This window comes from Rattus norvegicus, chromosome 10 (assembly GCF_021556685.1).
Source record: "Rattus norvegicus strain SHRSP/BbbUtx chromosome 10, alternate assembly SHRSP_T2T, whole genome shotgun sequence".
NCBI lineage: Eukaryota > Metazoa > Chordata > Mammalia > Rodentia > Muridae > Rattus > Rattus norvegicus.
In genome coordinates this window covers 91,330,420-91,399,281 of record NC_141543.1, presented here as the reverse complement: position 1 = coordinate 91,399,281, position 68,862 = coordinate 91,330,420, and the positions used below count along the sequence as shown (strand labels likewise).

Sequence of the window (68,862 nt, the reverse complement as noted above, 5' to 3'; positions counted from 1 at the left end):
TGCCCCAGAGAGCAGACAAGGGCTCCCCAGTGCTCCCCTGCTCAAATTCCTTTCCTTGAAGCATTCAGCTCCTTAGTAAGACTGCAGACAGAGCCCCTGCGCTCCCTCCCAGCCTCCTCTGGCTTCACCTCCAGCACTCTATCCTGACTCACCTCCCAGATGCCCCACCTGTGGTCTCGGAGATGTTTCTCTAACACACCTGGCTTCTTTCCTACACAGGGACTCTGCCTGCAATCTGTCTGCAAGGCTCCCCCAAGGAAGGAACAAGATTCTAATATTCATTTGAGTGTCTTTTCCTAGGTTACCCCAGAAAGGCCTTCCCGGACCTCCCTCAGTGGCCTCACTCTCAGTGTCATGCCTCTTTTTAATCCTCTATCAACCTAAGTCCATGCTCCACTGTGGGAATGAGCTCCAGGCTGGCAGGAGGCTTTGGGTAGGCCTAGAAGGTGCCCACAGAAGGTAGCCATAGCTACCGGATAGGATAATCCCCAAAGGGCATCTGTATTCCTCTACCATAGCAAATGACTGCTGAATGTGATAAGCACTGGAGTCATCCTGGGGTTGGATTCTGAGCTAGAAGCCTTTGGTGTGTCCATGTGCTCGGGTGTTTTCAGGGGCAGTGGGAACAGGGGGAACCCAGAGGATCTTGGCAGAGGTGCTGTCTGTGATCTGAGCAGAACCACAGAAAACTGGCCTAGGTAATGAAGGAGGTAGGGGCTCAGGGAGAACGCTATGGCTCTGTTTTCCTCATCTCTGGCCTTACACACACACATACACACACACACACACACACACACACACACACACACACAGGGTGGTGGGGAGACAGAGACAGACAGAGACAGAGACAGCACAGAGACAGAGACAGACAGAGATAGAGACAGAGAGACAGAGAGACAGAGGCAGAGAGAGACAGAGACAGAGACAGACACAGAGACAGAGACAGAGAGACAGAGACAGAGAGAAACAGAGACAGAGACAGAGAGACAGAGACAGAGAGAGCTCCCTGGAGGCACACTAAAGCACCAGGTGGCCAGGAGTCTCTTTTGTCCTAGAGGAAGTCCACTAAAGTTCCTGGTCAGGACTGTCATCTTTTTGGGTGAGGTTATAGAGAGAGTCCCAGACACCCACCCAGTCAGCCTGGGCTTCACAAGATCCTTTCACAAGTCATTTTGGAAATGTAGAGATCTTGAATGCAGAGTCCTGGAGTCTTTGTCACCAGTGAGGCAGGATAGCCCTGAAGGGAGAGAAGATGGCTGGCCAGGGAGGGAGAAGGGGCTCCAGGCAGTCAGGGAAGCTCTGGGATACCCTGGAACATCCCATGTCTCCTTCCTCGTCCTAGAAGCCTGAACTGGGGCAGGGCCTCCAAATAAGGTCCATATAAAACAGCAGAGTGCAAGGCTGTGCTACTCCTGGGCAAGGAGAACTGGGCCCCACCTTGTGTGGGGAGAAGTGTGTGCTTTCTCAAGTCCACATCCACTCAGCTAAGCCATCTTTAGCCTTTGTGGGATGTGGAATGTGGCACCTGGTCATGTCCCTCCCTCCACTTTTGCCAGGACAGGGACTGTGCCCATTGGACTCCCTCCCCTTCCTCTCCCTCCTGCTCTGGTTTTGGTCTGGCTGCTTCTTTTCTCCCTGAGGGCTCGTAGAGGAACACCATGGGCCATTCTGACTCAGCTTCTTCCAGTTACCTCTTGCAGAAAGTACCTGAGATGAGCCATTGTTGGCCCCAGTTCCCATGGTGCCACTCGCCCAGCCTGGCAGGGCAAGATAGAAAACAAAATTCTCCATTCTCCCTCAGACAGACTCCAACTGTTTGGAGTCTAATCCAGTGACTTCTGATGCCACAGACAGACTTAACCCCTAGTGGCCCCCAGTGCCTCACTTCAAAGAGGCTGCTGTCAGAGAACGAGAGTGGCATTATCAAATTCTCTGCCTCAAGATAAAGCCTCCTCTTTTGAACTGTGTTCCAGCAAATACTACCCTACACAAGTAGCCTAGGAGGCTAAGTTAGATAACTTCTCTTCCTGATGAAAAAGGACCTCATTCCCCTGCAGCGGTGTGATGTTTCTGTCCACGGCGTTTTATTCTTCAAAAAGATTTAAATATTTTTATGTTATATGTGTATTTTGCCTGCATGTATTTGTACCATATGTATGTGTCTTAGTCAGGGTTTCTACTCCTGCACAAACGTCATGACCAAGAAGCAAGTTGGGGAGGAAAGGGTTTTATTCAGCTTACACTTTTCACATTGCTGTTCATCACCACAGGAAGTCAGGACTGGAACTCAAGGAGGTCAGGAAGCAGGAGCTGAGGCAGAGGCCATGGAGGGATGTTTCTTACTGGCTTGCTTCCCTTGGCTTGCTCAGTTTCCTCTCTTGTAGAACCCAGAATCTCCAGCCCAGGGATGGCACCACCCACAATGGGCTGGGTCCTCCCCTCTTGATCACTAATTGAGAAAATGCCTTACAGCTGGGTCTCATAGAGGCATTTCCTCAAGGGAGGCTCCTTTCTCTGTGGTAACTCCAGCCTGTGTCAAGTTGACACACAAACCCAGGCAGTACAGTATATTTGGTGCCCTTGTAGGTCAGAAGAAGGTGTCGATCCCCTCATACTGGAGGGGTTACAGTTGGTCGTGAGTCACCACGTGGGTCCTGGGAACCAAACTCAGGTCTTCTACAAGAACAAGTGCTCGTGTCTGCTAAGTCACTGCACCGGCCCCCACAGTGTTTATTCTTTATTAAGACTCTCTTGTTTGCCCTGGTCTGGTAAATAAGTTTCACCTGCACCTTGGACTTGTTGTTCCTGCTATGACACTCTAAGGTTCATGCCCTGTCAGACAGCTTCCCATGTTCCCAGGCTAGAAGGAGCCGAGGGAACTCTCACATTCTCTCTCATCATTATTTTGATGTTTGAGGCCTAAATAACATTGGCTAGATAGATCTACATCATGGCGCATGTGGTGACTGGATGCTCCAGTGGCTCTCAAGATTCCTCGGCTGTTTAATACAGTCTCTCAGGTCTGACACAGTAGTGGCTGGCTGCTGGCCCACACAGGGTACACTGTGACCTGTGCCAGCTTCATTCCTGTGGGGTTGAGAAGCACTACCTGGAGGCCTTCCTGCCTAGTGTGGGAATGCCCGAGGGCCCTGACAATGCTTCCAGAGTGTCTCACTTTTGGGGAATCAGAGCTGGAAGGAGTCTTCCTCTAGGTCACGAGGGCCTGAAGAGCCTATCAAATATTCCCCAAATCCCTCTCAAGTTTACCACAACTTTCCCTGCCTAGAAAATCGGCTCCTAAGACCCAGGGCTTCCTAGAAGGCCTTTCCTTCCCATACCTAGTCCCCTTTCTAAAATATCCTGCTTTCTTTCTAGATCAAGACTAGAGTGTCAGTGGGATGTGGGAATGCACATGGCTAGGGAAGAGGGTGGTACTGTATCAAATGTAGCCAGTTCTAGTTTTTCTTTGTGTGTGTGGATGTGCATGTGTGCATATGGGTACAGGGACCAGAACCAATATAGTGTCATTCCTCAGCTCTTCAGGAGCCATTTGTCTGTCTGTCTGTCTGTCTGTCTGTCTATCATTTATCTATCTTTCAGACAGGGATTCTCATTGATCTGGAGTAGACTAGGCTGGCCGGCCAGGAAGCTCCAGGGATCCACCTGTCTCTGCCCTCTGGCAGGAAGAGTAAAAGTTCACACTGCCACGCCTGGTTTTATCTATTAATTAATGTGAGTTCTTTGGATCTGTATTTATCCCTTTTCTATTGCCACTATAAAGTGCCACGGCTAAGGGAAACTATAGAAGGGAGGGTTTATTTGGCCTCCCGTTCCAGAGGGGTAAGTGTCATCCATGGTGAGAAAGCAGGGTGGAAATCTTCAGACAGCAAACGACACTGAGGGCTTACATCTTGAACTGAGAGCAGGAAGCAGAAAGAGCACACTTGGAATGGCAGAAGGCTTTGAAATCTCAAAGCCTAGCCCCCCACACCCCTCCAGTGACATACTTCCTCTAACCAGGCCATGCCTCCCTAAACAGCACTTCCAAATGGGGACCGAGTACCCACGTGCCCAAGACTATACAGGACATCTCATTCAAACCGCCACAGGCTCAAATTCAGGCTGTCATGCTCGCCTAGCAAGTACTTCACCAAGAGGCATCTCCCCAGCCCTGTCTGCAGCCAGCTCTAAGCGTCAATTAGACAGTGTTTCTTGGATAGTATTTAATTTAAACCAACCAGGCACAGATACATTCTTGCAAAAATGGAAGCCCCACAGATCAATGTCCACTTCTGCCCTTTAATCAGCTTCTCCCTGAAGAAACCTTCCATGCAGTTGGGCAGGACTTTTCCTTATCAACATGCTGACATCCGTATTCATATACGCCTGCAGAAATAAGCCATCTTTCAACCATCTGCTAATGCGCATGTATCATTTGATGTGTCACGGCCTCCCGCTGCTTTTATTAGACCCAACAACTCGTTCTGAGGGTTTTCCAAGTCACCGTGTGTTGACATTACTCATTCTAGGTGATTTCTGCTCCTGTTCCTCCCCAGATGTCACATGCTTAGCTACCTGCTCACTTGTAACTGCTTCTATCTCTGTTCAGTCTTTTCACTATGGCAACAAGGCTTCCCCGACCACCCTTTGCTGTGTGTTCCTGAGCACACTGCAAGGCATTCTCTGGGGATGAAGAAGAGTCTGCCAGGTGACTTGTGTGACTTTTTAAAAATGGAAGACACTGAGAAATATTACCTGTCACCTGGCTGCTGCAACTTGCCTCCCTGTAGTTTTCCCAACGCTTGAGAAGATGCAACTCTGCCACTTTTGACCGGGGTTGTGGCTCAGTCTCTAGGACGAGTGCTTAATGTGTCCCGGGCTCTGTGATAGATTTCCAGCACTGCATAAAGTGGCAGGTGCCTGAGATCGCAGTATCCAGAAAATGGAGCCAAAAGTTCGAGACCATCTGTGGCTACGGAAGCCAGCCTGGGATACAGGAGACCCTGTCTTCAAGACAGAAAACCAACCAAGCATCAATCAACTGCCCCCCTGCATTCCTGCCTCCTGGGGAAAAGTAAATCTAGTCCGGACACTTTCTCCAGCTGGAGAGAGGTGGTCACCTGGCTTCTTTAACTGTAAATGGAGTTTATGACTGGGGCCAGGGGTGGGAAGGTGGGGGTGGGGGCGGGGGATGGGATGGGAGGATTAGGGGTTGGGGGTGTGTGTGGGAGCAGCGGTTGGGGGTGCGGCTGTGCTGCTTAGAGACACTTTCACCCAGTGCTGTTCACCTTCCTTTCCAGACGCTTGGTCTCCTGGGTTCCAGACGACCTCTGAGTTTCCTGTTCTTTTCTCTTCCCAAACCCTAGACCCCGAGTCTCTCCTACCACACCCTTGTTTTTGAGAGGATGTTTCATCTTCTGTGCTCTCAGATGTCAGGCCTCTCACTTTCTTTAGGCATCCCCTCATTCCTGTCTCCGCAGGGCTTTAGGAAGGGCTAACGTTAAGCATGCACATCCAATCTACTCTTAATCTGTGCTTTTTCTCCTTCCTTCCTTTCTTCTTTCCTTCCTCTTCCTCTTCTTCCTCCTTTTCCTTCTTCTCCTCTTCTTTGAGATGGATATCCTCTGAGTGCTGGTATTAAAGGTGTGGTCCCACCGTTTCATCAAAGCACATAACCCCTTATGTGCTGTCAGGCCCTTAGTGGGGATAAGCTTGTGTTTACAGCTGTACCTTAGCGCCTAGCAACATGCCTGGCGTGGATGAAGGGGTTTGGTGCATGCCTGGGTTCAGTGAATGACAGGGTGAGAGGCACCTCGAGTACTCTATGTTGGTCTCTGGCCTCACAGGTAATGGGCTGCTAAGTTACTTATTCGATGGCTGCATACATGAATTTTCCTCATGTCTACCTTTTACTTCTCCAGCACAAGTTAATTAGCCCTTCTGCTAGGCAGAATTGAAGGAACTGTGCTTGCATGGTCTGGCGACTTACCAAATATCTCTGTACAGGAGCCGAAATGTCCAGTAAGGACCTTGGTGGGTGATACTATGACTTCCTCAATCGGACAAGTCTTCCTTCAGGCTACTGGAGGAAAGTGCCTGACCTCTACTCGGTGAAACCCGGAAAAGCCATAATGGTGGGAACTGTGGCTCTGGGGCGTTAGTCTGTGCCGGAAGTATAGCTTCACCTCTTACCTTGGTTCAGTTGTTAGCCTTTTGGGCCTGAGTTTTCTTGACTATAAAATAGGGACAATAATACAAAACTTATCAGATGACTTGAGATAATGTATGCGAATTTTTGCAGGATGGCCCTGTATATCCGCAACGGAGACTGGCAACGGTCACCTGCTGTCACCATTGTCACCTTCATTATTATTTAGTCACCGTGCTGTCATGGCTCATACACACCGCTCTGTTCTACTTGGGGGCTCACATTCCCAGAATCCTTCTAGTAACCCCCAAGCCTTTCCCCATTTCCTCAGGGATTAAGAACTTTCCCTTACCTTTGAACTGCTCTCCTGTGAGAAGTAGATATCTTCTCTAAGTGGAAAACCTTCTGGAATGTATCCAGATGGAGATGGAGAGTCTGCACCCCATAGCCAGGACCTGGGAGGTGATCTTGGCTCTCTTCAGGAGGCACGTGACCTCAGACAACCCGCCTTACTTCTCTGAGCCCCTGGGTTGGGGACAACCTTCCTGTCATCTGGAGGCTGTTGTTGAAGTTCACCAGGCAATGGTGCTCATGGTCCTGTGTATTGGGGAAATGTGAATTAAACAGTTAGACAACAATACTCGTGATTATAATTATGACCGTCATCTACTATTTAATACTAATAACATTATGTAATAAAATAATAATAACAAAGCAATTTGAGTGCTATCAGCCAGGTGCTCTGATTAAGCCCTTTACAAGTACATTGAGTTTTTGAAATAACTCCATGAAATAGGCCTCCCCCTCCTCCTTCCCCCTCCCCCTTCTTCTCCTCCTCCTCCCCCTCCTCCTCCTCCCCCTCTTCCTCCTTCCTCTCCTCCTCCCCCTCCTCCTCCTCCTCATTTTACAAATGAGACAAGTTTTCATGGCCTCTAGTACTGTACATTGTGCATTTTGGAGTCAGCTAAAGCCACTAGTGTTTATTCTTATGGACAAGGTCCTTTCCCACAAGGCTCTCATCACAGCTGGGGAGGCTGGATTGAATCCTTCCTGGGGTTCCTTCCAGGGACCCTGCACCCCAGCCTGGAGAATCCCAGCTTTGGAAAGGAGGGCCTGTGACCAGCTTCTCCATCCTGAACCCAGGAAAGGAGCAGAGGCGTCTTGACGGGCTATGGGTGATGTGTTCACTGGGAGTGAGCTGAGACCCTCGGTTCCATCTGGTACATGTGAGGTGTTCATCCTGCTTTCCTGAGGTCCTGATATAATAGTCAAAGCCACTTAGCTCTCGGTTAGACACTGCTGAGAGCAGAGAGAGGGGAATCGGGTTTTCTCTCTGTGTGGGCTCTCAGGGTCACAGGGCGGCCCGGGCTGGAGGCAGGAATCATAGAGTTGTTTATGGGCCTGGCATATTCTTGGGAGGGTGAGCAGAGCCTCTAACTACACTCTGAATCCTAGGTTGTGGGGCTGGGGTCAAGAGGTTGGAATTTGAGCGTCTCGGCTGTGGATCTCTGGCAAGTTATTGCATTTCTTGGAGTGGTTCCTTTATCTTTGAGATAGGCAGAGAATCTTGTTTTCTTTGGGCTGTTGTAGGCTCCAAAGACATCTGAGAAGGCTTTGTAAGGCTGCTCTCAGGGGTAAGGTCACTCTGGTAGGAGTGACAGAAAGTTCTAGAAACCGAGGGAACACAAAAGCACAGTTACTTTCCTAGTACTTTTATCTGTCCTAGCTTCCGTTTCTGGATACAAAGTCCCTTTCTGAGACCCACCAGCCAGGCCTGAGTAACAGGCACATGCCTGGACTTAAAGCACAGTAACAAACTATCTGGCCAATCTCTCCCTTCACCTCCCCCAGGGAGCAGGCCTCCTCCTGAGGGCCAGATAAGGAATGACTCACAGTGGCTAGCTAATCCAGGCCACTAAAACCTTTATGAAGCTTTTGCCACACCCTATTTCCTGGCCGGCCTGGGGCTCCCTAGAGTTCTTCTACCATTGATTCCCTAATTTATAGTCACTCATGGAAGGTGTGTGTATGTGCATGTGTGTATATGTGTGTGTGCAAGTCAAGTGTGTGTGCATGTGTATATAAATGTGTAAGTGTGTATGTGTGCAAGTGTATGTGCATAAATTTATGTGCGTGCAAGTATGTGCATAAGTGTGTGTGCATATATGTGTGTGTGCGTATGTGTGTGTGTGTGTGTGTGTGTGTGTGTATAAGTGTATAAAAGTACTGTTGCTGCTTTGCTGTTTTCATCGTGGAGAGGATGGTGGCTAGAAGACAGTGCTGGGTTTTAGAAGAACAATTTTTCAACTAGTCGTAGTAAACCCCGCTGTTAATGTGAAGATACGAGGACTGACTTTGAACACTCTTCATTTCACAAGGGGAAACTGAGGCCTGGAGATAGGAAGTGGTTGGCCCACTCCCCGTCTCAGGGGGCATAGGATGTCTGTCTCAGAGACAGCTCTGACAAAAGAAGAGTGTATTGTGGAGCACCACTAAGGACTGTCGATCAGGAATTTGGGAGTGAAGCTATCGAAGTGTCCTGGTAGTGAGTATCAGGGAGTCTGGCCCAAGGGAAAGATCCAGAAAGATCTGGATTGGTTGCCCTGGGGGCTGGGAGTGGAGAAGGGCTCCTTCCAGTATGAAAATGTCCCAGTCTGTGCTGCTGACTTTGGCTCACTCTCTCCTCCATCTCTGTTCTAGGAGGGTTCCGAGGTCCCCTGGATTTAGCCTGCAGTCTTTTAGCACCTCTTCAGAAATGCTTAAGGAGGGCAGCTTCTATTCCATTTCTGTCTCTGGGTGGAAGGTGCCAAATGCCTTATGGGCAAGTTATCTGCCTCAGCCAGGTTCAAAGTCCTCATCATGGGAATATCAAAGAAACTGAATATTAGAGGTCTTGTTAAGGGCATCTTGAGACTTGGGTCAGGAAGGGTGGAGGTGTCCTGGTGGGGGTGAGGGTTGAGTTTCTGAACTGGGTCAACCATGCTGCGGGTTAGGTCTGAGCAGTTACAGAACGGCAGTTTGAACAGCAGTTGTGAAGAAGCCACTTGGGTAGCCTAGTGTTTCCTGCAGCTGTGCCTATTGTCACTGAGGGCATTGTGTGGCTACAGCAGGGTGGGGCAACTTTGTCTCAGAAAGTCAGGAAGCCTGTAGTTTAGAATACTCACAAGAGGAATCTGGTTTTGTTAAGAGAGACTAATGGGGAATCGGGGGAAGGTGGTCTCTAGCACTAGGTGGAGAATTTCCAGTGGGGTGTAGAAATCTGGTGTGTGTGTGTGTGTGTGTGTGTGTGTGTGTGTGTGTGTTATTACAGAGGGAGGGTTTATTAACATGATTCCAGAAGGGGCACTCTCAGAGTGGTCACTGAGTTGGGGCTCAGAGGGGTATGACTTCTAAGGGTGTCAATTCCTGGAGGTTTTAAAGGGTCAGAGTGATACTGTCACTCCGGAAGTGAGAGTTGTTTAAGACTGTGTTAGTACGGGGCTGAAGAGCCAGAAAAGGGACGTGCTGTGTTGGCAGTAGCTTTGGAGTGGGCTGGGGTGGGGCAGCTCTGGGAAGGACTGAGACCTCTGGCTCCTGGGAGGGGAGAGGTAGGAACAGAATAGCCAGGAATTAACCAATGGGGAAAGCGCCCATATTTGCACTCTGGAGCTTGGAAATTTCTGATACCCGCCCCTTCAACATCTCCACTCCCCCTCCTGCCCGGGGCATAAAAAGCCCCAGGTGAGGACCTCGTCACTCCTCCTGCGGTCAGCAGCTCTCAGACCCGCGTCCCTTATCCCTCTGCTCAGGTCTTCCTCCTCACCATGACTTCCTATAGCTATCGCCAGTCCTCAGCCATGTCTTCCTATGGGGGCATGGGCGGGGGTCCCGTGCGCTTTGGGTCAGGGGGTGTTTTCCGCGCACCTAGCATCCATGGGGGCTCAGGTGGCCGTGGCGTGTCCGTGTCCTCGACCCGCATCGTGTCCTCATCCTCCGGGGGCTATGTCGGAGGACGCGGTGGAAGTTTTAGTGGGGCCCTGACTGTGACCGATGGGCTGCTGGGTGGCAATGAGAAGATCACCATGCAGAACCTGAACGATCGCCTCGCCTCCTACTTGGACAAGGTGCGCGCCCTGGAGCAGGCTAATGGCGAGCTGGAGGTGAAGATTCGCGACTGGTACCAGAAGCAGGGACCCGGGCCCTTCCGTGATTACAGCCAGTACTTCAAGACCATCGAGGACTTGCGCGACAAGGTGGGCAGCGGCCGGGCCCTGGAAGGTGCACCTGCTGGGGTGGTGCGGCAGGGCGGGGAGGTTGTGGAAACTCAGCCCGCGGGTGGGGAAGCCCGTTACAAGGAGAACCTGCAGGGTGGGGCACAAAGTCTGGGCTGGATCCTGGGATTCGAGTGGAGGCGGGGCGGAAGGGAACTTAGGTTAAGTGGGTGGCGCTTTCAGAGACCGTGCGGACCTGCTAGGAGAGAGGGTCCGGAATATCCAAAGTGAGAGCAATTTAATACAGCTCTGGGCTGCTCAGAGGTGAAGACCTCGAGCCTCAGCCTCAGTTGGGGTGGGGACTGGTGCGCTGCAGGATATTATTAGTCTGTAGGTTCGGAGTTCACCTGAGCCAGACCCTCTTCTGGGAATCTTCAGCATTGTTTTCTCGGGTCGTGCGCGGGGCGTCTGGTTTTCTTCACAGCCTCTGTCCTCTCATTCCTCTCCAGCCCAGGGGACCGAGGCTCGCAAGGAGCTATGAGAAGAATGTAAAGACTGGGGGCTGCATAGTAAAACCACATCTTTAAAAAGCCTTGCAGTCAGGCACGGTAGCTCGGCGGGTAATCTCAGGATCAGGTGTAGAGGTTAGAGGGTGAGTTCGTAGTAAGCTACAATTAACTTGACTCTAGTCAGGGCTACATGAGTCTTTGGGCTCCCACCTCTCCACCAACCGTCTGCAACACACACACACACACACACACACACACCACCACCACCACCACCACCACCACCACCACCACCACCACCACCACCACCACCACCACCACCACCCAACTCTAACATGAAACAAAAGAAAGATAAAACTTTTAGTAAATCACAGGGAGGTAGAGCTTGTTCCCTCTGCCTCTGTGGACCTCTCTCCTGGAGTACCGGGCAGAGAGAAGGCAACCTGCAAGTCTCTATGGCCTCCAACATCCAACAGGCTGGTTGGGTGGGGCCCAGCCCTCACTCCTAGGGAAGAGCTAAGTCCTGCCTGAAGAAACGCACCAGAGACTGGTGCTCCATTTAATAGCTTCCTCCCAGCTAGTTCCCGCAACATGCAGTTCTCAAGGGCATTTCCCAGTGCTGTGTGAACCTAGCACCGAGCTGGGCACACAGCAAACCGATAGAGCAGTGCTTTTTGACCCGGTGATGGACAGCTAGAATCCTAGGTAGCCCACATCTTCCTTCTCCTGCCTCGTCCCTTCTCCCTCCCACACACCCACAGCACACAGATCTACAAGCACTTCTTGCTCTGCTGTGAATGCTCTGCTCTGATTTTTTTTTTTCTTTTCTTTTTTTCGGAGCTGGGGATCGAACCCAGGGCCTTGCGCTTGCTAGGCAAGCGCTCTACCGCTGAGCTAAATCCCCAACCCTCTGCTCTGATTTTTATTGTCTGCTGTTTTCTTCAACAAATCACCCCAACTATCTATGTAACTGAGCACGGTGGCTTACACGTACAATCCAACATTAGGAAACTGAGGCAGAAGGATGACGAAGTTGATGCCAGTTGAGCTCCATAGTGAGGCTCTGTCTCAAAAATGTCAAACCAGAGCCAGGGTGTGGTGGCACACTCCTTTAATCCCAGCACTTGGGGAGACAGAGGCAGGCAGATCTCTGTGAATTTGAGGTCAGTCTACAGAGTGAGTTCCAGGACAGTCAGGGCTACACAGAGAAACCCTGTCTCGAAATCCCCAACCCCTCACTCCCTAAAATTCTAACAAACCAGAGGAAACCAAACCAAACCAAAAAAATCATGCAGATATGGTGATAACTCGATGAGTGGCCATGCCCTTAATCTTTGAAAAACACTGAGCCCCGGTACTTAAATCAGTGATGGCCTCGATGATTTGAATGAACCCCTCAGACCAGAGAGTCTTCAGATTGGGTAAACTCAGGATTTCCAGTCATATACAGTGGCAGTACTAACCTGGGAGCGAGGCTGAGTGACCATGAAGGGGGTCTGAGGTACCTGGCACATTGTGGAGCGGAATGTGCTCCAAGTGTGGGATACGGACAGGGATTAGATGTTTCTTTTCTTTCTTTTAAAGGGATTTATTTATTTATTTATTTATTTTTTCTGTATATCGGTGTTTTGCTTGCATGCATGTCTGTGTGAGGGTGTCTGATCCCCTGGAACTGGTGTTGCAGACAGTTGTGAGCGGTCACGTGGGTGCTGGGAATTGAACCCTGGTCCTCTGGAGGTATACCCAGTGCTCTTAATCGCTGAGCCACCTCTCCAGCCCCTGGGATAAGTGATTCTTAATGCTTCTTGTTTCTAGGCCCTTTTCAGACCACTTAGAGTTTCACTTGCACAGGTCTTTGACATGTCCTTCTGGAATTGACTCTTTTCCTGCTTCCCTTCACCCAACCTCCTGTACGGTGCCAGCTCTGGGGCTGTGTTTCTATGCCAAAGCCTCCCAGAGAGCAGACTAGAGGGTAGTATCTAGGGAGTGGGGGTGGGGGGTATTCATTCCTCTCTCCTTCTTTGGGAAGAAAGTAGATAGGTGATGCCAGTTTGCCAAACTGGTGCCAACTGCCTGCCTCCTCCCTTCCAGATCCTTGGCGCCACCATTGAGAACTCCAAGATAGTCCTACAGATCGACAATGCCCGCCTGGCTGCAGATGACTTCCGGACCAAGTAAGTGTTCCTGCTTTGGGGGCTGCAGAAGCCAGGGAATTGAAATGGGAGCAACCGGAGGCCTTTATAGTGCTTAAGGCAGTGGAGGCCTGGCCTCTGTCCTTCTCCACCTGAGCTGGCTCGAAGCAAACCCCCACAGACTCCTACAGACCCCGGGAAAGTTGGCCGAGCCAGAGCCAGCACTCCCCTGACTGCAGCTATCTCCTTGGAAAGGTTTGAGACAGAACAGGCCCTGCGCATGAGTGTGGAGGCTGATATCAATGGCCTGCGCCGGGTGCTGGATGAGCTGACCCTGGCCAGGACCGACCTGGAGATGCAGATAGAGAACCTGAAGGAGGAGCTGGCCTACCTGAAGAAGAACCACGAGGAGGTGGGTCAGGCTGGGCCTTCTGAGTATCTTGTCCCAGAACTGAGAGACACTATTATCTTGGGCTCACTGATCATGGCCTCATCTCTTACGCCATCACCATGGCCCTGTCTTTGATCATACCTCTCACAGTTCCAGCAGGGCAATGTGACCAGTACACACATCTACTCTCTGGTGCTGGCTCCTAGACCTGCACCTCCAAACCAGGCCTCTTTGACTCAGGGCGCTTTTGAGGGGGAGTGACCTGGTCCAAGTCCAGAATGTTTAGGTCTTGACATGCCCCTGTCTCTGGCGTCTTCACAGGAAATTAGTGCCCTGAGGAGCCAGGTGGGTGGCCAGGTCAGTGTGGAGGTGGATTCCACACCAGGCATTGACCTAGCCAAGATCCTGAGTGAGATGAGAAGTCAGTATGAGGCCATGGCAGAGAAGAACCGGAAGGATGCTGAAGCCTGGTACCTTACTCAGGTATGCAGAAGACACTGGTAACCTGTGAGGGTGGTAAGGAGAGACCCTGATTCACCCCCCTCCAACACACACACACACACACACACACACACACACACACACACACACACACACACACAAGCTTGTTGCTTATTTTCTCTTCGGTTGTCTTGTTACAGATTGATGAGCTGAACACCCAGGTCGCTGTCCACACTACGCAGATCCAGATAAACAAGACTGAGGTCACGGAACTCCGACGTAAGGTCCAGGACCTTGAGATTGAATTGCAGTCTCAGCTCAGCATGGTATGTGTCTCTACCCCATAGCCTGCACACTTGTACCCTGGCAACCTCAGAGGCTGTGCCCAAGTTCGGGAACCTGCCTCTGCTGAGTCATGTCCCATTTTCCTCCCCTCAGAAAGCTGCCCTGGAAGGCACTGTGGCAGAGATAGAGGCCCGTTACGGAGCCCAGCTGTCACACATCCAAGGTGTGATCAGCAGTATTGAAGTCCAGCTGAGTAACGTGCGTGCTGACACAGAGCGCCAGAACCAGGAGTATCAGCAGCTCATGGACATCAAGTCGAGGCTGGAGCAGGAGATCGCCACCTACCGCAGCCTGCTTGAGGGCCAGGAAGCCCACTACAACAGTCTGTCCATCGCCAAGGCCCTCTGAGCTGATCCTGGCCTCCTACCCTGCTACCAGTGCGACTTCCCCAGGGAGGGGCATGATAAAGTTCACACCAGCCCTTCCCTTGACTTGTCAATAAAACTATCCTCCAAGGGAAAATGGATGCCTTGCTTAACTTCAGCCGATGAGGGATGGGTCATGTTTTAGCTCCTTGTTTTATTTGAGCCGGAGTCCACCCCGTCCCAGGACAAGGGAGAGGGGGCAAGAGCACATTGCGACAGCTATGGCAATTCTGGTTAGATAATGACTTGTACATTGACTTTCACAATCTCGGTTCCACTTCAGAGAGCTAAAGTGGTGTTTAGAGGGGTCCAGGGGTTGGTTGCACATGGGACTGCTGCAATACTCAGCAGGGTGTCTTCGTAGGCCAGAGGTGAACACAAGTACCTTCTGTGTTCAATCCTCGGTCCTTTTGAGACGAGGTCTCTCATTGAACCTGTGGCTCACTGATTTAGTGGGGTGGCCCGGCTGGCGAGTTTCCAGGGACCCGTTTCACCTCCTCCTATGGAGGTTCCAGATGTGCGATGCCCACCCCTGGCCTTTTCCCCGGGTGTGTTCTTTTTAGACTTACTTATCTACGTAGTGTGTGCAGGCGGGGTTGTATGCCCAAGCACACCACTGTGGGGATGTGAACGTTAGAAGACACCTCTTAGGAATCGGTTCTCTCCACCTACACGCGCTCTGGTGAGCAAACGCAGGTTGTCAGGCCTGGCGGAACACACCTTTACCCACAAAGTCACCTTGTGGCCCCGCACCGGCTCTTCCCATGGGCCCTGGGGATCGGAAGTCAGGTCCTCATGCTTGGGCGGGAGGCATTTCACTGCTGGGGCTCAGACATAGTGTTCTTTCCATTGTACTCTCTCAGGTTGGGGTGTAAGTTACGGAGTGAATAGAGACTGAACACTTGCTATGTGCCATGAACGGAAACAGCTCTGCAGGTAGGATGAGCTGCCTTATATACGGCAGGAAATGAGTTCAGAGAAATGGAATCCTTGGTTGAGGCACACGCAGTTAGACAGCACAGAGCTGGTGTCAGAGCTGGACGGTTCCTAGTCACCGGGACCCAAATGGTCTCCTAGAGTTGACAACATTTCTCCTGGCCTTGCTCCGGAGGAAGAAGGTTCAGGACAGGGACCTCCGGAGGTATTTGGTCCTGACATGTTAACTTAACCCACGCTGGAGCTTTGAGATTTAGACATTCTGTCTAAAACAAGGCTGGACAGGGTGTCCTTGCCAGCATACGTCTGTGTGCAGGTACTGGCACATTCGTTATGTAGCAGCCCTGCGTAAGTCCCCCAACCCCCCCTCAACCCTCACCAGCTCCTACCTGGGCCCAGAGCCTGGAATGGGTCTAGGCTGTGACCTAGTCCTCCCACACAGGCCCCCAACCTGGCTTGTCTGAAGCCTGCCCTGAGCCCATAAAGGAACAAAGTTGCAGCTTCCTGGTACAGCTCTGCCCCTGGGTAGGTATGGTGACCCTGTGGTTTACAGTTCGGCTGCCAAGAGCTGAGGCCAATTCAAGGTAAATAAATGGACTCATAAAACCAGGCCTTGGCTGCAGGGTGCTGGCTCTCACGACAGTTGGCAGGGAGGGGACATGTAAAGGACCCTGGCCTTACTCAGTACCCCCTCTGAGGCCTTTTAGGGAAGCAAGTTAAGTGTTGGCTGCCCTTGTGCCACGATTCCTGCCAAGCCTGAAGGAGGTGCTTTTTTTCTTCCTTTCCCTTGTAGGTCTTCCTACCTTAGCTTGCTCCAAATCATAAAGCTGATTATAAAAGCGTGGTTCCTGAGTTTCCCTCTTCTCTCCCACCCCATACTCGTCCTCTCCTCCCCTGCCTTTCAACACCCTCTCTTTCAGCGCTTAAATTCTCAGGAGGATTTGAGCTGGCGGCAGAGACCAGGCCCGCGCTTCAGTCTCAGATTGCCTGGAGATCCTTGTCCCTGTGTATAAAAGCCTCCCTTGTCACAGCAGAAACCCTCCCTCAGCCCCAGGGGCCCCTGGAATGTGACTGTGGGGTGGGGTGTGGGCCCACATAGTTGTGGCAGGTGACTGGGCCATCAGCACAGAAGGCTGCAGGTTGGGGTGTGGGATGAAGCCTTTCTTTGTGTGCGCAGGGTGGAAAGGCCTGAGAGAGGTTTATGGGTTGATCTGGGCACAGGGGTGGGGCTGAGAGTAGAGAGGGTCTTTCCACCACGGAAGCCATCATGGCCACTACTCTGGTTTGTATTGCATTTCCCATCAGCCACCTTGCTTTGTCTACCCATCAGTTATATCTACGTACGGAGTTATTTTCATTTTCCTTGCATAGATTGAAGCTCTAGAGAGAGAGAGAGAGGTCGAATTATTGCCCAGAGCCATATTCCTGGTGAAAGAAACAGAAATGGGACTCTAAGGTCAGAGGTTATTTACCTTATCCCCAGAACCAATCTAGGGGTCAGGAAAACTGTAAATGGAGGGGGGAGGGTAATGTTTAGGTAGCTTCCTTCTGCAGATGCCATCTTGGTGCTCATGATGGTGCTAGCTCTGGGCCCATGATCTAGGCTCAGAGGGGCTGAGCTATGTGTGAGACAGATAGAACCCAGTTAGTGTCTCCCCACTGGGCAGCGTGGCCTCATCTCCAGGAGGGAGGTGCCTATTCCAGGGGTGCCTGCTTGGCTCTTATGGGCAAAGGCCAGGAACTGGTACATATCTATCCACTCTGCTGATGAAGAAGCCCCAAACCTCATCCGAATATGTGCCCACAGTAGCCATTTGGATTGATCAGGACCCTTTCCCTTCCTTCCTTCCCTCCTTCCCTCCCTCCCTTCCTTCCTTCCTTCCTTCCTTCCTTCCTTCCTTCCTTCCTTCCTTCCTTCCTTCTTTCCCTGCGTGTGAACATATAAAGGCCAAAGTTCTTCTTCAACATCTCTCCATTTTCTGTTTTGAGAGAGAGAGAGAGAGAGAGAGAGAGAGAGAGAGAGAGAGAGAGAGAGAGTCCTTCTCTAAGATAGGAGCTCATGGATTGGGCTAGATTGGCTGGCCAGGGAGCCCTGGGGATCTACTTCTCCTCCCCAACCCCTACCCTGTGCTGGGGTTATAAGCCTTGTAACCCTGTGCGTGCTTTTATGTAGGTATTGGCAATTCTGACTCTGGTCCTTATGCTTGTGCAGAGAACACTCTATTGACTGAACCGCCTCTCCACCCCGAGATTAGAGACTTGTCCGAAAGACAGGAAGGCAGGTGCCACTCCTGTCCTGGGCCAGAGAGCGGAAGGAAAACCACCCCAAGGGCTGCTAGCGGAGAGACAGGGTGCAGAAGGGAGCTGGCTGGAGTCCAGTTCTCCCTCACCCTGGGGTGATGGAAGATTAATTGTTCTCTGTGTTAATTGCTGGGGCCGCCATGTCTGCAGAGGCTTTAATGAGCTCTGACTGATCTGGGTTTGATTATGTTTCTTTGGAAGGAAAAGACAATATCCTCCCACCCATAAGACAATACTACACTGTCTGAGGCCAGCCCTGGGATGCCTGGCTTGCTGTGACGACGATGAAGGGCTCTTTCTTTGGGGCCTGCAGTTCTCCTTTTAACTCAGTTCAGATGACCAGAGAGTTTTTCTAGGTCTTGCTTCGGTGGACGAGGGAGGAAGGGGTGGGCAGTGGAGGGGTGGGTGGGAGTCCAAAGGACCATCCTAGTCCTGGCAGCTCCCTCTCCAGCTGGGCCATCCTGTGTTCATAGCGGCCCCCTTTGCGTCCTAATTTCACTCCTGAAACTTGGGCTCTCTGGGCAGCCCAGTTAAGCTCTGTGTCATTGGATTAGACGGGACCGTGGACACAAAAGTAATTTGTCAGTCATGAGCGTATGAGGCACAAGTAAAGGATTATCCTGTCACATCGAAAAGAAGGGTCATCTGGTGGCCAGCTGGAGCTTCAGATCCTGGGAATACGCCAAGTCCGAGGGCAGCGTTCTTCTGGAAGGATCCTCAGGGTCATCATGAGGTCCAGTTCGAGGATCTGCACCCACCACTGCTCTTGGATGGATGACGGGGAGTCGGGCTCGAGCCTCAGCACTTTCCATGAAGTGAGAGTCCAACGCTGAGCCTTAAAAAACAACCTGTTTCACAGGAGTCCTTGGTAGAGATGGGCGCTTTTAAAACACAGGCCAAAGGCACGCCAGAGACCGATCCACTTTCCCATCCTGCAGCTCACTCCAGTCAGACTGGCATTGCCCACAGTCCCCTTACCTCAGAGAAAGAGGGCTATGAAGCTGACAGCAGACGACCCCTCCTGAATGTTCGGCTCCCAACCTGCAAGCCACCCCTACCCACACACCTCTGCCTCACCTCATAGCATTGAGGCAGAGCCTCCAGTTCAGCCCCTCCCCAGCTGGCAGCAGTTGGCGAGGCAAATGGGGGTTAATCTGGGTCTGCTAGGCAGTGACATGTCTTTTGCTGGAGAAGGCGGGGGCTTCCTGGAACTTGCCCGAGTCTTATCTGCAGAGGTTTGCCCCAACGCGTCTTGGGAGCAAGCAAAGGTTTAGTGACATGTGCAGTTGGCAGGTGACAGGGTCATCAATCAGACTCCTGTCAGCCCAATCCTTCTGGGCTTTTGTGAGCTAGCCAGACCATGGGCCGGGGTGGGGGTGGGGGACTGCAGAGACAGGAGGGACTTCTGGAAGCGGAGTGGTGGGAGGGATGTAGGAGTAGGAAAGAACAATCCCAGGCGCCGGGATGGGACAGAGGAACAGATACTGGCTTTTCTGGTCACCTTAGTTGGAACTTGACTCAAGACCCTGTCTTCTGTCCCCAGCTTGCCCTGAGGATACCCGTGTTCTCATACCTAGGGACTTCCATGCCTTGAGGGCTCATGCACAGGCCCTTTGAGCAGTTAGCACCTGGCAGCCATGGGAGACCCTGAGAGAAGGAGCTGTCTACCTTGGGGGGAGGCTCACATGCTGTCAGTGGGGGTTGGGGGGGGGCGACAGAGCAGGCCTAGCTGCTCTAACGGGATGGGACATGAGAAACCTCGGGAACTGTGCTATGGTGAGACTGTGCTCTTTCTCCCGGAGTGAGAAATGAACCTGTAATCTGAGTGTTAAAACCATGGCCTGGGGCAAAGCCCCATTAATTCTGAATCATCTCTTTTGTTGCATTAAGAAGAGGAAAAAAAAAAAAGGGAAAAGAAAAACTCCCCACAAGTGAGCTGTGGAGGTGTGCGGGCAGCTGTGTTTGTCTGGAAGGCCGGGGAGTTGGCTCCACTCAGGGGGAGGAGGCGAGGCCCCCACCCCCTCTGAAGGGTATATAAGGAGTCCCAGGCCAGGGGCAACAGGCACTGAAGTCTGCTTTCAGCCCAGCTCAGACGCTCCTGCTAGAGTCTCTCCCCTGCTTGCTAGGGACCCGAAGGCACAGGCTGCCTGACCATGGCCACCACATTCTTGCAGACATCTTCCACCTTTGGAAGTGGCTCTACCCGAGGGGGTTCCCTCCGTGTTGGTGGAGGCAGCTTTGGTGGAGGGAGTCTCTATGGGGGAGGTGGGAGCCGAAGCATCTCTGCTTCTTCTGCTAGGTTTGTCTCTTCAGGGGCAGGAGTGGGTTTCGGGGGTGGCATGAGTTGTGGTTTTGGTGGAGGCTTTGGTGGGGGTTTTGGCGGTGGCTTCGGTGACTTTGGTGGTGGCGATGGAGGTCTCCTCTCTGGCAATGAGAAGGTGACCATGCAGAACCTCAACGACCGCCTGGCCTCCTACCTGGACAAGGTGCGCGCCCTGGAAGAGGCCAACACAGAGCTGGAGGTGAAGATCCGAGACTGGTACCAGAAGCAGAGCCCGGCAAGTCCAGACCGGGACTACAGCCATTACTTCAAGACCATGGAAGAGATCCGGGACAAAGTAAGTTTGTCAAACAGAGGGACGCAGGTGGCTCGTGTCCGGGACACATCCGTAACATCATCATTGCTGACTAAAAGAGTCCTTTCCTGCCGTGTAGCCTTGGCAAGGTGAAGATACACCTGCTTTGTAGGCACGGGCGGGAGCGCATCTGTTCCCCCTTGGCAGCGCTCGGGGAGGAAGCGGTCCTGAGGATCTGATTTGCTTTCCTGGGGATGCAGGTGAAGGCAATGAAAGACTGACCCCTTCCCTTTGACAAAATTTGCAAGGGCTTTTGTAAACGCTCGCTTTAGCTTTTTGGCGTGCGTGCTGTTCTGTTCAGGCACAGCTTCCTAAGTCCTAAATACCAGGACTGTGTGCTTCAGCCCTTAAAGACGTCTTCATTGCGGCAAACATTATTGGCTTTTAGGAGACCAGGGAACCTGACATAGGCTGCGCCACCCCCTCACTTTCCCTTTTGCTCACTGATCTGTTTTTTTCTTAGCTGCGATTGCTTTCTTTAGCTGCTGTCCAAGTTCCCTATGGGTTCTGGAGACCAAGGGCTCTGTCTAGGCATGCAAGAGGCAGCCAGCTGTGAGCTGAGCCCACGTAGGCTGGTATAGTGCGTCTCTGGAGAGCCCTTACTGGACAGAGCCCTCTGTATCCATTGCAGCACTGCTTCGGCTAGCGATGCCCCCCAGGCAAACCCCAGGCAATGCTGTCTCCTTAATTGTCTATGCCCTGAGAGTATCACAGGGAAGGGAACTCGGGTCCCCACAAGTAGAGCTCAGAGGAAGTAAAGTTGGGGAGTGGCTGGCAAAAGGTCAACTTTGGGCACAGGACAGAAAAGCAGCAGCCCTTAGGTGCAACTCTCTGTCTCCCACAGATTCTGGCTGCCACCATTGACAACTCGCGTGTTATCCTGGAGATCGACAATGCTAGGCTGGCAGCGGACGACTTCAGGCTCAAGTGGGTCCCATTGTTTCGCCCCTATCCGTAGACTCCCTCTACCCAGCCTTCCCCTTCTCTGCCTCAGAAACCTGGGCCCCTCGCCTTTCTTGACTTCGGCTGCTTTCCTCTCCCCAGGTATGAGAATGAGCTGGCCCTTCGTCAGGGCGTGGAGGCCGACATCAATGGGCTGCGGAGGGTGCTGGATGAACTGACCCTGGCCAGGACTGACCTGGAGATGCAGATTGAGCAGTTGAACGAGGAGCTGGCCTACCTGAAGAAGAATCATGAGGAGGTGACAGCAGGACGAGGGTGGTGGGAAGAAATGCCCACAGTCTGCAGAGGGCTTAGTGATTCAGAAATGCAACCCTGGGGCCCGGTGGAGGAGAAGGAGTGCTGTTCTTTCGTAATCTGCACCCTGAAGGACTGGTTTGTTTCATGGGCTTATAATTGTCTCCAGGTTCTTGTGCCATAGGACCCAGAGCAAGAGTGATCCTCAGAGCTGACAGGTCTACAAAGACAGGGTTGGCCCTCAGGACGCCAGATTCTTAGGTCTTTTTTTTTTTTTTTTTTGTCTCTAAATAGTTTCCCTCTCCTTCTAGGAGATGAAAGAGTTCAGCAGTCAGCTGGCTGGCCAGGTCAATGTGGAAATGGACGCAGCACCCGGGGTGGACCTGACCCGCATGCTGGCAGAGATGAGGGAACAGTATGAGGCCATTGCGGAGAAAAACCGTCGGGATGTAGAGGCCTGGTTCTTCAGTAAGGTGGGTCTGACCCCCCTCCTCACATCCCCACTCCAGAGGCCTCTGAGGAAGCCCCCGAGGCTCATGTCTCTCATACTCGCGTTGTAGACTGAAGAGCTGAACAAGGAGGTGGCGTCTAACACAGAAATGATCCAGACCAGCAAGACTGAGATCACAGACCTGAGACGGACCCTGCAGGGGCTAGAGATCGAGCTGCAGTCTCAACTCAGCATGGTACGGTCACTCTGGCTTCTTGGGCGACACATGTACCCATTGTCCGTGACTGGTAAAGCCTCAACCCCCACTCCCGACCGTGGTTATCCTGGGCAGTCCGTCTCATCCTTGCTACCTCTCTACCTTCACTGGGTTGACTTCTAGCCTGATAGGTCTATAAATCCGTTGCCCCACCAGAAAGCCGGACTGGAGAACTCTCTGGCAGAGGTGGAGTGCCGCTATGCCACACAACTGCAGCAGATCCAGGGGCTCATTACCGGCCTGGAGACCCAGCTGAGTGAGCTCCGCTGTGAGATGGAGGCTCAGAACCAGGAGTACAACATGTTACTGGACATCAAGACTCGGCTGGAGCAGGAGATCAGCACTTACCGGAACCTGCTTGAGGGCCAGGATGCTAAGTAGGTGCAGAGGTGTAGGGGGAGAAAAAAGGGGACAAATGGGTTGGACTCCGGGGTATCCCAAGATCTGTGTTGTTGGGCGGAAAGAGGACATTGCCACAGCTCTGTCTGTCTGGGTTGGGAGATCTGACAGACTGACTGACCGCTGGGCTATCCTAGACACTGGAAAACTCACGTGTGGTTGGGGAACTGGAGAGGACTGCTCAACTGTCTACCAGGGCTTCCCTTGGGGAGACTGGCTCTCTCTTCCTTGGCTAACACCCACTGTCCCTTCTCTTTCAGGATGGCTGCTATTGGTGTCAGGGAAGGTAAGAGAGGGTAAAGCCCTTTGGTGTGGGTGGGGTGGGGAGGAAGGAGGAAGAGCCAGATATCCCAATAGAGTTGGGCACTCCGGTTTCAGAATATACTCTTTCACCGTGGACCCTGGGAGGGGGAGAGATTAGAATTTTCCAAAGAACATTTCAGGCTGTGCAGTCTTTGTCTGGGCGTTGCCTTTCTAACCCATCTCACCACCTTACCATCATGCTGATGTGATAGGGTACTCACAGGGACTGCTGTTCACACGTGTAGCTTAACCCCCCTCCCCCCACCCAATCATTCATGAGGTAACCGGCTGTCACCTCTTTGCTTCTGCAGCATCCCTGAGAGGAGGCAGCAGCGGCGGTGGCAGCAATTTCCACATCAGCGTGGAGGAATCGGTCGACGGAAAAGTGGTTTCTTCCCGTAAGAGAGAAAGCTAAGAATCCGGTGCAGGAGAAAAGAACCTTGCCACCCCCTGCTTTCCCTGGGCTGAGAGAGGCACTGGACAGAGAGGCTGGGAAAGCAGACTCCAGTCCATGCCTTTGAGGATCTCTCTGCTTTCCTGTTCCTGGCTCTGCATGTTCTTCCTAGTGTAGCTTCCTTTTGAGTGTGGTGGTGCAGGAAACAACAGACCTTGTAGGTGGCTGTTCCTTCAATAAAGAATCACATTTTCTTTTCACAAATACCCTTGGTCAGTGGTTTTTTATTTTCTTGCTTTTTGTGACATCTGGTTCTAAGGGAGAGAGGTCACCATTCTGACACTTCTGTATTTTTTTCCTTCCTCCCTGAATGATAATACAAAATTCATTCTTGAGTATTCAGGGTATCGTGGCCCCAGAAGGTGGCTTGTTTTTCTGCTTTATTTCCATGGGGTGCAGAGGGCTGGGAAGGGTGGAGGCGGTGCTGGGGGACTCCCTAGGATACTTTGGGACACCCAGCACAGAACACACGTTTAATAATTATTTTTCAAGTGACCGGTGCACACCAGTATTCAGCTGTCACTGTGCTAGGTACACTCGTCCCTGTGTCTGAGTCAATACTTGTCACTGTAGGTGGTCAGGATTTGTCCTTCCCGTCTTTGAGATGAGGATCCTGTTATTGCCCATGTGACAGACTTGCCTCCGAAGCCTGGCAGAAGGGCAGGGAACACTGGGGCTGGGCCGGATCTCATACTTCTACGACTTCATAACCAGAGACCAGGCCACAACCCGTCACAGCTTGTTGTGAGACCCCGTTCCTGGTTCTGTCCTTATCTCCCTCATTGAACTTTCCTTTCTGTCTAGCTGGCTACACTTAGCGTTCAAGATGACTAGCTAAAGGGTTGGGGATTTAGCTCAGTGGTAGAGCGCTTGCCTAGCAAACGCAAGGTCCTGGGTTCAGTCCTCAGCTCTGAAAAAAAAAAAAAAAAAGACAAAGTAACAAGATGACCAGCTAAATCCATCTCTGTTCCTCAGGAAAGCTGTACTTTGCCCCCTTGAAGCAGATACATCCTAAAGGGCGCATAAAGTCACTTAGAGGAAAAGACACTCGCTTCAGGAAGCCCTCTTTGAGTTTCTCAAGGACAAGTCTGATGCAACTCTGGCCCTTGCTGTCTTCCTTCACCCACATCTCCATGTCTGCTCCCAATTCCCAAACATCCCCGGGGCCCTTTAGAGGAGCCATGTCTACACACACCTGCCTATTGCCTCTGGTCTGGGACTACTTCCTCTGAGCCCAGATCTTACCCTCTTGAACTGAGTATAGGAAAAGAGGGGATAGAGAGAGCTGGGTACCTCAGCTAGGCTATGTCAGGCTCTGGGGTGAGGCCTGGGGATAGGAGGGAGATTGTTTTAGTCCTGTGAGGAAGAACAGGCTGGAGGAAGCTCTCCCTGCTCTGTAAGGGAAGCACCATGTCTCTGTGGAGCGTCCGAGTTGTCTCCGTGGACAAAGCCCCTTCTCTGCAGACCCTTGATGGAGATAGTGCCTGCTCTTCTGAGGAGACCAAAGGAACAACATGACTCCAGACAGCACACTGAGGCCAAACTTCCCTAGGCTGAAGAAAGGTAGCAGGATTAACTGAGCGCCTTCAGAATGCTGGGCCCCTGGGTAGGGCTTTCCATGATACCTCTCATTAAGTCTCCCAACAACACTGTGAGGGGATGTCAGCCTCTAGAGTTTCAGAAAGGGGAAGGAGGCCCAGGAATGTGAAGTAATTTGAATGAGGTCACAAGGCAGAAGTGGCAATACTGGTTCCTGATGAGTCTCTCTGACCCTGGGATCCTTGCTTTCCCCTCAATGACAGGTGGTGGCAGAAGCTGAGACACTTTTGGGGGGAGGGAGTGTTTACTGGAACCCATTTGTGACCTCCAGGAAGCCTGTTCAAAGCCTGTCACAAAGAAATGCTGTTAGAAAGATTGTCCTGGCATCTGGCCCTCATCTCTCATACCTTAGCTTTTGCTTACACGGAAGTAGAAGACATTAACTACAGCTCTTCTTAGCCCCATCCTGAGAACCTCTAGGTTCTCTACCAAGCCTCCAGGTACAGAACTCCTTTGGCCCAGGTATTAAAAGCCAGTAGCCTGGTTCCTGCTCTGTCTCACTGGCCTTTGGGCCCTCAAGGACAGGGCTCAGACCAAACCAGTATTTTTCTGCCTTCAATTTGCAAAAACAAATGAAACAAAAAACAAACAAACAAATTAAAGCACCTCTGTAAAAGATACAGTAAGTCAAGAGGGTACAGACTAAGGGTGGCACTGGCTTGCTTTCTCCTGCAGCCAGACCCAGAGTGTTGGGGTGGAGGGGAAGCTGCCTCCCTAGCAGGTAACATGACTCAGTGAGCGTAAGAGTTTGCCGCCAAGACTGATGACCTGAGTTCAAGCCCCAGGTTCCACAGACTAGGAACAAACCAACTTCATAGGTTGTCCTATGACCTTGATGTGTGCACTTAGGACAACCTCACTCACCCCTCTCCCAATAGGGTATAAAATAAGGGTAAAAAAATATAGTGTATGCATGTGCATGCGTGTGTGTGTGCGTTAGAGAAAGAGAGAGAGAGAGAGAGAGAGAGAGAGAGAGAGAGAGAGAGAGAGAGAGAGAGATATCTTTGGCTGGCTTCAAACTCCTGTATAGCTAAAGATGGCATAGAACTTCTGATCTTCCTGCTGCCACTGCATTTATATGTATGAGCCAACATGATGCCTTGGGGTACCTATTTCTGCTTTCCTGGGATCCCCAGTGGTGCTGTCAAGATGTTCTTCTTCTGCCTTGTCCCTGGAGATGCCTGTACCATGAGATACCTCATTCCCTATGAGACTTTAAATAGTTTCTGGGCAGAAAAGGCACACCTTCTGTGTGTCCTGGGCTGATGTCAGGTTTAGGTCCCAGCCAACCCTAGGAAGCAGGCAGCAGGCGAGACTCCTCCCACCTCTACAGAAGAGGGCGGCTGTAGGACTTGAGACTATGGCCTTGCGTGTGCCTTCTGATCAGGTGGAGCTTCCCAGACCCGGCATGAGACATGAGAGCTACCCTATCTCCCTGAGGACTGAAGTCAGTTCTTTTGCCTCTCTGAGCCTCAGTTTCCCAACTTGTCGAACGAGGAATATGATTGGACATGCTGACATGGGACCTCTGAGAAGAACCATGCACTGGACCCTCTGCAGAACCCCCAGTTGGTTGCTACATTAGTGTTTGTTGACCTCGTATATAGAGTTGCTGCTGCTTCTCTGCTCTTGCCTGATACACGGCTCTGGGCAGGCTCCAGTGCCTTAGATGTGTGTCTCTGTGGTGGTTACCTGTAAGAGCAATGGAAGAAACAGGTCCAGTGGGACAGTTTCTCTCCTGGGACTGGGAGCTGGAGTAGCTTACTGAATATGGCTTCTGTGTGCTGTGGCTTATTATTTGCCCACACAGACAAAGAACACTTCTCCCTCTCCCCCCAAAAACTTCCCAGCTTCTCTGCACCAGGAGCTATGTTTGGAGATGTGGCCAAGGATCTTGTCCTCAAATAGGGTAGAGGACTTGATGTAGGATCGACTGCCAGCTGCTCGGTTGCTATGGTTACTATGTAGCGACCAGAGAGGCAGAAGGTGAAGCTGTGTGTCAGTGCAGGGTGGAGGCTCAGGAGGATTTGCAGATGGGCTTTCTAATAATGAGTCTGCATTTCCTCCCAGGGAACTCGATTCTTGACCCGTGCCTTTTTCATCTCAGGTATTCGATAAGCCTTAGGCACCCACGCATCTAAGACTTGTTTTTCAGTTGTGGCCATTCAGGCCCCAGGAGGTTGAGTAACTATCTTAAGGTCACACAGCTCCTTTGTGGCCAATGGAGGTTTGAAACTCAGATTCATCTCATCCGAAGTCTTTGCTGACTCTGCTGAATTTCTGGGATGCTAGTGTTGACATAAAGGGATTTTAGAATTAGGCACTGTGGACGTGCCAGGGCCTGAGGCACCGAGGCTGCTTTGAAGTGATTTCCTAGTTGTTCTGTAACAAGCAGGTGTCTCTGAGGAGGCAGAGCTGTCTCAAGGCCTGGGTTGATCAGCAGGAGGAGGGTCTGCCTGTCAGGAGAGGAAGGAGGGACCCCCATCTAAGCAAGACGCTGTAGTAGGTGCCAGGGTACAGGGTATAAGCCAGGGAGGGATCTGCACATGAGCAACTGGGTAAAGACAGACATAGTTGAGGGCCAGAGACTTGGAAGGACAATGTGCTGAAGGCAACTTAGAGACTGTGTCACTGTGATGTTCATGAGAAGCTTGGAAGACCCTTGCATTTCTCCTTGTTGTCTTCTTTCCCAGGCCTCAGATTTCATCAATGTGAAAAAAACAAAACAAAACAACATGTAAAATGGTCAAATTCTTATGACTGTTCCTCCTTTAGCGAGCACTCTTACAACCCCTGAGCTCAGACTAGGCACAGGTGCTAGAAAGCCTGATACTACCATCCATTAGCATCACAGGCCTAAGCCACCATGGGAAGCACGGTCATCCCCTGGCTATGTGCTAGAGATGCCTGAGCACAAGGAAGCCAGCAGATGATGTGCGTGCTCAGATGGGGGTAGAGCTCACTCTCAGAAACTTGAATACCCTCTGCTAGGGATGGTAGATAGACCCAGAGGTGAGATGAAAAACATGACTTCCTGGTGTCCTAGAGCAAATGAATTGCATGTTTGAAACTCACCTGCTTCATCATCAAAAAAAAAAAAAAAAAAAGCAGGGAACAGATAGACAAAACAAACCAATAACTAACCAACCAACCAGCCAACCAACCAACCAACCAACCAACCAACTAACCAACTAACCAACCAACCAACCAGCCAACCAACCAACTAACCAACCAACCAGCCAACCAACCAACCAACCAGCCAACCAACCAACTAACCAACTAACCAACCAACCAACCAGCCAACCAACCAACTAACCAACCCACCAACTAACCAACCAACCAGCCAGCCAACCAACAAACCAACCAACCAACTAACCAACCCACCAACCAACCAACCCACCAACTAACCAACCCACCAACTAACCAACCAACCAACCAACCAGCCAGCCAGCCAACCAACCAACCAACCAGCCAATCAACCAACCAGCCAGCCAGCCAACCAACCAACCAACCAGCCAATCAACCAACCAGCCAGCCAGCCAACCAACCAACCAACCAACCAACCAACCAACCCACCAACTAACTAACCAACCAACCAACCAACCAACCAACCAACCAACCAACCAACCAAGACCAATCTTGGGCTGGGGATCTCGCTCAGTGAGTAGTGAGCTTGCTTAGCATGCAGGAAGTCTTGGTTTGATTCCCAGCATAGAATAAACTTGGTGTCGTTGCACTCTCTTGGAATCCTAGTATTCTCGGGATGTGGAGGCAGGAGGACCAGAAGTTCAAGATCATCCCTTGGCTATGTAATTTATTTGAGGCCAGCCTGGGCTACATAATGTTGTCTTTGAGATTAACCTGAGCTATTCAAAAACTGTCTCAAAAGTAAAGTAATAAAAGAATGAATAATAATCTTCCTTCGTTGTGAGCCTAAATGACAAGAAATTCTGGTGATCTCACTGGAAAGCTGACAACCTGAGACAGTCAAGACCTCACAGGTCAGGGCTCACTCCTACAAGACTGAACCCTATTTCAGATAATAACAGTAAGGAGCATGTTCCCAGGCCACTCACAACTTCCGGTTATCAATTGTAGGTTTCCACTACTACTTCCTCTCGTTTAATTATTTACCGATCTCGTGAAATTCAGGAAAACGATGTGCTTATTATTGCCAATTCATTGTGAAGAATCTTTTTAAAGACTTAAAGTGGTTTACAGTATGCAGACCCTGGAGCCAAGATGGCTTTATTGAAACCAATTCTTACCTATTCCAGGTTGCTCTGAAGTTTATTTTGTAGCCAAGGATAAATCTTGATCTTTGAACTCTTTTTTCTTCACTTCCCAAGTTCTGAGATTACAGGCATGCACCACCACACCTGGTTTATGCAATGCTGGGCATTAAAGCCTGGGTTTCGTGCATGTTAGGCAAGCACTAGACCAGCTGAGCTCCATCCTACCCACCACTCAGATTCTAAATTTGGGCAGTGCATTTAACCTGTCTGTGCCTCAGTTTCCCTGGGTGAATAGTTGTCCTGAAATTAGATCATGCATATAAAATGTCCAACGTAATACTTTATTAATTATGTACGTATTTGTGTAAATGCACACATATTTGTGTGTGTGTGTGTGTGTGTGAGAGAGAGAGAGAGAGAGAGAGAGAGAGAGAGAGAGAGAGCACAAGCATTTATGTGTGTGTGAATGGAGGTGCTGTGTGGAAGTTGGAGGACAGTTTTGTGTGTGGGCTTTTACTGTCTACTTGGTTTAACACGTGGCCTTTTGGTTGTTGCTGCTGTTGCGGTCAGTCCAGCTGGCCCATGAGTTTCAGGGAATCTTCTGTCTCCACTTTCTCATTTTCCTGTAGGAGGGCTGAGATAACAGATACTCACATGATGCATCTGTCTCTTATGTGAGTCTTGGTGATTCAAAGTCAGGACATTAGCCTGGGTGAGCAAGTGTCTTTCCCTGCCATGTCTTCCCCTCCACAGAGTGTGCAATGAGTGCTTCTATTATCTTTTGACATAAGTGAAATACGAGAAGAAAGTGGCTGACCTACCTCCTGAGGGGTCTCAAGATCTCCACCAGGGAGGGGACTCTACCCCGCTCCCCAGACTATTGATCCAAGCCTAGGGGACCTCTCCCCTTCCTCAGAGAGACTGCTATGACTCTCACACGACTATACACAAGTCTCCTCAGTGCTTCAGGTCCCTGCATGTCCATGAGGTTCACTTCCTTCTTCCCTTTAATCTCACTAACTCAGAACATGCGACCTGCTGTGTGGGGCTTTCCCCTCAACGAGCATACCTGTGATGCCCTCTGGAAATCTCACAAGTCAGTTCCATTCTGACATCAACTGGAGTTAGCACGGACCTCAAAGGCTAGGGCTCAGGCCCACACGGCTGAATGACTCCTGTTTCAGATGACATCTGTCCTCAGGTTAACCCACATTTGTCTGACTTGGTTACAAGTCATAGATTCCCAAGAGTGCCTTTTTGGGGCTGAATTACTTGGTAGTGAGGGTCACAGAAACCAGGGAAACATTGTGGTTGTTGCTCAAAGCTCCAAAGGAACTGTCAGGTAAAGAGACACATAAGGTTTAGCTGGACCCCCAGCACAGGAGTTATTTTTCTCACTAAGCTGGTATGCATCACCCTTCCGGCACATGGGCCCGGCCTCGTTCATTGCCTGTGAGCTGTCTGGACTGCATACTGGAGGATTTGAGTGGAGATTTCATCACACAGGCGTGATTAATGAGCACAGCCTCTGGCAGCTTTCCTAGTTCTGGAGGACGGGGGCTGGGTGGGTAAGGCTGAAACTCATTCAGGTGATCGACCCCCATCCACGAACCCACTGAGAACCATCTGCAGTGCTCCTGTTACCAGGGAAAGCTGGGAGAGTGCAGACTGTGCATGACCAACACTGGAGACCGCATATTAGGACAAGAGATATCCCCAGTGTCTTCATCGCTCAAAAGTTAAGGATTTAATTATGTGCCAGGAATCCAACCCTCTAAACATTCATATTTTATTATAAATCATCATATTCTACAGTGAACTACTACTCAGAGACCTGTGTGCCCCACCACTGGGGATGAAGAGATAGAACTGGAAGCCAGACTCAAAGTTTGGCTTCAAGGTGTCCTTGGGCAAGTGATTTGCTTCCTTGAAACTTACCTGGTTCATCTGAAAAAAAAAATCCTCTCATGCTGGGATGTAGCTCAGTGGGTAGCAAGCTTGTTTTGCATTTACGAATCTCTGGTTTTGATTACTAGCAGGGAATAAATCTGGTATGGTGGGACATGACTGCAATCCTAATTAGTACTCAGGAGGTGGACATAGCAGGATCCGAGGTCCAAGGTTCTTGGATACATACAATCTGGGTTCCATGAGACTCTGTCTCAAAAGTAAAGAAATAAAACATCAAACAAAACCCAGCCTTTCCTAACACCAGGCTAAAGGACAATATGGTGGTGTTGATCTTGGTTGTGTATGAATGTAATTTTCCCTCTCCTGCTCTTGCAATGTAACAGGAGATAGGACTGAATTTTCTGTTATTTTGCCAAAGAACCAGTGTCAGTCAAACCAGCATCTTTATCCTGAGTGTTGAGATGGGGACTGGACACCCCCCCCCCCAGCTTCTCCTAGGAGGACCTGCTTTGTGCTTTTTATCCCAGAGGCACTGGGGGTCACACTGTATAGCAGGAAGGCAGTCTTGTAGCAAGTCACAGTGAGTTCCTTCTGGGAGGGAGAGGCTGTGCCCTGACCCTGCAATGGGAAACATGCCATGGTCATCCATTCATGCTTGCTCTGCCAGGGCTTTGGAGGATCTGTGGTATTGTTACCTTTAGAGGCGTTGGCCCCAACCTGCTTGTCAGCCCCGGGAGGCTTAGGGCACCATCACCCTAGGCCTGGCAGGTTCCATTAATCACCTTTTTGTTAATTTTGATCCTTTACTGAGAGAGCCAGAGAGAGAGCTCTTGCTTTGGGCTGAATCATGTCTTTCCACTGAGAGAGCTGAGCCATCACCTTAGGATGGGAGGGCCGGGCAGGATCGGGGGCCAGCGCAAATCCTGGCCTCACCGTGGTGTTTGAGCATCCCAGTACAACCTGGGGCTTGCTCTGGTAGTGCTACCTGCCTTCTGGGTGAACATGGGTCTACTTCCCTACTTCTGAACATAAAGGTATCAAGGTTCAGACGCTGGGTTTTCTTTTCTAGTCTTGCTGAATCAGCACAGAGGGTTTTGGGATGTCCTCACACCTGTGCCACATCTCCTCAGGCCCTGCCTAGGATTACCCAGCCTGCCACACACTTCTGACCCTGCTTCTGAGAGACCATTCACAGTAACTGGCTCATTGGTGTGGGGAGGCTGGCTTCCTTCTCATCCCTGGAAACTTCTTTCCTATGCCATGTTCTGAGAGGGGCCCTCAAGACTTTTCCTTCCATCTGGAATGGCAAGGCCTCTTCTAACAGTGTCTCTGTGCAACCCCTGGGCTTTGTAGTCACACTCTGGGGTCTTCACAAGCGACTCTAGCTCCTGCCCCTGAGACACATCTTTCTATGTGTCTCTCAGTCAAATGCTTACAAACTGAAGCAGATATCTTGAGAGAGGACCCTTGCTAGGAACTCCAGAGTCTTTGCAGATTTAGAAGGCGCCCTAAGACAGTCAGAATAATGTAACATTAACCTCATGTGTTGGACTGATCCAGGGCTTCTGAACTTCAGCCATGTAGACCTTTGGGGTGTGGTAATTCATTGATGCAGAGACTTCCCCCAATCTCTACCCTCTCTACACAATAGGACCATCACTCAATTGTGACAACTCAAACAACTCTTAACATTGGGGAACGTCCTTTAGGGAGCCATAGCCTCTGTTGAGGGCTATGGACTCACCTCTGGTGACAGAAGCTGCAAGAATGATTTGATCAGGGGTGTGGGCTACAGGTAGATACTCAAGAGCGGTATCGTGAGCTGACGGAGTGCTGAAAAGTTCTGCAAGGTGGTTTGCATGGGAGTACACATAGGTAATCGTGCAATTGAACACTTAAGATTTATAAACTTTGTTATGTACAAAGCAGCTCTAAAATGAGTCTTGGGCATGGGTAGAACTAGCCTTGGGGTTCAGTTCTGATTCTACCTTAAGAGACTCGGTTCTCTGTGCAAAGTGGGAGATAATAGAGAAGCCACTTCCTGGGACTGCTGCTGAGATCCTTGAACCTGAATGCAGAGCTGGTGAGGTGCTCAGCAGACCTGAGTTTCATTCCGGGGACGCACACAGTAGGAGAGAACTCACTCCTGACACTTGTCCTCTGATCTCCACAGTGTACTGTGGCGTTCCCCTTGTGCACACAATAAATACATACATCTAGAAATTGTGTGTAAAATACTTAGGCTCTAAGGATCTTAGTGGGGTTACTGTTTCCTGCTGTGTCTTGGTTTCCTCAGCTAGGCGTGCTTTCCAGGGTCCCATAGCGTCTCTTACTAGTGTTGCTCTTTAGAACCAGTTTTCTTCTTCTTTATTTTAATATCTATCTTTAACTACTGGTCCTGATTATTTGACTGCATGTGTTTTGTGCATCATGAGTGTTTCTGGTGCCTACAAAGTCCAGAAGAGGGAATGAGATCCCCTGGAACAGGAGTTACAGATGGTTGTGAGCTCTCATATGGGTGTCGGGAAGAGAACTCAGGTTCTTGCCCAGAACAGCAAATAATTTTAACCTTGTAGCCAACTCTCCAGACCCTAGATCCATTTCTTTCTCAGGCTAAAGGTGTCCAATGTGGTTGGTTCTTTATGATCAACGAAGTTTGCCATCAGACTTGTTGGGAGCATTGGCATAGATGAGGAGCTAAAGGGCTTCCAGAACATTCCAGAACATTCCAGCCAGCTGTTTTAGAGGCAGAAAAGAAGGGTAGTGAGGGCTATGGGGATTTCACCCAGCACAGGACCACTTTGCAGCCTGGTCTCCCTCCCCAGGAGGCTCTCTGGCAGACCCTTGCTGTTCAGTCCCTGTCCTAATACTGGGCAGGGCTGGGATGGAACTTCTTACCTGGAAAGGTGAAGTGGAATTTGGTTGTCAAAAGAAGTCTGAAGCAGAACACTGCTCCTTCTGAATCATCCCTTTTGTTAAGGATTAGAAAGAAAAAAGCCACCCCTAAAGACATAACCCACCCTAGAGAGTGGAGGTAACTGGGTTTGTGGGAAACGGGGAGCAGCTGGCACCAGGTCAGAGGGTGGGGAAGGGAGGAGTGAGGATGTCCCACCCCCACGGAGGACGCATAAAAGGCATGCACAGCAGGGAAGTGTCATAGTCCTCTCTTGGCCTTGGTCAAGTTCAGCTCCTGTCTGCTCTCTCTCACCCTCTTGCTCCCACCATGAGCTGTCGCTTTCAGAGTTCCTCCATGAGCTATGGAGGTGGTTTTGGGGCTGGTTCTTGCCAGCTTGGAGGAGGCCGGAATATCTCTACCTGTTCTTCTCGGTTTGTCACTGGAGGATCATCTGGAGGCTACGGAGGTGGCATGAGCTGTGGCTTTGGTGGAGGGGCTGGTGGTGGTTATGGAGGTGGCTTTGGAGGTGGCTTTGGAGGTAGCTGTGGCGGGGGTTTTGGCGGTGGCTTTGGTGACTTTGGAAGTGTCGACGGTGGCCTCCTCTCTGGCAATGAGAAGATTACCATGCAGAACCTCAATGACCGCCTGGCCAGCTACCTGGAAAAGGTGCGCGCCTTGGAGGCAGCCAATGCCGACTTGGAGGTGAAGATTCGTGACTGGCATCTGAAGCAGAGCCCAACCAGTCCAGAGCGGGACTACAGTGCTTACTATAAGACCATAGAGGAGCTCCGGATCAAGGTGAGGCCTCTGATGCCAAGGTTTCCTCAGGACAAGGCAGAGCCTCAAAGGCCAGGCCATGCAGTGTCACAGAGGACCAGGTGTGGATGGAATTGACACTCTTCTTGCAAGAGGAATATTCTAACTATACTACCGAGAGTCTCTGCTACTGAAATTTTCTTATGCTGTGACCCAAACGCATTCTCTCCCGTATTTCACGTTTATTGGTGTCATGACTCCTGTCATTTTTTTTTTAATGGCTCCTGGAACTGTTACTTGTGACTCAGTTGCTATAACCTACTACTGACTTACTCGGAAACATGACATTTTAAAAAAAGTCACTGTGAACGGCTAAAACCGACAGAGAAAAGACATCTCTGTTCACTGTTTAGTTTGGAGAAACCTCATGTAGACTTATTCTCAGTGGGCGATGACTCAGAGGGTGTAAAGAGACAGAGGCTCAGGCTGGTACAGAGCCTAGAAGCCCTCAGCGTGGCCTGTCAGTCACACTGGGACACCGACTTGTTAGAGCAGAAATCCACTAACCTGGGTCAGGCTCCAGTTATGCAGGGCAAGCTTTAAATGCTCACACTGTAAATGTTCAGGCATTCAAGTGGATGTCTGAGATCAAGAACTTCAAATGGATGGGCGCTGTGGGCAGTCCCTGTCCTGGTATGCTGTCCCCAGCAGATGGGCTTCTCTTTGCTCATCTGGGAGGCCAGCTCCGGGGACATGGCCAGAATACATATGGAGTCACACCGAACCTCTTCTGACCTGAAGGGGAAGGATGTCAAGACAGTGGCTTAGAGGGGGTGGCAGCTCTGAGATGTGACTCCCGGAAGATGTTCTGAGTGGGTGGGTCCTTTGGAATGTCCATCATTGGTCTCTCCCACTCTGGTTTGATGGGGAATATTCAAGAGACAGAGGAGAGAGCTGGCCTTGCCTCCTGCTTCACAGAGTGCTTCGTCCCTACTTAGGCAAAGGTAAGAAGCTGAATTTTACTTTCCAGGCACAGCTTTAGAGCGTCCCTTCCATGTTTTGTAGATTCTGGAAGCCACCACCGACAACAACCGGATCGTCCTGGAGATCGACAATGCCAGGCTGGCTGCAGATGACTTCAGGCTCAAGTGAGTTCATTTTTCTCACGAGTCTCTCCCAAAAGACTCTAATGTTTAAAGGAATGGCCATTTGATGGGGGATACTGGAGCACCCTGGAGCAAAGGCCTTGGAGGTGGGATGTGTCTGGTGTCATTTATGTTTTGCTTTAATTTTTTAAAAAACATTCCAGGTATGAAAACGAGCTGGCCTTGCGCCAGAGCGTGGAGGCGGACATCAACGGTCTGCGCAGGGTGCTGGACGAGCTGACCCTGGCTAAGACTGACCTGGAGATGCAGATTGAGAGCTTGAATGAAGAACTGGCTTACCTGAAGAAGAACCACGAAGAGGTAAGGGGATGACGTGCCTGCCATGGGCCAAGTGGCCTCTGATGAGCAAGGAGAGCCCTCTGTTGCAGGCTGATGTTGCTACTGACTGAGGGATTCTGAAGAGTCTTCCGGAACATTCTGCTAGCACTCAGAGATAAGAAGGGAGAGTCTCTGACATCTTTCTTCCCTACTCCACAGGAGATGAAGGAATTCAGCAACCAGGCAGTAGGCCAAGTCAATGTGGAGATGGACGCCACCCCTGGCATTGATCTGACCCGTGTGCTGGCTGAGATGAGGGAACAGTATGAAGCCCTGGCAGAGAAGAATCGGAGGGATGCCGAGGCATGGTTCCAGGCCAAGGTATCTGGTATTCCTAGCCCGCATAGCCAGGTGGTGCTAGGGGGGCATGGCCTTTAGTTGGGCTTCTTGCAAAGACTTACTACCCCCTTCTTTCTACTTGACTTTCAGAGTGCAGAACTGAACAAGGAAGTATCCTCCAATGCTGCCATGATTCAGACCAGCAAGACAGAGATCACAGAGCTCCGGCGCACACTCCAGGGTCTGGAGATTGAGCTGCAATCCCAGCTGAGCATGGTACCCTGTGCTGCCCTCGCCCTGTGACCCTCACTACCAAGTCTCCCTCTGGACTGGCTTCCCCCCATAACTTCTTTCCCGTTGCCCCATCAGAAAGCCGGCCTGGAAAGTACCTTGGCAGAGACGGAGTGCCGCTACGCCCTGCAGCTGCAACAGATCCAGGCTCTCATCAGCAGCATCGAGGCCCAGCTGAGCGAGCTCCGCAGCGAGATGGAGTGCCAGAACCAGGAATACAAGATGCTGCTGGACATCAAAACACGGCTGGAGCAGGAGATCGCCACCTACCGCAGCCTGCTAGAGGGCCAGGATGCTAAGTAGGTTCCTGGCACTTGCTGCCTTGGGAAAGTGGCAGAGCAGGCAGGGTCTTAGAGATCACCCTCCCCCCCGACTTGTCAGAGAGGGGACAGCTTCTGTCTCGGCTTAAATAGTATAGCAAAAGAGTTGGGGGCAGAGCCCCCTCCTCATCTCCCTGGTTAGACAGAGGAACTGCTCAGCAGCAGGCTAACAGGATTAGTACCTTTGTGTTTCCTGGTTCAGGCCTCTGTTTGTGGATAGACAGGAAAAGGGACGTGGAAGGAACATTTAATCCAGGAAAGCTGTGGGGATGTGACTTCAGCCAAATGAGGCTGTTAAGATAGAGGTTTGGGATATTTGTATGAGAGTGCCTGCTTGGCTATGTCTCCTGCACGGAGGAGAGAAGATGATGATTTAATTGCTTTCATACAACTTACAGAGACCAAGGCATCCGGTGGGCTTAGGGGAAAGCGGATGGCAGGGAACTGAGTGAACCCGACACCCCAAATCTTAGGACCCATAGTATCTCCTTTTGAGGGTTATCAGACAGACAGATTGGCAAGACAGGTAGACAGGCAGACAAGCCTGGTAGATACCTCAGAGGAAAAGAAGGTTCTGGGCTGGAGACCATGTTGGGAAAGATTCCAAGTGAAGGCTCTGGGAGGTGGCAGAGTCACTCTATCAGAGGAACAGGAAACACGGGTCCTGTCCTCAGTTGCCCTCTACTCATGGCTGCATCTCTCCTCTCTTCCAGGATGACTGGCTTCAACACTGGAGGTAAGGAGGCAGCTGGGTGGGAGGTGGTTTGAACTGAGCTTGGGGGAAGATGGGCTCCCGAGTACAAGGGTAGAGGGAATTGGGAACAGTTTCTGGATTGTCAGCTTATTGATTTTGCTTTCAAAATAGATATCTCTGCCCCGTAGAGTTGGAGAAAGCCACTGTTGGGAACAATAATAGAGTCCCCATCCACATACTTCTTGACAACCTAGGAGCTTGTGAGCCTTCTAGGGGGTCTTGGTTCAGCCTGAGGTGGGGGGTTCTCCAGCCTGAGTGCCTTGTCTTCTCTCTGTCTCAGGAAATAGCACTACCACCTCCAACACATCCACCTCCCCCTCCACTTCTGGTCGCCCGGATTTCCGAAAGTATTAACTCAGCCTGGCGTCCCTTCCCTGGCCTTCAGGAGGAGAGCTGATGGCACCTGTAGGATGAGAGGACTGAAGGATGTGAAGCCCAGTCCTCTTGTCCCCCCTGAGGGTGGACCCTCCCCCATCTCTCTTGATTGGAATCCTCTTCCTCCCTACCCTGTTCTTTCTATTCTTTGGTTTCTCAATGTCTCTACTACAAAGAATAGATGATTCAATAAAGTTTCTTGATTTTCTGCAAATGTCTTTGTTTCTGGCCTGGTTTCTGAGGGTGGCCTCTGCTGAGGCCTGATTCGGGTTATGGGTGAGGTTGGCACAGTTGGGCTGAGCAGAACTCAGACACTGATGGGACCAGGGTCTTCCCATGTGAGACGGCTATGAGGCCCATGGGCCACTGAGCCCACTGGTGCAATGACCGAAGACATGGAAGGCACAATGGTACCCAGGTATTCGTAAGCATCAGACATGAGTGAATGGGACTCAACAGATAGGAAGCAGGGGCCAGGGAATTAGTTCAGTATCCCTCCCCGTAGGATGGCCAGTAATGGAGGCTGGGGTCATCTGTAGACATTGGATGAGGGAATGTGGAGGAGGCTTTCTAGGCCATTCAAAATGGGGCCTTGGGGAAATAGTGGCCCAGGACAGGTGTCCCTGCCCTAACCTGCTGCCTTCCAAGCTGATGACTCCATTTTGGCCTAGGATAGCCTTCCTTTCTGTTTTCCTTGGCACATGCCAAAGTCTGACAACTCTAAACTTCTCAGTGGACCAACCCATGACTCACTCAGCACCTCAGCCTGTGCTGCCCTCTGGCTGTCCTGTCTTTGTCCCCTAGTTCTCTCCTGCCTCTCTGGAGCCCTGGCCCAAAGTCATAGCCTCCTCTGGCTGTGCTCATCCTGCACAAGGTGACTGCACAAATGGTTTTCTCTCTGTTCTTCACGCTCCCCTTGGACCATCCTGGACGTGTGTGAGCTTAAATTATTCATCCCTACCTCTGCCTCTCCAGCTCCAGACTTACCTGCCCCACTGTGCAGTCTTTTCTAGACTAAAGATCTACAGGGGCCACCCTCTCAGATTTCTCAGGGACCTGGAGATCCAAAGTAGCTCTCTCTGTCTCTGTCTGTCTATCTCTGTCTCTGTCTCTTGGTCTCTGCCTATCTTTATTCCTGTCTATCTTTATCTCTTTCTCTCTGGCTTTCTCTCTCTCTCTCTCTCTCTCTCTCTCTCTCTCTCTCTCTCTCTCTCTCTCTCTCTCTTTTCTCTTCTTCCATAAGTCCTTCCAGGGACTGTGTTTATGTTCCAATGTCTTCCCTGATTCTAACTATCATGACGTGCTACTATAACAGCTTCACTGACCTCTCCACCTCCAGTTTGGCCTTGCCCTTCATTCAAGCTGGAGTAATGGATTGAAAAAAATTAAAGTCCTTCTATACCTTAGAGATGCCTCGGAGATCTCTATGGCCACCAAGGGAAGGCCAGGATCTGACCTCTTCCTGCCTCTTTCCAGTCCCAGCTCCTATAAGAGCCTCCACGGTGAACTCCAAGGTCCTGGGATCTCAACATGCTCTTGTGAAGCTGGTATATGTTTGCACATCTGCAGAGCCCTATTCTACAGGCCGACCTCAGTCACACTCCCTCCTGTTCTCTCCAGAGCACATCTGTGTTCTACAAGCTCTTCTTAAAATGCACATTGAGATGGATAACCCTTCTCCTTGACAGGTGGATGGTGTGGCATGCCCCTGGGTGCTCCTCGGAGTGTACCCCTCTACACTCATGTTGACAGTGTGGTCCTACGGGCTGTGTAGTGAGTTGGCCTGATGCTGCTTATATTTCAATGCTAACAGCATTTCCTCCAGACCTGGTTGTCCCAGAGAGGAGAGAGTCCCACATGTAGACACTATGTGACCTTGCCCCCAAGTTATTTCTGATTGATAAAGATGCCAACAGCCAATAGCTGGGCAAAGGAGACATAAGTGGGATTTAGGGTTCCCAGACTTGGGGGATTGGAGGGAGAGAAAGACAGAGGACGAGAAAGAAGCAGCCATGGGTTAGGTGAGTCATAAAAATGTGGCCCTGAGGTCTGGTTAATTCAAGTTGAGAGGAACACAGATAAAACATAGTAAGCACTAACTGGAGGCTATTGATAGGAGAGTAGATTCTAATAACACAGGAGGTAGATATCACACAGAGGGTAGATATCTGCCCAACTCTTGTGTTATTTGTAAATATGTCATTTTGTGTCATATTTTAAATCTGAAGATTATATATGTCTTTATATATGTCAAAGGCAGGGAAATCCTGGATTGGGATTAAAAATTTCTTCATCAGGGCTGTGTCTTTTCATCTTGGGGAGGGTTTACTTAAGTGCTTATTGAAAGAAGAGAGGAATGAATGAATGGAGGACCTGCCTCTGAGGTGACATTTGGATTTGGTCACAGAATTTTTGGCCAGAGGGTTGGAGGGTCTCTGGCACCTTTGCCACCTGACCCCTTTCTCTGGCCTTTTTCTCCCCTTCTTGACTCTCCTCTGAGTCCCCACGCTACCCTGGTGTACCTTATATTCTTCTCACTTGCAGGCCACATGCATGTGGCTTAGGCACACGGGATTCACTTGGGCATGCCTGGGCTCGCTGAAGCAGAGACAGCGTCCGTTCTCCACTTATCCAGAGCCCATTCTATTCTCTACTGTAGAAGGAGGTGGGGGCTCAGGTCAAGTTCACTGTCCAGAACTCTGCTAGGAGCTAAAGCATTACAGAAAACCAGGCCATCCCCTTTGCCCCCCAAGCATTTTTGATTTTTGGTTGAGGCTGTAGCTACCTGTCTAGCGCCATTGCATTCTTAACACTGGATCAATTCTGGAGAATCTTCATCTTTAAAGGCGTTCTCAGACAAACAGGAACTAGGTAAGAGCACTTCCTCTCCTGCTAATTGCTACCTCCCCTGTGAGTTATTAAAGCTGAGGACTCAGAATGATCTGACACATGGTTAGTAAGACCTTACCAAATAATGCTTCTGGTCATGACCTTTCTGGTTCTGTGACTTCCTTTGAGATAGAAACAGTTTCAAGGTCACCCACATCCTCATATCTAGTGTATTTATAGGACCCAAAAGATGAACTAGATGTAGGGGAAGGGATTATGGGAAATGGAAGCTGTAGCAAACGTGTGATACCAAGGGCAGGAAGGAATGGGGCCCTTACCCCAGTCAAGGATAGGAGTTTTCAAAGCTGAGCTCCATTGGCTCATTCTGATCGTTGAGGTCAAGGCTTCCTTCCTGTCTTGGTATTGACATGCTCCATAGTATATGAGGGGAGTCATTCAGGTGGAGCAATGACAGGAGTTACATCTCTAAGTCTGGAGGGAACTCTGTCTGGCCTGGGAGCCTTTCACCTAGATTCCAGGAAGGACTGTGAGAATCCCAATCTCTGTGGCCCCATCAGGTACTTCAGGGAAGTTGGCTGGGACGTGTCAGAGGCAGTGTTTCTATCAGGCTACCCAACAGCCTTTCTGATCTGGGAAGAAGGCCGACCCAGGTCTCTGATCTAGGAAGTAGGAGGGGTGGGGTGGAGATCCTGTCTTTCTGCCTTGGACTCCATCTGTCAGTTTAGTCACCTAGTGGGGTGACACTTAAGGGAGGAGAGAATGGCTGGGTCAACACTGCCCCTCCCTATGGGCTTGTCCTAGGTGCTCAGGCTACCTCAGGCTCAGTGGCTGCTTCCCAGAGCTGCAGTAGTGAGCAAACAGCCATGACCCAGTGGCATCTGACTCACATCTGTGAATGAGTGTATGTCAGGCAGGAGACCCTAGCCGGAAAAGGCCAGCACACTGCACAGTGCATGTTCTTCCCAGTCCCTCAGCTTTACATTACGTCATCCCAAGAGCTGTCACCGTCCAGTATGCTTTACATGCAGGAAGACCAAGTCAGACCCTCTAAGGGAGCAGACTAGTGCACAGGAAGGGAGCCACAGTTCCAAAATATGTCCTGAGAAGCTGGTTAGTACTTTGTTAAGGGTCATGTGTTCACTTCTAGAAGTGTGGGGGAGGAACAAGACTCCAGACCCCAGTGCTCATGGAACAAAAGAGTCAACCAGGGTACATTCCTGTGATATCCAGGAGTGTCAGCACTAGGTCAGTTTCCCAGGTGGGCATTGGCGGATTGGCAGAAAGACTGACCCATGGCAGGTAAGCTACCATGGTGGTTCAATGCTACGATTCTTCAGAAGCTTTTGGCTTCTCACCTTGAGCAAAAGGAACTGCCCTATCCTCAAGGCTCCACCCTTAGTTAATGGACCAGGACATGTCTGCCTATCCTATGGGGCTATCTGCCCTGCAGAGGGCAGACTCATGCCAGAAAGCAGACCAGGGTCCCTGGCCACCTGTTGGGATCCAAGGTAGTAGAAGGGCAGGGCCTTAGATCCGGTCCCAACGGGAGGTTCTGTCTCTCTGCATTGGGTGTGGCAGCAAGGCGTTTGAGGAACAAGGGGAGGCCGAGGGCGGAGTTCCATGACGAGACTCCTCTGGTTCTTGGCTCATCCATTTTGGGTGGCAACTGTGACCACCCAAATGGAGGTATGAGACTTCCCTAGACTTCCTGGAAGGGGAAATCCCACTGTTCCACCCTAGGGAAGCCTGCAGTAAGGCTGAAAAGGAATGCCATTGCAAGGTTGTAGACAATAGGCCCTGATGATATCTTATCCCAGAGTCCCCCATGTCTCTATTGGAACCCATTTCCCCTTTTCATTTTTGGGTTCTCATATATCGGGGGGCCTATGTCCTTTTGGATGGTACTCTTGAGGCTGTTGGTGTTTGGGGAGCAGGATACATGAGCTATGTTCTTGCGAGCAGCTCTTTGGGGACTCTGGGAGAGCTGGGTGCACTGTGTCCCCTCGTGGAGTTTGGGAGGGGCTGGTTGGCTGCTGAGACTCATTCAGGCACCTGTTGGGGGATAGGCCTTCGGGAAAGCTGGCAGGTGTCTGGCACGAATTCTCTGGCCAACTTTCATGATCGGCTGTAATAGCCATGTGGCCGCTTTCATCTGAGCATCTCAGAGAAGCTTGAAAGTAAGTCTGCAGAATGCAGGATAGTTAATGACAGCCTGGAGCCCCGGGCCTGGCCACAGACATGCTGTTGTTAGCAGGAGGGGCGTTGGTATGTGGACAACACAGCATCTGTAAATGCTGACTGATGAGCCAATCCAATGGGGTGTTTTGTTGGGGGGGGGATTCACTTTGTGGTTCAGTTAAGTGATACTTGAAAGGAGTGGACTTGGACACTGAAGTCCTTGTCCCAGTGTGCCTGACAGGGCATCTCCCACAAACCACAGGTTCTCAAACATACTGGGGAGAAAAAAGCAATGCTGTGGAATTCTCAGACCATAAAAGCTGAGTGAGTGGGGTAAGGACTTGGTACCTCAGAGCAGAAGCTCACATTCTCCAGATGGGAGCTGATGGCCAGCGTGCTTGTGCAGGAAGAGCTGGCCCTTGGGCCCTGAAACTTGAAGGCAGAGCATGGCCCCAAGAGGACTGGAGAGGTATGGCTTACCGCTGGGCCCAGTGGCTCCCTGGACACTCACTATGGCAACACACACTGCTCATTCTGGGCAGGCTTTCAAAGCCTGGGGCAACAACCAAAATCACTCTTGGGGGAGAGGATTTTTATTTTGTTTTTGGATTTTGAGTGAGATGATATTCTAGAGCATTCTGGGCTTGATAAAGAGGGAATTTCAAGACCTAGTCAGGGTAAGGTAGATCCAATGGGAATTAAAAGACCCTATCAGGGTCTTGGAGATTTGAACCCCTAGAGTCTTGAGAGGAACCCCTGTTCAAGGCTACTGTCGTTCTTCATCGGCTCTCCTGATGACCTCCACTGAAGGTTAACCAGGGAGTGGGTGAGTGAACTCATTGGTCAGCTGGTTTGTGTTCAGAGTATTCTGAGTTCCAATGCAGTGTAGTGGTCATGGAGATACACAGAAGTTTGAGCTCCTTAGAGATTAGAAACGGAGCAGAGGAGACTTGAGAATCTTGCCCAGGTTGAGTCACTTAGTGGAAGGATCAGGGTAGAATGTCACTGATGTGGTCAAGTTTAGGGGCAAGACAACTTACCCCCCAGACCTCTGAGTATTGCTTATGGAGGGTGGGAAGGTATACACAGCAGCTACCGAGACAGGACATAAAGGAATCAAATGTCCTGGTTTTCCAAGGGGAAGTCTGATTGACCTGTCCCTGTCATGGTGTCAGGAAGGGAAGGAACAGTAACGTCTTGCTTGGTCAAGGTCCTTATAGTGATACATTCCTACAGAAGACTTCCACGCAGAGCCCTGGCTGTCCAGCTGGATTGGCTTTGCAGATAGACAATAACATTTTAGTATAACCATATTCCAAATATTGAGTATGATTTTGCTCACTGAATCTGGTAACCCGGGTCCTTCCTAGATCTATGAATGACTCTGAGTCTTTCACCATCAAAACCCAGTGAGACGCTTCCTGGATCCTTTTGAAAAATTAACTGAATGGTTAGAAATGTCTCTGTTTTAAGTATTTTTACTTCCCACCATGCTTTCTCCACCATTGGATACCAGCTCCTGAATATTAGTACTAGCATCTGACATCAGCCAGAAGCACATCTGGCAGGAACTGTGGAAATGGTTGTTTAAAGCAGAGTATATCGTAACCAGGCTTCTCATGGGGAGGGGCCAAATATCTCAGGGGTTTCATGTTTGAACAGATTTCTTGTTATAAGGAAAGAACAGTTGTATGGGGATGGGGCATGAGGATTGGCTGTGGGTGGGGTCCCAGATGGGGTCTGAAGAAGTTAGGAGAAAGAACCGATTTTCAGGTGTCTTTTATGGTAGGGAATTCTCTAGGACCTGTGTGTGGACCTCAGGATGAAAACAGGCGAGATGAGGAAACTTGGAAAATCAAGCCTGAGCCAGCAGGCGGCTCAAAGAGGGACAGCCATTGGCTATCTTGAGTGACCTTGTTCTCATTGATGTTCGTGGGCAGGTGGCTGTCCCACTGGCTATTATTTGACCTGATTTCTCTGCTACCTTTGGGGTTCTATGGTGGTGTGGTGGTCCACATATTTGACCACAGCCTGGAGAAGCAGGGGTTGGGGTGGACGGTAGGAGATACTTGCTGAGAGAGTTCATTTACTCCTTGGATACATCTCAGCACTCCGTCCTCGTATTCTCTCGGAATGGGAGTGACTGCTCAGAGTCCAGTAGGACAATCAGGCTTTATCTAGGCAGAACTTCAGCTTGTAGTTGAAGGTAGAGACTTCTTCTCAACAAAGACATTTACCTGGCTATTGACCTTGAGGTTGATGGTGCTCCAAGATGGGCTTGAGAAAAAGGATCTTTTCTGTTCCCTCAGCAGCAATTTTCCTCTTCTTCCTGTTCCTGAAAACAGAGTCATGGTAGTCAGAGAGCATTCTCTGAGACTGCAGTTGGTGCCTGGAACTTCTAGGGTAGAGGTTATCAGCCCGTGAGTCACGATCCCTTTGGGGATTGAATGACTCTTTCTCAGGGGTTGCCTAAAACCATCAGAAAATGCAGAACCTTACATTGCGATCCATAAAAGTAGCAAAATTACCATTATGGAATAGCAATGGAAATAATTTTATGGTTGGGGGGGTGGTCACTGCGGTATGAGAACCTGTACTAAAGGATCACAGCATTAGGAAGGGTGAGAAACATAGCTCTAGGATAAGGGTCAGAGACTGAATAGAGAATCCTGGTCAAAGGGATTGGTATACTCTGGAAGCAGGAAGATACTGCCTGCTTGGCTGTTGTTTCTTCTTGAACAATTTGGTTGAGTTGCAAAAGACAGCACTTCCTTAAGTGGCCCGGTTCCTTGGAAAGGAACCATTTGACTTCGGTTCTTTGATTTTTGAAACCAATGACGTAGTTTTTAACTTATCAAGCCTTCTTTGGGATAGCTTTCACTATTCTGTGACTGGCAGGAGATCCATTCACCTGTTGGTAAGACTGAGGCTCAGAGGCAGTGAGCTCCCCTGTGTTCTCTAAACTTTTTCTGTACGGTGAGGTCTCCAGCTATTTTGACCATAGGTGTCATTTTAGCCTTGACATGCTGGGATGTCTGCTTGGTGTTCAGTGACATTGACCTCTGAAGGAGCCCTTCTCAGGGACAGCCTGGAGAGGTGGGCCAACACTTCCACTGCTCACAGAGTGGAAGGTAGGTAGGTAGGTAGGTAGGTAGGTAGGTAGGGATCCTCTGTCATTTTTTTGTGGTAAGTGTGCTGGAGGCAAAGGGAAACCCCGAAATTTGCAGATGTTTTGAAAGAAAATTAACCTCCATGGTGTCATGCATTTGAACCTCTGTAACTCCTCTTTATTCTGAGGGTGAGTGACAGGGACAGGGGCATTAGAACATAGAGAATAAACCATAGCCATATCCTACCAACTCTCAGTCCCCATGGAATGCTTGCAGACAGCTAACTACAGGATATCTGAGGTGGGTGGAGGTCAGGTCATTGTCCAGGCCCATTCCCTGTTCAGATGGGTGAGCTGAGGTACACAGTACACAGGGCTCATTCAGGGAACTGGGCCAGAGTTAGACCCAGAGTCCAAGTCTCCTATTCCTTAGGACAGAATATATTGGATTGATATTAGAAAAACCATGTAGAGAGTTTGCCAAGGGCTGCTATCTTACCTACTTTGCATGATAAACTATGTGGTTAACAAGACAAATTGGGTTTATGTATATTAAGGGTTTGCCTGGGCGGGTAAACAGACAGCAGACTCTGCCATAGTTTCCCCAGAAGACAAAATGGGGGACAACATTTGTTGTCAAACAGTTGTCAAATGGGTATGGTATCACCACCCTCCTCTTCCCAGGAGACATAGCTAATGCCCATTGGCAATTTAGTCATTGTAAGTAGACCAAGTAGACCAAGAAGTAATGCTCTCTGTGTGATCTTTTTCAACATCTCTCCAACACCCAGAACAAGCTTGGTGCAATGTAGGTCCCAAAGAATACTCACTGAGTGAATAAATGAATGCATGAGCAGGCCCAGCCAGCCTGGGAAAGCTTCCTGTGCCACTGTAGCCTCCCACCCCTTTGTAAAGGGATCGGGGAATTAAGGCGAGTTCCCTCCTACCCAGAAACCCAGGGCCCTTGGCATGGAAGGAGGGGAGATAGGGAGCCAGAGAAGAGAGTGGCATTGGGTAGTGGGGATGAGAAAAGTCACAGAAACTTTACAGTATACAGAGTAGTACCCCTGAAGAACCCACAGTGTCTATACTGCTGAATCAAGAAGCCCCAGGATAGGGTAGTCTTAGCCTCGAGGGAGAGCTGGGAGATAGGTAGCCATGTGAAAGTTGTTGTTGGGGTACCCGGAGCTGTGGGGGCAGAGGCTGATTAGCCTCGGCTCTCGCTATGAAGAAGAGCTGCATGGAGCTGCTCTCAGGCATCTGTGGAGGTGTCTACCCTACTGGGCGTGTTCCCCACAGCCAATCACCCTCCTTGAGTAATCTCAGAGAGAAGCGTATAAAGTGTTTTAAGAGGTTGAGAACCACAGCTTCAGAAGCACCATAAATGCTCCCATAAATGCTGGCTTTGCAAAATGACTCTGGAGGAGAAGAGCAAGCAGGGCCATCTCCTATTCTTGGGAAAGTCCAGGCTTTGAAGTGGAGGAACCATCTTTGTCTTTGGTCCACAATTTCCAGAGTCTCCTCTCCTGATTTGTTTAGGAGTCTGGTAGTATTTGGTTTTGTTCTTTTTATTCCTTCTCAGCCACTGGTCATACCTGGGATGTGCTTAGTGACCAGGGAGGTCAAAATGGTTTAGATTCAGGGAAGACAAAGACCACAAAGGAAGTTGTTCTCCGGCCCTGCCCAGGGCTCCAGATAGATGGATTCCATGAAGACCAGATCCCGAAGTGTCTGAAGGAATGGTTATGGGGTACCTCCTCCCCCCAGTGACACCATAAATGTGCCTAGGGAGCACAGAGACCTCAGGAGCTCCAGCAGAGTGTTTATACCCATGAGGCTTTGCTGTCCTTACCTCAAATCACCACCAAAGACTGTCTTTTTGACTAACTTCCAAAGCATGTAGGGGCTTTCAAAGCACATCTGTAGCTGTCTTTGGATCCTCCTTGTATCCGTGTGACATAGGTGAAATAGCACAGTGGTCTACAGTGTTACCACCAGACCACCAAGGATCCCAGAGACGTAACATGCCCAGCGTCATAGGGAAAATGATTGACAGAGCCAATATGGGCAGATCCCATACATCTGCCTGGACAATAGGACTTGAATGTTCATCTCTTGCCCCTAAATTCTAGATACCCTGAGTTGGGGTCTAAGAGCCCTGGTTTCAGATTTAAAAATGGCCACTCACCCTGGATCACCATGAGTGAGTGTGTAAGCAGTGGACCGCAGTTGGTTGAAGTTTTCTGGTCATGGTCAACTGTGTTCCATGATTGTTATGATTCAAACTGGAAGAGTTACAACCCCGAACACCATGGGTCCACAACCACATATTGGGTCTCTTCCAATTTTCTTAACTTAAAATATTATTTATTTTGTGTGTATGTGTGTGCACGGGTGCATGTGTGAAGACCAAAGGGAAACTTGTTGTTGTAATGGGGCCTTTCCTTCTATCACGTGGGCCTGGGGATTGAATTTAGCTCCTTAGGCTTGGCTGCAAGCACCTTTACTCAGCAAGGCATACCACTGGCCTAGCACACTTTCTCTCTCTTAAAATTTTATTCAGAAAATTGTTATTATTATTGTTAATTATTATTATATGCATGTGTTCATGATAGGTGTGTGTGAATGCAGACATGCCCATGCCACAGTGTGTGTTGTGTGTATATATTATATGTGTGTTGTGTTGTGTGTGTGTTGTGTTGTGTGTTTGCTGTGTGTGTGTTGTACTGTGAGTGTTGTGTTGTGTATCTGAGTTGTGTTTTGCTGTGTATGTGTGTTGTGTGTGTTGTGTGTATTGTGTGTGTTGTGTTGTGTGTTTGCTGTGTGTGTGTTGTACTGTGCGTGTTGTGTTGTGTATCTGAGTTGTGTTTTGCTGTGTATGTGTGTTGTGTGTATTGTGTGTGTTGTGTTGTGTGTTTGCTCTGTGTGTGTTGTGATGTGTATGTGTGTTGTGTGTGTTGTGCTATGTATGTGTGTTGTGTGTGTTGTGCTGTATGTGTGTTGTGTGTGTGTACTGTGTGTGTGAGGAGGTCAGAGGACATCCTGAATAAATGAGGTCTTTTCTTCTCCCTTGGGACCCAGGGATGAAACCAAGGTTGTCAGGCAAGCGCTTCTGCCCACTGGGTCATCTTGCTGACCCTTATTTTACTTTCTAAAATGAGCTTATGAGGTATCGGGTTCTTTGTGGAATGTATTTATGTAATAGATATTTATTCATTTTGCTCGACTCTGCTTTCCTTTCTTCCCCCATCTCCCTGTCCCCATTCTCACAGACCCTTTGTACCCCATGTTGACCTTTCTATATTCCCACCACACGTTCTATTACCCTCTTCATCCCCTGCCTTTAAAGTCTCTTTTAGGGGTTCCTTGTCTGGCCTTTACACATACTCTGACACAAACACTCAGGTAGAAGCAAGGATTCATATCTGGTAGAGAACACGTGGGATTTGTCAGCTTCCCCACTCAACACAATACTTTCCAGTTCTGTTTATTTCCCTGCAAAATCCATATTTTTGGTTTTTTTTTGTGGTGGAATAATATTCCATCGTGAATCCTTCACTCCCTTTTCATTGCTCCGGTGACCCAGACACAGATGAGCAGCTGTGGGAGTGGGTGATGGAGAGGACGGATTCCTCAGGGGAAGGCAGGTAGGGAGGACAGAAACCAAATGTCACATGCAAGGCCACTCCCAGTTTATGAGATCTTGGGCAAAGACTCTTTGAAGTGGCAATAAAATTCAGTCTGCTAGGAAATGATGGCTGAGAGTCCTGACTTAGCAAACCCAATTCAACATTTTTTTTTCTTTTACAAGGAAAGAAATTCTGATGGATAGCAAAAATGACATTGTAATGAGATAGGCTTTCTGGGATCGGAAAGGGCTTTCCCAAGCGCTAAAGACCTGGATCATGGCAACACCCTATGAAGATTGTATATAAGCACTCCAGAGAGGCCTGGAGAATCCACAACCTGCGATCCTACCTAGTCTACAAGCCTCCTTGCTAGCATCATGGCCCAGATCTGCACTCCGACTTTCTCTGCTGGGTCTGCTAAGGGCCTCTGTGGCACCACAGGAAGCTTCTCTCGGATATCTTCCATCCACTCCATGGGCTCCTGCAGGGCTCCCAGCTTGGTTGGCACTGTGGGGTCCGTGTCCTCCTTCAGGACAGGCTTCTCTGGCCTTGGGAGCTGCTTGCCGGGCTCCTACCTGTCCTCTTCTGGCTTTGCTGGGAGCGGGGGCTGGTTCTGCGAGGGCGCCTTCAATGGCAACGAGAAGGCCACCATGCAGGTCTTGAATGACCGACTGGCCAACTACCTGGAGAAGGTGCGGCAGCTGGAGCAGGAGAACGCGCAGCTGGAGTGCCGCATCCGAGAGTGGTATGAGTCTCAGATCCCATACATCTGCCCGGACTACCAGTCCTACTTCAAGACCGCTGAGGATTTGCAGCAGAAGGTAATAGGCCAGGTCCTTCCAGCTGGCTACACAACTCCAGGAGGCTCTCCACTCTAAGACTCAGCCAGAGGAGACTGAAGCTCATGGAGAATTCTTCTGGAAGGAGAGCTCTACTCTCTGGGACTTGGTTTTCTGGGGACCCAGGATTCTCTGCTGGTTTGTGTACCCTGTTACCAGCCATTCTTCTATTTGCTTCATGGTTTCATTGTCTTAGCCTAGGGATGGAAGGATCATGCCCTTTGTCCCCACTTGGTGTTGTACTGGATCTGACACCTTCTTGGTTCTTGGCTTACTTATTCTTCATTCTGGAGATAAGGGTATTACTACGCTCATGTAACATAAGGAGGTTGAATTTTGAGAGACTTAGCAACTTGTCCAAGATCATACAACTTGAATGTGGGATCCAGAATGAGATACCAACTCCGATATAGCCTCACTCCGATATAGCCTATTGGGCCAGCTTGGAGGTTGCAGAAGCCAGGACTGATGGGCCAGTGGTGTGGTGTCCTTCCTGGGCCCTGCTCTCCCTCCATGCCTGGATATTTGGAGACTGCCTGTTTTCAGAGGCATCTGTGAGCTCCGTTCTCCACCCTACACCTGTCACATTGCCGAGTCTTCTCCAGTTCAGAGAAAAACCTCTTGTTTTTCAGATCCTGTTGACCAAGTCTGAGAATGCCAGGCTGATATTACAAATTGACAACGCCAAGCTGGCTGCAGATGACTTCAGGACCAAGTGAGTGGCCCAACCAGGAGATATCTGCTCTGTATCTGACACCTACCTTTGGGATAAAGGTGGGAAGAAAGCCAGATACAATTGTAAATGGGAAGACACGGGCAGAGGCCCTGGATCCCTCCTGGGACATGAAAAAGGGCCACTGTGTTTCTGACTTCAAGTTAGCTATGGCACAGGGCTTCCCTGGCCACAGGCTTGACAGGGTTCTGTGTGTGTAGGTATGAGACGGAGTTGTCCCTGAGGCAGATGGTGGAGGCTGACATCAATGGTCTGCGCCGGATCTTGGATGAGCTGACCTTGTGTAAGGCTGACCTGGAGGCTCAGGTGGAGTCCCTGAAGGAGGAGCTGCTGTGTCTCAAGAGGAACCACGAAGAGGTGAGGTTGCTGTCACATGATTCCCAAGGTTCCCAGCCAGCTGAGGAATCCCTGCTGGCCTTTGAGTTTATTCTACGGTAGGAAGCATGTGAGACACTTTACATCTTGTCTCACCTTCACAATGATTCTACAAGTTAGCTCTCATCGTAAGCTCCATTTTATAGCCGAGGAAGATGGTCATAAAGATGTGAAGTCATTTGCCTACAGTCACACCGTACATCCTCACCCATGATGCTACAACTCTATTTGGATGACGATGTCTGATAATAATTCTATTTGCTTGGTGCTGTGTCATCCTCCAAATCCTCAGGAGGGGTTAGTATAGACAGACCAATGGAGTTGGGGAGTGGGGAGATGCCATGTTCAAAGAGGTCAGCTCTTCTATCTCATGGTACCCAAGAGAGGGATGAAAGTTTGAACCCAGGTCATTGAATCTACCAAGCCAGCAACCTTTCCACAGCCTCATGCTATCTTAACTTTGCCTCTGCAGGAAGTCAATGCACTCCGTTCCCAGCTTGGGGATAGACTGAATGTGGAAGTGGATGCTGCTCCTCCCGTGGATCTCAACAAGATACTGGATGACATGCGATGCCAGTATGAGACCCTGGTGGAAAATAACCGTAGAGATGTGGAGGCTTGGTTCAACACTCAGGTGAGGCTGGCAATCCAGGAGGCTCTGGGATGGGATAAAGGAGAGATACTACGTCTGCCCCTGTTCTGCATTCTTTCTTTCTCTGTAGACTGAGGAGTTGAACCAGCAGGTGGTGTCCAGCTCGGAGCAGCTGCAGTGCTGCCAGACGGAGATCATTGAGCTGAGACGCACAGTCAACGCCCTGGAGATCGAGCTGCAGGCTCAACATAGCATGGTGGGTGGTCTCTGCCCGTTAAAGGCTCTCTGACTTACCTGTGTGCTCCACATCATGTTATCACAGGGCCTACACCACAACTGTGTGCAGATACCAGGACAGTGGGAATTTAGGGTGGAATTTCTTCCCCTCAATAGCTTTTCTTCCCCACTCTAGAGGAATTCTCTGGAATCTACCTTGGCTGAGACAGAGGCTCGCTATAGCTCCCAGCTGGGCCAGATGCAGTGCCTGATCACAAACGTGGAGTCCCAGCTGGCTGAGATTCGTTGTGACCTGGAACGGCAGAACCATGAATATCAGGTGTTACTGGATGTTAAGGCCCGGCTTGAGTCAGAGATTGCTACCTACCGCCGCCTGCTGGAGGGCGAGGACTGCAAGTGAGTGATCCTGGGACCCCCCACCAGAACTGGGCTGGGAGAAGGGCTTGACATACTTTCAGAGCTGAGTGGCTTTAACAAAGATGAAAATAACTGAGCTAAAGCCATTGAAGATGCCTTCTGGTCCAGGTCTCTGGTAATGTTTAAGAGGGCAAGCTAAGCCAAGGGACAAGCCCATCTTCGGCCTTGTTTTGGTGGAGGCTCCTAGCCTTCCTTCCTGCAGACCCAACCTCCAGTCCTTGAGGTCTCAGAATCATTGAAATGTTCTGATACCACTCACTGTCATTGCTGCCGGACACCCCCTCCCCCCAGTCCAAGGCTCCAATGCCAAGTACATCGTGTGATTCCATTTCCCAGGCTTCCTGCCCACCCTTGTTCCACCGATTGCAAGCCTCCTGTAAGAGTTCCTTTCGTCCCTTCTACATCCTGCACCCCGGCTGTACCCTGCACCCCAGCTGGGCCCTGCACCCCAGCTTCTCAAGTCAGCACCCAGATCCGCACCATCACTGAGGAGATCAGGGATGGAAGAGTGATCTCCTCCAGGGAGCACGTGGTGCCCCGTGCAGTGTGAACATCCACCAGTGGGGCCGAGGCCACAGGAAGGAGGACGCCTTGTGGCTCTTGGCAGCTAAATGATCTCACACTTCCCTAGGGCCCTCCTTGCTTAGCAGGTTTTTCTACTAAAATTCATCTATTGTTTTTGGTCTTAACTGTGCTTTTTCCCGCCATGCAAAGCCAGGTTCCCCTGGAAATATTCCCAATAAAGTGTTCTCTTGGCATAGCAAATCTGACCCTAATTGATTCTGTGGATTCTCGAATGGCCAGTGTCCTGGAGTGTTTGGACATGGGATACAGTAAAGTTGCAGAGTGATTAAAATTTTTTAGTATTGGAGATAGTTCAGATTCTAGTCACTGACCTTCATCTCAATCTCACTGTTCCGTGATCAGCCTTCCCTGTGGGTATCTACCCTAAAGTAGCCAGGGAAAAAATATAAAGACTCCCACTCCAATCTTCAGCAGTCCCGATGGGAGCAGTGTTCACCTCTCATTCCTTCCTACCTTCTCCCTTGCCCAGCTCCTGTCTCCCTGCTTCCCAACATGGGTCAGTTCAATAGGGACGAGTCCCAGGGCTAACTGGAGAGGACCAATCTCTGGTAACCCAGGGTGAGCCTACTACACCATGGAGAGGAGTTAGGGTGAACTGGAAGGTGAAGACAGGAGTCAGGCAAGTCCATGTTCGTAGCATGGGGACTTGGGGATGGTAGAGGACCCTAGAGGGACAGATAGGGGCACTTTAAAGTCCTGTGTTCTAAAGATACATTTGCCCTCCGTATTGTAGAATGGAGTCAGTACACAGATGTTGTTAGGAGCTTAGCATGTATGCATCGTTAATGGTTTGTCTGCTCTAGTAAACCCCAGCTCAGATGCCCTGGGTGGAGCACAAGGTTGATGATGATGGATGCTCATTAGACTTAGAATTTCAGGAAGTCCTTGAGCACAGACAGCCACAGAATGAGGGAGGATTGCAGGAATGGTATTGGCACAGACATCACAAGTCTCAGGAATGCAGAGGTGAGCCTGAACTCCAGAATGATTGACAGCCTTTGTTCCCTCACCCAGTCCCATGTTCTATGACGTTTCTGGCTGAAGATGAAACAAAAAGCAGTATTTTTTTAAAGTGATAGCAACCCATTACCTTTCCAGATCGCCATCTCTCCTAATAAAGTACAATATAAATTTCATTCTCATTTCTGCTCATCGGCCTTTGTGGTGATAGGCAGCAGTGAATTTCTGTATCCCATTTACAGGATGCATACAATGGCAGGGACAGCGCCGTGCATGAGACTGCCATTGTGCTATGTGAAGTGGAGCTCAGGGTGCTTGGATTCTCCCGGCTGATCTGATCTGATCTCTGTGTGGCTTTTAATTGGGTTAGGCTCTGGACACCAGGATGATCACAGAAGCAGTGCCTATGAGAAGTCAACGGTCTCACCCACTTTCAGTTCCGAACACAAACCTAGCAGGGACTTACCCCAGACCATAGAGCAGTGAGGAACTGGCAATACCCAGCTACCTTGGCCTCTGGCCTCTTGATGCCAAGCGCACTGTCAACGCCAGCCACCATTATTTGGTGACTAAGCCAAACACGAGGAAGCCAGAGGCTCAAAAGAAGGGCCTAGGTAAGCCCTAGGAGATGTTCACAGGCAGAATGAAGCATTTGGCTGGGGTCACTCTGCCACTCTATGGCATGTGCCTGGGCTTGCCCAGAGACTCCTTTAGTCTCGATGGTTTTTCTGTGAGTTGGAGCCACTGGGAGCTCTCTGATGGGAGGTTGGGTCCTCAGCACTCAGACTGTGCTTACCAGAGTTGTCTGAATAAAAAAGGCAGACTCTTTGGGCCACACTCAATCAGCCCTGTGTGATTGTGAGCATTTGCTTTGTTTACATAGCATTGCTTCAATTCTTAATCTTTCAAAGCGCTTGGGTTAGTGTGGGAACCCCTCCTACGCTCAACCTCACCCACGCACCCTTAACTGAGGTTAGTAATGAAAAGACTGCAACACTACACTGCATAGCAATTGGAAGTCCTAGGAAGTGCCAGCCTCCTGGACTCCTCTCTCACTGCTCTTTCCATGACATCAGGGGAGGGATGAGAAGATACACTTACATTCAAGGCGGTCAGTTTATTCTCTGCTTTCTGGATACACTGTTTGGTCCTCGATCACAGTTACTCATGCTTCAATGAATAAGCTAGAAGCTAATGCATGATGATCATCTAGCATATCCTGTGCTAACGCACACCAGGGCTCAGTCAGGGCGGAGCACGGATGTGGAATTAGCTGCATCAACAGTGGACAAACAGGCATGGCTCCTATGAAGCAACCCTCCAGTTGAAAACCTTCTTCTCTCATTGCCCGGATGAGCTAGGGCTGGGTAGGGCTTTGAGATGTGAGCATGGGGAAAGCTTGTGGAGTGTTGGAGTGATCAGGGAAGGGTCCAGGGAAGATTTGGATTTGGTAGAAGCCTTCAAGGATGGGCAGAAAGAAGGAGGGAAGGTAGAAGGTAGTTTAGAGTGTGGCTGAGTAGGTCCGTGCCATGTTCTGGTTATCAGGATGCTTGCTAAACATTGTTAGTTCTTGTGGATATGGGGTTCTGGGCATTTTATTTTATTTTATTTTTTTAAAAGGAGTTCTAAGGAATAAAAAAGGGGCTTCACAATTCATAGCTATTTCACACCCCTGAAACGTTACTTACTTGTTTTTTAAAAATCAAATTATCTAAAAACATCTTATCAGGATTTTCAGCCACACCTTTGAGTTGGTTCACGGGACTTGTCTCCCTTGAGCAGATGGCTTCTGTTTTCTGTTAGGGGACCTGGCTTGTTGGGACAGGTGCTGTTGGTTCCTGTCTTGGGGCTTCTGCCTCCTTATCTCTAAGGCTGGGACTAGCAGAAGGATGCCTTTTCTCTTCTCCTAGTCCATCATTCTTCCTTCTCTTCTCCTTTCTATGACCTCTTCTTCTCAAAACCCTTTATTTCCTTATGTAACGTATTCCACACCCACTCACACTCACTCTCGCACTCACACACACACACTCAAAACACTCCCACTCACATACTCACTCACACTCACACATGCACTCACACTCACACACTCACACTCACATACTCACACTCACACTCACACATGCACTCACACTCACACACTCACATTCACATACTCACACTCACACTCACACATGCACTCACACACTCACACTCACTCTCGCACTCACACACACACACTCACACATGCACTCACATACTCACACTCACATACTCACTCACACTCACACGTGTACTCACACTCACACACTCACTCACACTCACACATGCACTCACACACTCACACTCACACTCACACACTCACACTCACATTCACATACTCACACTCACACATGCACTCACACTCACACACTCACACACTCACACTCACATACTCACACTCACACTCACACATGCACTCACACTCACACACTCACTCACACACTCACACTCACACACTCACACTCACATACTCACACTCACACTCACACATGCACTCACACTCACACACTTACTCACACACTCACACTCACTCACACACTCACACTCACACACTCACACTCACATACTCACACTCACACTCACACATGCACTCACACTCACACACTTACTCACACACTCACACTCACACACTCACACTCACATACTCACACTCACACTCACACAGGCACTCACATACTCACACTCACATACTCACTCACACTCACACGTGTACTCACACTCACACACTCACTCACACTCACACATGCACTCACACACTCACACTCACACTCACACTCACACACTCACACTCACATTCACATACTCACACTCACACATGCACTCACACTCACACACTCACACTCACATACACTCACACATGCACTCACACTCACACACTCACACACTCACACTCACATACTCACACTCACACTCACACACTCACTCACACACTCACACTCACACACTCACACTCACATACTCACACTCACACTCACACATGCACTCACACTCACACACTTACTCACACACTCACACTCACACACTCACACTCACATACACTCACACTCACACATGCACTCACACACTCACACTCACACATGCACTCACACTCACACACTCACACATGCACTCACACACTCACACTCACATACTTACACTCACACTCACACATGCACTCACACACACTCACACTCATGCACTCACACACTCACTCGTACTCACACACACTCACACTCACACTCACTTGGAGACATCTAGAAGCATAGCAGTATATTGGACATTGTTAGCCCCCATGGTAGTTTAGTCCCTTGGGGGAAATGAAGGGGAGAAACACAAGACAGAGGGTAATAGTTCAAGGAGAACAAAGGGATCCTCTCCTGATCTCTGCCATTGCTTCTAAGTGTTGGGTGGGCACAGCAGGCTTGGAGAGGAGTATGAGCCCCAGTGAGAAGGGATGGCTGGGACTGAGGCCCCAGAGGCAGCGGGACAGGTCTGAGGACTGGAGTCACCGAAAGAGCAGGGCTGTATGTAGTCTCCTGGTAGAGCCTGTGTGGACCTTGCATAAAGTATTGACTGCCCCAACCATCAGTTTCCTGTGGGAGTTGGCCCCTTCTATCCATGCAGTGTATAGGTGGTGTGTGTGTGTGTGTGTGTGTGTGTGTGTGTGTGTGTGTGTGTTGTGAGGACTGAGTGAGGGAATGTGTAGAAAGACTGAGCATGGGACCTGAGTGCTCAGTGGGTGCTGGGGACCCTGCCACAGTTGCCATTAATGAGGTAATTCTGCAGATTATCCGAGGCTGCCAATAGCACTTGGTCCTATCTGGGCTGCCCAGGGGTAATGCCCCACCATGTGACCTTCAAGGTTGAGCAGATAATATGGGATTCCCAGAACGTTTTGCTGTGACTTCTCCGGTCCACATGGCTTTAGAGTAGCCCTGATGAGCCTAGAGAACCTACCCAGGAGGCTGTGCCTTAGGAGGGGGATGGGTGGGAAATACAAACACCCTGGGAAGTTCTACCAGGCTTTCAGCTCAGCTTCATCTTTGCACTGAGGCGTGCAGTTCCAGGGAGGAGAAGCTGAGGTAGCCATTGGCACCCTAGGATTATGCTGGGTGGGGCTGATCACACTGGATCCCAGGGTATGGAAACGGTGCAGTGAATCATGGGAGTTCTATAGCTGAGGCTCATAAACTATGCACCTGGCTCATGGGACAGTGAACTGTGTGCTTAGAATCTGTCTCCACTCCCAAATGACAGCTGCTAGGTATTACCGAGTTCTGGTCCTACAGGACCGCAGTTGTGGAGGGACTAGCAGCTGTTACTAGGAGCCCTTGCCATGAGCAATTGCTGTCTGGGCTTCTTCAAGGTTCACTTAATGCTTAAGGCAACTCAGGGTGCAGGCATTAATATTTGTTCTCACCACAGAAGGAGAAACAGAGGGACACTCTGAGAGGTGAAGTCAGGTGGTTCACAGTGGGATGGAGATTTGGGCCCACGAGTTCAGACGTTACCATGAGGTCAGGTTGCTTTTTCCTGGGATCCCTTGTGTATTCTACTTCACTTCTCTCTTTTCTGTTTTCCATAGACTTCATCCTATCTTGCAGCCTGGGACAGAATTCTTTGTTGTGTCAAGATGGTGGTACTGGGCAAGCTCTTGTAGCCAAGCTTTGACACCTTCACCTACAGGATGGGGACTATGAGCTCAGGTCTGTAGACAGCACTGGTGGGAAGGTGCTGAGCGCTAGGCCAGGTTCATGACTGTCTCAGCTCATTGTTGCTGCCTATTAGGAAGTGTTCTTAGAAGAGTAACTGAGAGCTGGAAAGATGGCTCAGTGGATAAGAGCTCTGACTGCTCTTCCAGAGGTGCCGAGTTCAAATCCCAGCAACCACATGAAGGCTTACAACCATCTGTAATGGGATCTGATGCCCTTTTCTGATGTGTCTGAAGAGAGCTATAGTGTACTGATATATAATAACTTAAAAAAGAGTAACAGAACCCCAAACTTCAGAATGGCTCAGAAGACAGGTTCCATAGGTTCTCACCTGGTGTGATTCTATTCCCATTGGCATCTCTCCTCAGCCCTGGTTCCAGGTCTCTCTTGTCTACATACTGGACTAGTCAGGTGTTTCATCAAATGCTCTAGGCATTGGGTCAGCCATTGTAGAGATGAGCTTGTGAGCCTGAGGTTTCTTATACCCACTTAGGAGATGTATGAATCTGATACTCACCTTCCCCTCCAACGATTCAGGCAGCTAGGAGCAAAGTCTTCTCCATTTCTCCTTGGGCTTGAAAAGGCATGTCCTCCTAAACATGGCTCTAGCTGTCACCAGGAACTGACTTCCGGTTATTTTGGCTAGAGCTGAAGCTATATAATCAGAACGGAGCTCCAAGCAAGGAAGTTGGGGTGTGCCTGTCAAGGCTCTGTTGGGTTGAGAGCTACTAATGTCTTATTTTGTCCAGGACAAAAGGCTCCTCGTATCACATGAAAACCACAGCAGTCCAGAGGAATCTGAAATGATTTGTCAGCATGGCTAAATCTTCTGGGCCTATTCAAGAGTCTTTTATGTTTGCCCAAGTTACAAAACCCTTGCCTTCTAGTCACTTTCAGGCTTGCCTACTTCACCCCTCCCTACCCCTGACTGTCCATCAAAGGAGACAAAGCTGGAGAAGGCAAGACAGTGATGAGACTCCCACACCTGCTTAACAAGGAGGCTGAGGTCTGGGTTCTGATGACAGACCCCTTTGAAGAGTTAGTGCAGACTGGGTCTTCCCAGGATGTTGGGCTGTGGGGCCCACTCGTCCAACGGGGCTTCTGTTTTATGAGGCCGGGATATGTTCACGGGAAGCTAAATAACAGACTAATGAGAGGTTTTGATAGAAAGTGGAATTAACTTTAACGAGGAGAAAACACTTTGTAAGGGCCAACCAACGCCCACTGGGGCAGAGGTATAAAGTCAGGCTAGGGAGCCACTTCTCTGTGTCGGGGTGTCTACTCTCGGAGATCTACTGCTTACGTCTGGGCTGCTGTGGTCATGGCTTCCAAATGCTTCAAGGCCAGCTTCTCCTCAGGATCTCTGAAGAGCCCAGGCAAAGCTGGAGGGGGATCCACTCGCATGTCTAGGATGTACTCCAGTAGCTCTTGCAAGCTGCCCAGTCCTTCCCGGGGAGCCCGGAGTTTCTCTGTGTGTTCTGCCGGCCTGGGTAGAGGCAATTACAGGCTATCCAGCTGCCTCCCAGCTCTCTGCCTCCCAACAGGAGGCTTTGCCACCGGCTACAGTATGGGTGGAGGTTGGTTTGGGGAAGGCATCCTCACTGGCAATGAGAAGGAGACCATGCAGTCCCTTAATGACCGCCTGGCCAGCTACCTGGAGAAGGTGCGTCAGTTGGAACAGGAGAATGCTAGCCTGGAGAGCCGAATTCGGGAGTGGTGTGAGCAGCAGGTGCCATATATGTGCCCCGATTACCAGTCCTACTTCCGGACCATGGAGGAGCTCCAGAAGAAGGTGAGCGGTTCAGAGTGGCTTCAGGTCCAGAAGCTAGAACATGTGTGATAGTAGCCCAACTTCCACAGGGAACTTTTGGAGGGAACAAAACTTATTCACCTCTGTGGCCTCTTCTAGCCTTTGCAATAATGTTAGCTCAATCTATCAGATGAGGACAAAGTCAGGATGGCAGTTAGTAGACTCAGAACTTCAACATGGGCTGAATTAACTAACTGGGTGGGTGACTTTTGATGCCACCGTCCATCTTTCTGAAATTTAATGTCCTTGTTTTCAAGAGGCAAGTTGGATGGGTTTGGTGGATTTAGTGAAGCTTAGGTTCCACATCTGTAAAGCAGAGAAAACACCTTTGTCCGTCCTCATTCCTGAAAAGACTTAGCTAGATCCTAAGGGAGAGCATTTGTGACCAGAGAACCAGAGGGTGGTTGATGGCAGTGACCTGCCTTGGGCCCACGGCAGGCCTGGGGGATGGGAAGGCATTCCCTTACACTCCAGTGTTTCCTGTAGCATGCCTTTCTCTGGCCCTTGGCTACACATTTTCAGCACATTGCAAGAAAGAGCTCTTGCAGTTCTGTTGTCTGATACAAGCCCTCATCCCTCGTAAAGCTCCAAAGTGTTGAGATTCCAGGGTGGTGGCAATCTATCCCCTTCCACGGGTGACTCTTGTCAGATGCAGGGCTTGGGGGAAGTTCCTATCAGCAGAACATCCTTTCACACGTGGAAATCATGTCTTTATGTCCCCAGACTCTTTGCAGTAAGGCAGAGAACGCCAGATTGGTGGTGCAGATCGACAATGCCAAGCTGGCGGCCGATGACTTCAGGACCAAGTGAGTTGTCCTGCTTGTTCCTGGATTGGGGCTGGTACAGCTGGAGGCTGCTGATGGTTGGTTGGACTCGGGAGGGGGGGGCGGGTTTAAGCTGCATCCAGTAGTGAGGCATGAGGGAAGGGCTTACAGCACCAGGCCAGTCTGTAGGGGGAGGGGGCTTGACTTCGATACAAATGGGATCACAGGTTTGGGTGCCTTTCTCTGTGTCTGCAGGTATGAGACGGAGGTTTCTCTGCGGCAGCTGGTGGAGGCTGACATCAACGGCCTGCGCAGGATCCTGGATGATCTGACTCTGTGCAAGGCTGACCTGGAAGCTCAGGTGGAGTCCCTGAAGGAAGAATTGCTCTGCCTTAAGAAGAACCATGAGGAGGTGAGCGTGGGGGAGGAGGTGAGCATGGGGGGGAGAGATGGGCAAGGGGAGGGAGGTGAACATAAAGAGGGTAGGTGAGAATGGGAAGAAAGAGGTGAGTACAGGTGAGGCGGCCACCTGGAACCGCATCTGTGCCACAGGAGGTGAATTCGCTGCGCTGCCAGCTGGGCGATCGTCTCAACGTCGAGGTGGACGCTGCTCCACCCGTTGATCTGAACCGTGTTCTGGATGAGATGAGGTGCCAGTATGAGACCTTGGTGGAGAATAACCGGAGGGACGCAGAAGACTGGTATGACACCCAGGTCAGTGCGGCAGAGGCGGATGGGTAATCCAGAAGGTCTTCCTTGACTCACCCTCGTGATTCCAAGTGATCTACATACTCTTGGAAGCCGAGATCTCAGGGTTCCTGATTAGATTGCGTGTGTGTGTGTGTGTGTGTGTGTGTGTGTGTGTGTGTGTGTGTATTTCAGACTGAGGAACTGAACCAGCAGGTCGTGACCAGCTCAGAGCAGCTGCAGTCCTGCCAGTCGGACATCATTGAGCTGAGACGCACTGTCAACTCCCTGGAGATAGAGCTGCAGGCCCAGCAGAGCATGGTAAGCACCGGGATGAGGTAGAGCGTCTGCTAGAGCAAGCATGGAGGCACACAACCTTGGGTCCCATACTTTGGCCATACTAACGGACTCCAAGAGTTCAAATTCGTAGCTCAGGGCTTCTCTGGGCAGAGAAGAAAGTGTGAAAGCAGATGGATGTTACGACTGCCCTTGTGAAAGACAAAAGGCTGTTAGTACTTAACATGCCCTGGTATAACTCCTCTGCATAAGATCACTTTCTGTGTAATTATCACTCAGAGGTGCCATTAAGAAGGACATGCTGTCTGGATCAATGGTCCCTGTAGGAGTTGGGTTGGTTCATCCTCGCTGGAGTCTGGGTGTAGTTTCTCCTAGCTCAGTGACTCTTGTGTTCCATTCTTGTGTTCCGAAGTCCCATTGAGACCCAGGTGGATCTTCATCGATAGTTCTCTGGCCTGTAACTTCTTCCTCTTCCCGTAACCTTTGCCCTCCCAGAGAGACGCTTTGGACTCCACCCTGGCCGAGACAGAAGCCCGCTACAGCTCTCAGCTGGCCCAGATGCAGTGCCTGATTGGCAGTGTGGAGTCTCAGCTTGGTGAGATCCGGGCTGACCTGGAGCGTCAGAACCAGGAGTACCAGGTGCTGCTGGATGTCCGGGCCCGGCTGGAGTGTGAGATCAATACGTACAGGGGTCTCCTGGAGAGCGAGGACAGCAAGTAAGTGTGGCTGCATACTCTTACCTTTGCCAAGGTCTTGGGAGAACATACGGTACCCAGGAAGAGCATGGTATCCTGATGTAGGAACTTGAGGGGTTTTAACCTCTGGTCATGGGACAAACTCATTCTGCTGCTCTGACTGGTTCTGTTTCTCTCTGGGTACCTGTTTCCCTTTGGGTAAAACAAGGAGACAGGATCTAAAAGCCACCTTCCTGCGTGTATATTCTCAGATCTGTCAGTGTTCTTGAAAACAGCCATTGGCGTATGATGGTAACCTGACTCTCTTCTGTCTCCCAGGCTTCCCTGCAACCCATGTGCTCCTGACTACTCACCCTCCAAGTCCTGTCTCCCCTGCCTTCCTGCGGTCTCCTGCAGCACGGGTGCAGCTCGTACAACCTGCAGCCCCCGCCCTGTCTGTGTGCCCTGCCCAGGGGGCCGGTTCTGAGAGCAACATATCCAGAGGGTCAAGACTGTTGGCTCCAGGGCTCCGACAGGGCCTCCAGTCAATGCAACTCTTACAGCACAGCACAAATCTCTCGTTCATGCTGGGCCCAGACCCCGACTCTGAGAGGGTTCTTTGCAAATAAACGACTTGAAGTTTCTTTGACCCTGTCAGCTAAGGCGGGGTGCCTTTCCGGCCTTGACTCGTCATCATTTCAGTGGGCTCCGGGGTCTCTCTTCTGGGCCTGCTCCTTTCTTTCTGAGTGTGTTTTCCTAGGTTCTGAAATTCAGTACAGTGTATCCGAGGGTGGGGCAATAAAGCCATTTGCTCTGGTTCCCAATGACTGGCTCACATCATTTGCGTGTTGGTTTGTGTCTGTGTTGGGTTCAGATTGACTGCTGGGCGGATACCTGAGGGATGTTTGACCTAAAGTGACCCTGAAAATAACAGGGTCATTGAGGGTGATTAGAGGATTTCAATGGAGCTTTTTAAAATGCTTGTCCATGTCTGGGATAGCCTTCGGAATTGTTCTTCAGGCTTTATCTACCCCTACCCCCACCCCAAGACAAGATCTCTCATTACTCTGGACCTTGCCATGTAGGCTGGGCTAGGTGAGCGAGCTCCAGGGATCTGCCTGGTTTTGCTTTCCCAAGCACAGGCATTATAAGCATGTGCCACCATGCTTGGCTTTAAACAAGCAAGCAAGCAAGCAAACAAACAAACAAACAAAACACCCAACAACAAAAAAACAAGTAGGTGCCGAGTATTGAACTCAGGATGTTGCAATGCAGTCACTTTGCTCACTGAAGGCCTGGCTGTGCGGATTTTTGCTTGGCTTCCCTTTCTGCAAGGTCCCAGTGTGGTGACAATTGTTATCTACTTTCCCTCTTGGTAGGCAGAGTAACCCTTGGGGCTCCAGCATAGGCCTGATGAAGCTGAGATAAGCCACTTTATTAGCATGTGTATGCTCCTCACAGAGCAGTGGCGTGTGCCCCACATTCGGGGGAATTTTAGGGTTTATTCATACTAATTCCCCTCTTCCCTTGCAGCTCTTTGGTGAAACCCTTTCAGTTCAGGAAATCTCATAATAGTCCACAATTCCACTACACGCAGGTAACAGAGATTGAACCTGAGTTGGGACTTCCATTTGTAAGCAGGCTGGTGACCTGGGAGGCTCCTGTGTGCTCCTGGCACCTAAAGAGGGGTTGAGGCTCAGATGCAGGAACCCCAGCATCTCCTCCCGAAGTCTGTCATTTGTGGACAGAATGTCTTCCTTCAAAGGATCAAACAAAGCACCAAGTTCTCCCAATTCTAATGGGAAAGGGACAAGGGTGGTGCTACACTTCCTAAGCTGGTCAAGAAGTCAGATCATCTCCAGAGGGACATGTGTTCCTCAAAGATGACAAAGGTACCCGCTGAGGACCACGTGATGTTGAGAGGGTGATCATGGCCCAAGGTAAAGAGCAGAACAGTGAACTGGGCTGATCTGGGCCAGAGCTACCCCTTCTGGGTATCAGAACAGTTCGCTCTGTTTTGGCTGCAGAATTGCCTTATTTCAACCCCCTAAAACGGGACCTTGGGGTCTTTGGTATCTGCTAGCAACCTACCTAACTCTAGGTGGCCTGTCTTCTTGGAACACAATGGCGGTGGTTGCTGAGGCTCACGCATCTGCCTCATTCTCTTTATTCAACCCTTACTGAGCACCAAGATGTGCCAGGCAGGGTACTAGGTGTCATGGGCAGGGATTGGTCTACATGGGAGAAAGGTCTTGGTGTGGCACAGGAAAGACCACCACTTCTACTTACTACATCTATCTATCTGTCTATCTGTCTATCTGTCTATCTATCTGTCTATCTGTCTATCTGTCTATCTATCTATCTATCTATCTATCTATCTATCTATCTATCTATCTATCTATCTATCTATCTATCATGTATTATGAGTATCTATCATTATCTCCTATCATCTATCTATCTATCTATCTATCTATCTATCTATCTATCTATCTATTCTATCATGTATGTATGAGTATCTATCATCATCTCCTATCATCTATCTGTCTATCTATCTATCTATCTATCTATCTATCTATCTATCTATCTATTATCTATCTATCTATCTATCAATCATGTATGTATGACTATCTATCATTATCTTCTATCATCTATCTATTATCTATCTAATTTATCATTTATCTATTCTATCTATCTATTATCTATCTATTTTAGTGATGGGAGGAGGCTGTCTCATTAATGTAAGAAATGCAGAACTGGAATGTAGAGTCAGAGGTATCTGGGTTCAAATCCCAGCCTCACCACTGTGGGAGAGTGTTGGCAGGTTACAGTCCCTTTCTCAGTCTCAGTTTTCCCCTGAGGTAAACAGAGCAGGTAACACTTACTTGCTATGCTGCAATCTCCCCAGTGCTACACTGAGCATACAGCTGGCGTCTGGAAACTGGCCAACATTGGCTCGCCCTTCCAGTTGGATGCTCTGAGGTTGGGCATCTACCCTTCTCTGCTGGAATTTCATTTTTCAGGCAGCATTTCCAGGTAGCAGTGCCGAGTTACCTCAGGTCGGCCAAAGTATGTATGAAGTTGTGGGGCTGGAGAGATAACTCAGTAGTAAAGACTTTGTTGTTCTTGAGAGGACTGGAATTTGATTTTGGATCCCAGTACCCATGTCAGGCAGCTCACGAAGCACCTGTAAGTACAGTTCTAGGGGCTCCAGTACCCTCTGGCCTTCATGAGCACCTCACCACCTGCATACTCTCCATTACACATAAATAAAAAATCTAAATAACAGTAAACAATGGGCCAAGAAAGTGCATGTGATAGTGTCAGTGTCTACTCTGATCATGGTGGTTAGCAGTAAACTTCGCTTTCTTGACCACAGGCTCTAGTGAAGTCCCGCTCTTCTCCCTGGTGTCCTCGGGTCTAAAGCCACTTCTAAGCCACCCCAGCTCCCACACGGATGGCACGCTCACCAGCTCACACGGAACTCTACCTTTTCTTAGCTCATTTGCTTTTGCTTTTTAACTTACAATCCTTTCTCCATGCAGCCAGATGTTTTCACCTTTGTCTGAACACAGGGATGACGCAGAAAGCTTAAAAATAAAAACCCAAGAAACAAAAATCACAATGTGACAAAACCAAACCAAACCAAACCAAACCAAACCAAACAATCAACCAACCAAACAACCAAACAAAAAACAAGTCTTGCCTGCCTCAAGCCCCAGAAACCCTGATTTAGTTGACCTGAGATTTGCCTAATTCTGGGTGTCTGAGAGCTGTTTGGGAATGCTCATGTAGAGCCAGGGTTGAGTGCCTGTGCATTAGTCAGAGGGCTTTAGGGTCCTGTAATCAGGGAGCTCAGGGCAACCTTCTCTGCTTCCTGCTTCCTAACTACAGATGCAATGTTACCAGCAGTCTCAAGTTCCTACTGCCATGACTCCTCGGTCATGATGGGCTATCCCTCCAGCTGCAAGATGGGGGTGGGGAGCAAAGTCAGCTCTTCCCTATGTTGCTTTTATCAGGGTATTTCACCACAGCAAAGAGGATGACTACAGGGATGAAGTGAGGAAACCAATGTCAGTGCTGTGCTTGACTTCCATTTATTTCATCTCCAGAAAGTGCTGGTTATGGTGTCGAAGGGTGGCTGAGGTGTCTCATCTCACGTAGCTGTCATTGCTCTCATGCTTCCCTCTATATGACATCATCAGATTCTCTAAACTGTCCATTGAGAGGAAGCTACTAGAATTATGGCTGCTCCAGGGGATCAAACTGGAAGATGTTTTTGAGGGGGAGGGAAGAATCAGGAGAGTAGGATGAGACTCATACCCTCACACATGCTTGGGTGCACTGTAACACTGTTCTATCTGTCTGTCTGTCTGTCTGTCTGTCTGTCTGTCTATGTAACTACCTACCTAACACTATATCTTTATCTATCTTTCTCTATATCCTCATTTCTTGAGAAAACATTTAAGCGAAGTCCATTTTCATGAAGAAACCAAGACACAGGGAGACAAAGTGACATTTAAAGGTTACAGCAAACATTACAAGGCAGGGTTTCTAGTTTGCGTCCTTAAACAGTGAGAGCACTGGGAGGTATTATTTCCCATTTCCTGTCCTCTTGCCTGAAGGAAGTAATTGGAAGGATACAACAAGGACTTATATCCTCACATTATATGGAGAAAAGAGTGTGATGGCCAATTTCGATCGACAACTTTATGGGATTTAGAATCACCCAGGAGACACACCTCTGGGCATGTCTTCAAAGGTGTTCCTAGAGAGTTTTGAGTGTGGCGAGAAGACCCACCTTGAACATGTGCAGCACTATTCCATGGTCTAGGGTTCTGAACGGAATAGAAAGAAAGCCAGTGGAGCATCAGCATTCATTTCTCTCTCTTTCTTGACTGGAATTAATGTGACCAGCTGCCTCAAGCTCCTGCTGCCATATCTTCCTTGCTATGATGAACTGTAGTCCTTCCAGCTGCAAGCCTTCCTTCCTTTTTCAGGGATTTTGTTACAGCAACAAGGGAAGTAACTAATACAGGGGTGAATGCAAAAGCAGCAATACAATATGT

The 68,862-nt window shown here is 49.9% G+C and overlaps 5 protein-coding genes and 1 long non-coding RNA gene across 9 annotated transcripts; 5 read left to right on the top strand and 1 right to left on the bottom strand.

Annotated features, from left to right (window-relative positions):
• Positions 1-2,213: 2,213 nt before the first annotated feature.
• On the bottom strand, positions 2,214-6,745 carry LOC102554449 (uncharacterized). Of its 2 annotated transcripts, XR_015632109.1 has the most exons (4): positions 6,501-6,745; positions 5,990-6,233; positions 4,756-5,007; positions 4,209-4,386 (listed from the first exon to the last, which is right to left on the bottom strand). It is a non-coding gene; the product is annotated as an uncharacterized LOC102554449 (long non-coding RNA). The 2 variants fall into 2 exon arrangements; XR_015632108.1 differs by lacking the exon at positions 5,990-6,233 and having other exon boundaries at positions 2,214-4,386.
• A 3,150-nt stretch (positions 6,746-9,895) lies between these two features.
• Krt19 (keratin 19) lies at positions 9,896-14,613 on the top strand. Its single transcript, NM_199498.2, is given in 6 exon segments — positions 9,896-10,380; positions 12,936-13,018; positions 13,232-13,388; positions 13,689-13,850; positions 14,009-14,134; positions 14,247-14,613. Coding segments are annotated over 6 exon segments (1,212 nt in total). The 5' UTR covers positions 9,896-9,951; the 3' UTR covers positions 14,502-14,613.
• A 5,224-nt stretch (positions 14,614-19,837) lies between these two features.
• On the top strand, positions 19,838-23,655 carry Krt15 (keratin 15). The gene is made up of 8 exons (NM_001004022.2): positions 19,838-20,373; positions 21,236-21,318; positions 21,436-21,592; positions 21,900-22,061; positions 22,149-22,274; positions 22,452-22,672; positions 22,955-22,980; positions 23,309-23,655. The coding sequence occupies exons 1-8, from the start codon at positions 19,909-19,911 to the stop codon at positions 23,410-23,412; spliced, it is 1,344 nt and encodes a 447-aa protein (NP_001004022.1). The 5' UTR covers positions 19,838-19,908; the 3' UTR covers positions 23,413-23,655.
• A 10,697-nt stretch (positions 23,656-34,352) lies between these two features.
• Positions 34,353-38,565, top strand: Krt13 (keratin 13). The gene is made up of 8 exons (NM_001004021.2): positions 34,353-34,890; positions 35,914-35,996; positions 36,158-36,314; positions 36,492-36,653; positions 36,762-36,887; positions 36,981-37,201; positions 37,936-37,958; positions 38,257-38,565. The coding sequence occupies exons 1-8, from the start codon at positions 34,420-34,422 to the stop codon at positions 38,328-38,330; spliced, it is 1,317 nt and encodes a 438-aa protein (NP_001004021.1). The 5' UTR covers positions 34,353-34,419; the 3' UTR covers positions 38,331-38,565.
• Positions 38,566-43,585: 5,020 nt separating this feature from the next.
• Krt36 (keratin 36) lies at positions 43,586-54,075 on the top strand. Of its 3 annotated transcripts, none has more exons than XM_087570770.1 (8): positions 43,586-43,848; positions 50,300-50,938; positions 51,589-51,671; positions 51,890-52,046; positions 52,537-52,698; positions 52,787-52,912; positions 53,069-53,289; positions 53,647-54,075. In XM_087570770.1, the coding sequence occupies exons 2-8, from the start codon at positions 50,495-50,497 to the stop codon at positions 53,858-53,860; spliced, it is 1,407 nt and encodes a 468-aa protein (XP_087426896.1). In that variant the 5' UTR covers positions 43,586-43,848; positions 50,300-50,494; the 3' UTR covers positions 53,861-54,075. The 3 variants fall into 3 exon arrangements, with proteins under 3 accessions (XP_087426896.1, XP_087426897.1, NP_001008759.1); XM_087570771.1 differs by lacking the exon at positions 43,586-43,848 and adding an exon at positions 44,310-44,346; NM_001008759.2 differs by lacking the exon at positions 43,586-43,848 and having other exon boundaries at positions 50,451-50,938.
• Positions 54,076-60,885: 6,810 nt separating this feature from the next.
• Positions 60,886-64,283, top strand: Krt35 (keratin 35). Its single transcript, NM_001008820.1, has 7 exons — positions 60,886-61,356; positions 62,098-62,180; positions 62,394-62,550; positions 62,691-62,852; positions 63,021-63,146; positions 63,618-63,838; positions 64,136-64,283. Exons 1-7 carry the CDS (start codon positions 60,886-60,888, stop codon positions 64,281-64,283), a joined length of 1,368 nt encoding a protein of 455 aa, NP_001008820.1.
• Positions 64,284-68,862: the final 4,579 nt, after the last annotated feature.

Coding starts and splice junctions, on each gene's coding strand:
- Krt35 (NM_001008820.1), top strand. CDS start 60,886: ATGGCTTCCAAATGCTTCAAGGCCAGCTTCTCCTCAGGATCTCTGAAG. Junction 61,357..62,097: donor TGGAGGAGCTCCAGAAGAAG/GTGAGCGGTTCA, acceptor TTATGTCCCCAG/ACTCTTTGCAGTAAGGCAGA. Junction 62,853..63,020: donor AAGACTGGTATGACACCCAG/GTCAGTGCGGCA, acceptor TGTGTATTTCAG/ACTGAGGAACTGAACCAGCA.
- Krt13 (NM_001004021.2), top strand. CDS start 34,420: ATGAGCTGTCGCTTTCAGAGTTCCTCCATGAGCTATGGAGGTGGTTTT. Junction 36,654..36,761: donor AGGCATGGTTCCAGGCCAAG/GTATCTGGTATT, acceptor CTTGACTTTCAG/AGTGCAGAACTGAACAAGGA. Junction 37,959..38,256: donor GACTGGCTTCAACACTGGAG/GTAAGGAGGCAG, acceptor TCTCTGTCTCAG/GAAATAGCACTACCACCTCC.
- Krt36 (XM_087570770.1), top strand. CDS start 50,495: ATGGCCCAGATCTGCACTCCGACTTTCTCTGCTGGGTCTGCTAAGGGC. Junction 52,699..52,786: donor AGGCTTGGTTCAACACTCAG/GTGAGGCTGGCA, acceptor CTTTCTCTGTAG/ACTGAGGAGTTGAACCAGCA. Junction 52,913..53,068: donor TGCAGGCTCAACATAGCATG/GTGGGTGGTCTC, acceptor TCCCCACTCTAG/AGGAATTCTCTGGAATCTAC.
- Krt15 (NM_001004022.2), top strand. CDS start 19,909: ATGGCCACCACATTCTTGCAGACATCTTCCACCTTTGGAAGTGGCTCT. Junction 21,593..21,899: donor TGAAGAAGAATCATGAGGAG/GTGACAGCAGGA, acceptor CTCTCCTTCTAG/GAGATGAAAGAGTTCAGCAG. Junction 22,275..22,451: donor TGCAGTCTCAACTCAGCATG/GTACGGTCACTC, acceptor TTGCCCCACCAG/AAAGCCGGACTGGAGAACTC.